The sequence below is a fragment of the Miniopterus natalensis genome, chromosome 15, assembly GCF_054644295.1.
Source record: "Miniopterus natalensis isolate mMinNat1 chromosome 15, mMinNat1.hap1, whole genome shotgun sequence".
NCBI lineage: Eukaryota > Metazoa > Chordata > Mammalia > Chiroptera > Miniopteridae > Miniopterus > Miniopterus natalensis.
The window spans coordinates 29,180,688-29,250,686 of NC_142095.1; the positions used below are offsets into that span (position 1 = coordinate 29,180,688).

Here is a 69,999-nt window from a genome sequence, read left to right on the forward strand (position 1 = left end):
AACCCACCGAGACTCTGCATCAGAGAGTCCGGGGTCTACTTCCCCAGGGGCTACCCTGAGAGCCAGGTGGAAAACTTGGAAGTGCAGGAGAGTTGAAATTAACCCACGAGAGACAGGAGGGAGCCGACGCATAATTCTTCTTGCTTCCTCTCTGACTGTTCTGAGGTACAGTGGCTCCACTGGTTTGGCGTAAACATCAGGATGACTGTGGCCAGCTCAGAAAGGCACCCCTTCGCACCTGCCTTTCACCCCTCTAGGCCTTTCCCTCACCCTGGCTTTGCTTTCTAGGGAACCCCATCTATGACATCCATAAAAGTTGTATGACACAGTAATTTCCTCAACGATTCAAAAACTTATTTTGACACAGCCTCAAAGATATAACTATGCCTCTGAAACATGCAGTGTATGAAATACTCAGGAACGGTGGATTTGCTCGTCGGCATCTTTTAGATTTTCCTAAAAGGTTACCATCTCATTCACTGTGCAGAGGGAAAAACAAAACAAAACATGGCACACGTTATATTTGATCACAGTCAATATAATCGATACTCCAGGGTGTTCTGTTAAAGCCTGCTGGCAAAGAAGACTAGGAGCTCAGTTTTAGGAAGGCTGGACTGAGGCCCAGCAGGGGCAGGGAGGAGACTGCGCAAGCATGAATGCCCCGGGGGCAGACTCATGGGGGCACACTCACGGGAAAGGCACGTCTGTCCAAACGCAGGATTGCTCCTTGCCCTCCTCAACCTTCCTCACCTCTTCACCTCACTTTGTGCCCCAAATCCCTTCCATTAGAGCCATCTGGGTTTAGAACATACACTTAGAAAACTATAGCCAGCCCTGGCCGAGTTAAGGGCCTATTTTCCATTTGCAGGTGACTGTGAATTGGTTCAATCCAATTCCTTTTTCTAGTCATTCTTTCATCAAGCATTCACTAAGGGCCTATTCTATACGTAATTTATTGTCTGACCGTTCTGGAGGTCAGAAATCCCACACGAAGCTCAGTGGACTAAAATCAAGGGGTCAGCAGGGCTGGGGTGCTTTAGGAGGTTTGGGAGAATTCATTCCCACTCCATTTCCAGCCTCTAGACTAGGGGCTGCCCACATTCCTTGGCTCATGTCCCCCTTCCTCTGCCTTTAAGGCCAGCCACAGCCGGTAGAGCTCTTCTCATAGCATCTCTCTGACCTTTGTTCTCACCTCTCATCTCTCTCTGAGCCCCAGCAGGGAAAGCTTCCTGCCTTCACATTTTCAGACTCAGGCTATTAAATTGGTCCCGTCTCAAGGTCTGTAACCTTAATCACATCTGCAAAGTTGTTTTTGCCATGTAAGGTAACATGCTCCAGGTTCCCAGGTTTAGGGCATGGGTATCTTGGAGGATGTTTTTTTCTGCCCTCAAATCCTAAAATTTACAGATCTCGAAGCTACTGCTCATGGCAATATTTCCTAACCACCCTCCCCCCATTCACTTCTTCCTAAAGCAGCAACTGCTTTTGCACCTGTCTCCTCTAAATTTCCCCAAAAAACTCCCTCACTGGCCCAGTCCTTGAGGGACCCCCGTCCTCCTGGGGCTGGGGTTGGGAAGAACAGAAGGAAACCTCTGGAGTGGGCCGGAGAGCCCCCTCACACTGATTCTGCCTGCTGCTGTGGGCGTAACCACCATTCATCACTCATTTTCCCAGGGAACCCCTTAGGGGCTCTGGTGAGGTCCACTGCTGGAGGGTGGCAGGCTAAGGCACCTGCCTTTTGGAGACCTCTGTTGCCCCAAAGGCCCACCCATGACCCAACTTCTGTCCCCTCCTGGATGGCCTTTAATTTTTTTTTTTAAATTACAGTTGACATTCAATATTATTTTATATTGGTGGTTAGACAATCATATAAAGTGATCCCCCCGATATTTAAAGTACCCACCTGGCACCATACTTAGTTCTTACAATATTATTGGCTGTATTCCCTGTGCTGTACTTGACATCCGTGGATGTTTTTCAACTATCAACTTGTACCCCTGAACCCCCTCACCTTTTGCACCCGGTCCTCCAGCCCCTCCCCCTCCGGCAGCCACCAGTGTGTCCCCTGTATCTGAGTCTGTGTCTGCTGTCTGTCCGCTTGTTTTAGTCCTTAGGTTCCACATGTAAATGAAATCACACGGTGTTTGTCCTCCTGTCTGACGCGCAGCGAGGGCACCAGGGGTTCTCAAAGCCGAGCCCCAGGAACCCTGGAACCTATTTCCTGCGGCTGCTCCCTCTCCCCCAGCCCCCGACTCTTTTCCCTCCAGGGCCCCCCCCCCCCGTCACTGCCCCCCCCCCCCGGTCACTGCCCCCCCCCGGGTCACTGCCCCCCCCCCGTCACTGCCCCCCCCAGCCTCCGCCCCTCGCTGTGACCGCCCCTGGCTGCCGTCTCCTTGGCGCTGGACCCACGCGGGAAGGCGGCGGGGCGAGCCACAGCGCCCCTTGCGGCAGAGACAGAGCCCCGGGTAAGTGCGGGGCGCAGGCGGGGCGGGGCGGGGGTGCGCCCTGAACAGTGTGGCCCCGGCGAGCGGCTGGAGACCCGGCGGGACGAGCTGCCCGGAGACCCGCGCCCGCGCCTCCCGGCCCCCCCCAGGGACCCCCGGCTCCCAGAGCCCCGCAGGGGGCCGCCGGTGTCGGGTGGGTCGTCACCTTCTCTTCGGAAGGTGTTGAAATGGTTGGGGACGTCAGGGCCCTGGAGAAGGAAGGGCCCGCAGCCCCCTCCGGCCCTCCCTCCCCTGTCCTGGGGACTCCGAGGGGGCCAGCTGGACGAGCAGGACGCTCAGGCCCGGCTCTTCCCCTCCGCCTCCTCAGGACAACCCGCAGGGCCCTCCCCCCACTCCCCCCTCCCCCCCTAGGCCCCCCCACTGTGCCATCTCCAGGTGAGTCACAGAAGAGAGAAAACCTAGCATAGGTAGGCTGGGGCCCACTCCCAAAGACCCACAGATATTCATTAATGACTCTGCCAATCAGTGCTGGCCTCTTGTAGTTGCTAAGCTGGGCCACACGTTAGGGTTTAGGGAGAGGATATGAAGAAACGCCCCTGAGCCCCAACAGCATGACTCAGGGGTTGAGCATCCGTCTAGGATCCAGGAGATCCAGGTTCAATTCCTGGTCAAGGCACACGCCCGGGTCTCGGGCTCCATCCCTAGCAGGGGGCGTGCAGGAGGCAGGTGATCAATGATCTTCTCTCATCACTGATGTTTCTCTCTCTCTCTCTCTCTCTCTCTCTCTCTCTTCCTTCCACACTCTGAAATCAATAAAAACATAGTTGTGTGTGTTTTTTTTAAAGGAAAAAAGAAATGCTCCTGATAAAATATTAAGTGAAAAACTCCAGATTTAAGAGTATTTATAGAAGGCATGTGTGTATACTTCGTGCTTCTGTAAATACCCAGAAAAGGCTAGTGAGAAATATTTTATATTGTGAACAGTAATATTGTATACAGTACCTGTCTTAGCCAGCTTCGGCCCCCATAACAAAATACCATAGACTGGGTGGCCTAAACAACAGAAATATATTTCTTGAAGGTCTGGAGGCTGGAAATCCAAGTTCAAGATACCAGTAAGGTGGGTTTCATTCTGAAGCCTTTTCTCTTGACTTATAGGTGGTGATCATCTCAACAGCTTGGGGAGGGAAGATGGGGGGCGGTGGGGAGGTGAGGGTGACAAGAGGAGTAAGGGGGGGGAGAGGGAAGAATAGGCTCTCTGGTGTCTCTTCTTATAAGAGCATTAATCCTAATGTGAGGGCCCCACCCTCATGACCTCACCCAAGGCTAACACCCCCCAAGGCCCCATCTCCAAATACCCTCACAATGGGTTTTAGGGCTTCAACATATGAATTTGGGTGGATGCAGACATTCAGTCCAAAACTGTACCTTATAGGTGGTACCTTAGAATGGTTAAGAATCTGGGTTCTGGAGCCAGAATGCCTGAATTTGGATCCCAGCTGCACCACCTACCAGTGTCTGCCCTCATTAGGCAAATCGTTTAACCTTGCTGTGCCTCAGGTTTCCCACCCCAGTATTCATTATTTACTATGCACCAGGCTCTGTTTTGAGCAACTGTCATACTAACTCACTCATTATTTCTCACAATGATTCTTTTTTTAAAAAACAAAATGTTTCGCCCAGCCGGGATGGCTCAGAGGTTGAGCATCGATCTATGATCCAGGAGATCGTGGTTCGATTCCCGGTCAGGACACAGGCCTGGGCTGTGGGCTCGACCCCTGGTGGAGAACATGCACAAGGCAGCCAATCAATGACTCATCATTGATGTTTCTACCTGTCTCTCCCTCTCCCTTCTTCTCTCTGAAATCAATAAAGACATATTTTTTTAAAAATGTTTTTATTCATTTTGAGAGAGAGAGAGAAACATCAGTGAGAAACATCGTTTGGCTGCCTCCAGCCTGCCCCTTACTGGGGATCAAGCCCGAAACCTGGGCACGTGCCCTGACCAGGAATCAAACCGATGACCTCTTGGTTCATGGGTCAACCACTGAGCCACGCCGGCTGGGCCCTCATAATGATTTTTTACCATCATCATCCCCATGTTACTGATGAAAAAGCTTTATATATGTTATCTCATTAATCCTCACAAATGCCAAAGAGGTATAATAGTCCCACCCTTTTTACAGATGAAGAAAATGGTTTGGGGAAGTGAGTTTGATTACCCATACCCGCCCTACAAATACTCTCCAGACCCAGCCAGGATTCAAACAGGTTCCTCTTGACCCAAGTCCTGGCCACCCCTCCCCACCTGCACAGTCTCCCATGAGGCCTTGCCCGTGTTTGCCAATTGCCTTCTGATAAGCATCTCCTGGGATACTTATCGAAAACAGACACGGGAGTCAGCACGTCCAGTTCTGTTCTCATCCAGAGTAAGTCCCTCCCTTTCCTTCCTGGGGCTCATTTTTGTTGTGTGTAAAACAAGAAGTTAGACAAGGTCTGAGATGGCAAGTAGGTTTTCGGTAGCTGCCAAATTTGGTTGGTCTGCAGCAGCTTCCTGGAGCAAAGCAGTGAGCAGGATTCCGAGGCTACAGGGGGTGATGGCCATGGGTCGGGGGAGTGGTAGGTAAATAACCACCCTGGTCTGCCTAATACTTTCCTATTTTAGCACTCGCAGTCCTGGGACGGGGGGTTATCCTAGTGATGGCTTCCCTGGACTAGACAACCTGTGAAGTCCCATCCATAATTTTGTGATTTTTCCCTTGTCCCAGTACCTGAGTGTCTACATTCTGCTGGGTTCATTCTCTCTTCTAAATTGTTTTTCACTTACAATGGGGTAATTTGTTATGCAGCAATAAGGTACAAATACACGTGTGATCCAGTTTGAAACTGTGAACTACCCCCATGTAGCTCACATGGCCTCTAACAGATGTTGCTACTTTCCCTTGAAAATCTCACATATCTTTGGTGATGGAAGGAGACTTGATGTGGGGTGGTGAGCACACAGTACAATACACAGATGATTCATTATAGGATTGCATACCTGAAACCTATATGATTTTATTAACCAATGTCAGCCCAGTAAATTCAATTTTAAAAAAGAAAATTTCAAATATCCCAAAGTACCCTTTAAGTTTTCAGCGCCTCCAAGCACCTAAGTACACTAAGTTTGGGAACTGTGTCTCTAAGACACAAAGCATTTCTAGAGACAAAGAGGAATGTTAGAGAATGACAAACGGGTAGATTCCCCCAAGAAAATTGATCAGTTCTAAATTTGTAGGCATCTAAAACATAGCTTTTCTTAACAGCCCCTGTCTCCTTCCAGTTTCTTTGGGATGGTTCACCAGGCCCAGATTTAACAAGGAAAGTTCCTTTTGATGTAAGATAATAAATACATTTCTGAATAATCTGTAGCTACAAACTTCCCATGTGGTGAAACTCTAGTAATTCCTGTAAACTTTTGTCTCTGTGAACCCAGTTCAGAGACCCAACCATTACCTTAAGTTATCACATAGAGGGACCCTCCGGGACTGGGTAATTTAAAGGGCAAAATCAGTACTGATTGGGTCACTTCCTGTGGCCAGCTCAATGATAACAGCATCAATTATAGCATTAAAGTTTATTGAGCACTCCCACTACAAGCCAGGCATTGTGCTAAGTGCTTTATAAACTTATCTCACTTAATCCTATGACAACCAAATTCCATTTTACAGATGGTGAAATAGAGGCTTGAAGAGGCTTCATAACTTATCTAAGGCCACCCAGTGAGTCAAGTGGTGGAGATTTGACTAAAATTCAGGTCTGCTCCCCTCCAAAGCCCATGTGCTTAACCACTGTGATAAACTGCCTGGCAAGAGTTGTCTATAAAGAGAATTATACTACTTTTATTTATTTATTTTTAAATATATTTTTATTGATTTCAGAAAGAGGAAGGGAGAAGGAGAGAGAGATAGAAGCATCATTGATGAGTCATTGATGGGCCACCTCCTGCACACCCCCTGCTGGGGATCAAGCCCGAAACCCAGGCATGTGCCCTGACCAGGAATCGAACTGAAATATCCTGGATCGTAGGTCAATGCTCAACCACTGAGCCATGCCAGCTGGGCTTATGCCATTTTTAAATGAATATGTCCTCTGTAACATTTAGTACCCGCTAGTAATATTATGTTCCTTTGTAACTGAGTTCCATGAGTTCTGCCCTCATTTTGAAGAATCGAAAAGAAAGAACATGGATCCATGAATATAGAAATTGGAAATTGAAAAATTCCACTTGACTGTCTCTATTAATTCCCTAGTCCCATTTTAAGATAAATGAAGCGCTTTAACTTTTTCAGAGAAGGGTGCGCAGCAATATTTTCCAAGTTAGGGGAGAGGATGCAAGCTGCTCCTTAAAAATTAGATACCTGTGCATTGGGTTTCAGAGCGAGTTACTGTTTTCACAACCAAGTGGAATCCAACACTTATAAAACAATGCCAAGAGAAAGGACAGGAAAAGAGAAAAGTAAAAGAGCTCCCCTGCCTGTCGTTCCAACTCTTCAAAAGTTCCTGAAAACATATGAGAAGCACTGTGCCCAGGCGCAGACGTCTGTGTGTCCAGCCATCAAAAAGGACTTGAAAACCAGCATCGACAAGGAACAGATGCTCAGGAAGGTGAGCGGATGGTCTCCTTTCTTCATTCTTCTCGGAAATTAAGGTTTACTCCCAAGGAGCATGGGGCCCCTCAAGCCCAGAACTGGTGGTGCCCCCGCTCTGTGTTCCTGGCTCTGACACCGAGGCCTACCGAGCATTTCTCCTACTTTGCCGCTCCTACCACATCCGCCCACCCCAGCCCTCCCAGCCCTCCCAGCAGGCCGGCCATTCCTCAGCCTGCCCCCCCCCCACCTCGCAGCCCAAAAGCACCACTTTTGTGACCAGTGCAGCACCTCCCTCCCCAGCAGCCCGGCCACCCCCACTTGATTCCTCCAAGTGAATGTCTTCTTCCCTTGACGGCTGATGCGTCCATGGCATCCGGCCAGGCCTGCGGGGCCCATGCCTCCCATCTCCCTTAGGGTGCGGCCGGCAAACACATCCTTCTGACTCCAAAAGCACGGCATTTCCCAAAACCCTGATGTCCTATTTCTTCTGAGATTGCATCTAGGGATTGGGCGCGAGGGGAAGAGAGAGCGCCCAGCACTGGAGCTCAGTGGCCGCTCTGGGGAAGGGGCCTGGCGGAGCAGGAGGGGTCTAGCGCCCAAAGGCAGCGGGCCAGCTTCACAGCTTTCCATCACCCACGCAGAGCGGCTCCGTTCCGATAACCAAATCCCTACTGGTTTTCTAAAGTGCTGAGTGCTGAACAAGACAACAATTTAAACAAAATTAGACTCAGGCAGGTACTTAAGAAAAAATTAAAAGTTCATTATTTAGGTGACTTTGACCCAAATCCATCCCACCCATATTTTTCTTGAATGTTTTTGGGGGGGATGAGAGGATGACTACATTTCACCCCAGGCAAAAAGACCCTCCCTAAGTCCCTCCCTTTCCATCTCTCTCTCTTTCACCCGAACTTCCACTTCCCAGGGCAGCTGCCCCTCGCCTCTCCCTCCCGTCCCTTCCCCCTCCCTCTCTGCCTCCTCTGCTCCCCTCTTTCCTGTCTGTTCTAGGTCTTTCTAGTTCCTTTCCCAGTTGCTTCTCTGGGGTTCCTCACACATCACCCCAAGGGAGGAGCTTCCCAGAGCCATCCTTTTGGTGGTAAAATAATGACTAATTTATTTTTTTCTCCTGTAATTCCTATAATTAGCCTCCACTGCTAAATCATAAGGATTAAGCATACATCTTGTTCAAATTTATCGTCCCCTCAGCAATGTTTTCCACACATTTTAAATTACAATCACTATCAGAAATACCATTAACATCACGACCCAGTATATCGATTGGTGGGTTGCTTTGGTTGGGTTCCATTTTGATTTTGAATATCATTAAAATAAATGTCTCATAAGACAATTATTTCTTACTGCTTAGAATATACTCAGATAATGTCTCTTCTTTCTTATTTCATTAAAGAAAAAAAATCTGGTTTCAATGAAATTGACTTCCTGACCCAATAACCTGCTGGGAAAAATCTCTGCCGTGTAAGGCTTTTCATGGGACTGTGCCTATATGGCAGGAATTTCATAAGTTTGTGTTGAGGGCACTCCAATGCACACCTGTTCCAAAATTAATAACTATTTAAAATGTTCTTCTAATGTTGTCTAATGACAATATTCTTCCTCCATATATTCAGATGCAGGAATGTCTCACATCCACCTATAGTTCTTCTCTTACCCTCCAGTTTATACTCGTAAGACCCGATGACTCCCCGCCAAGCATCCTCCCGATTTCCTTGGAACCTTTGCTCATGGCAATTTGAGATGAGCGTTACACACTGGGGAAACAGATCTGCATCTGGGGCTTTCAACTGAGCAACCCGGAGATTGCCAGACTCGTGAGTCATGCACTTTAAAAATGTTTAATCAGTTCATCTTAAAAGTGAATATAAGCATATTATGTCATGTACTCCAGCTATAATTCATTTGATTTTCAACTAACATATGCCAAGGTTTTCTTTTTTTTAAATAACACACAAAAAAAACCAACAATGTATTTTTAACGAAGCATTTCAGACAGAAAAGTGCAAAAAATAATAGAACTGACATCCGTGTATATTTCATGAAATATACTTTCTAAGGAATAAAAATTGCGGATTTTACAAATACAATCGCTAAAGCTTCCTCTGACTTCTTTCCCCCATCTACTTCCCAGAGGTACCACTAGCCTACAGTTGATGTGTGTCAATCTACTGCTTTAATGATGCTCTCAAAGGGAAAGCTGGTTTCAGCGCCCTGCATACTCCTCTAGGTTCGCACCTTGTCTCATTCATTGACCCTTGGGGATTCCTCACTTACCTGCCAGTCAATCAGTGCATTTTAAAATGATACATTTTTTAACACTCTGAGAAGAAAGCATAGAAGAAAAAGCTTTATGATGTTGGATTTGGCAATGATTTCTTGGATATGACACTAAAAGCATAGGCAATGAAACGACTACATCCACATTAAACACTTCTGGGCATCAAATGACACAGTCAACAGAGTGAAAAGGCAATCCACAGAACGGAGGAAAATGATTGCGAATCATCTGCCTGATAAGGGGTTAATATCCAGGATCCACAAAGAACTCCTACAACTCAACAACACAAAACAAACAACCTGGTTTTAAAAATTGGCAAAGGAGTTGAAAAGGCATTCTCCAAAGAAGATATAAAAAAGACCAATAAACACAATAAAGATGCACACCATTATTAATCACTAGAGAACTGCAAGTCAAAACCACAATGAGGTACAGCCTCATGTAAACTAGGATGGTTACTATTTTTAAAAAAGCAGGAAATAACATGCCAGTGAGGATGTGGAGAAACTGAAACCCTTGTACCCTATTGGTGAGAATGTAAAATGGTGCAGCCACTGTGGAAAACAGTATAGAATTTCCTCAAAAAATTAAAAATAGACTTACCATACAATCCAGCAATTCCATTTCTGGGTAAATGTCCAAAAGAATTGAAAGCAGGGTCTCAAAGAGATATTTGTACACTCGTGTTCATAGCGACACTCACATAGCTAAAGGTGGAGACAACCCAAATTGCCAGGCAAATGAAGAAACAAAATGTCGTGCAGACACACAATAGAATATTATTCAGCTTAAGAAAAATTCTGACACATGCTACAACATGGACCTTGGAGAACTTAGTCTAAGTTAAATAAGCCAGTCACCGAAGGACAAATACTAAATCATTCCACTTATATGAGGTCCCCAGAGTAGTCAAATTCAGAGACAGAAGGTAGAATGGCAGTTGCCAGGGGCTGGGGGGAGGGGAGAAAGAGTGTCGTTCAATGGCCACAGAATTTCAGCTTTGCAAATGAAGAAAGCTCTGGCGGTGGTCAGTGGTGATGGTTGCACAGCAGTGTGAATGTACTTAATGCCGCTGAACCGTACACTTAATGATTCAGATGGCACGTTTTATGTTATGTATGTTTGGCCACAATTTAAAAGTAAATTTTATTTTATTATTAGGAATATATCTTTATTGATTTCAGAGAGAGGAAGGGAGAGGGAGAGAGAGAAACATCAATGATGAGAGTCATTGATCGCCTGCCTCCTGCACGCCCCCGGCTGGGGATCGAGCCCGCAACCCGGGCCTGTGCCCTGACCGGGAACCGAACCAAAATATCCTGGATCCTCGGTAGATGCTCAACCACTGAGCCATGTTGGCTGGGCTAAAAGTAAATTTTTAAAAATATCTGAGCCCTAGCCTGTATGGCTCAGTGGTTAGAGTGTCAGCCCACGGACTGAAGGTCCCGGGTTCAGTTCCAGCCAAGGGCACGTACCTTGGTTGCAGGCTCAGCCCCCAGCCCCGGTTGGGGCGCTTGTGGGAGGCAACTAGCAACCAATCGATGCGTCTCTCTCACATCGATGTCTCTCCCTCCCTTCCACTTTCTCTGAAAAGCAATGGAAAAAAATATCCTCAGGTGAGGATTAGAAAAATAAAAAATAGTTGAAGTATATAACCAGAATTTTTAGTTGTTTTTATGCAGAGGGTCAGTCAGGATACACAGTGCATTCAAGCCAGAAATAGAATGCTGCCCTGCATGTTAAAAGCTACCCTCACAGTCCCTTAACATGTAGCCCTCTTGGTGACAGGAGGCTGCTGAGAAAGTCTGTCGCAGCTGGCTGCGGTCTTGCCCGGAGCGGGGCTCATGCCCAGGGAGTGAGGCAGCAAACCCTGTTGGGATCCCCAGGCCCGGGCAGAGCCTGTTCTGCACGGACCAGCATGAGCGTGGGCGGGGACGTGCCACATTGGCTCCCGCGTCAGAAACAGCCGGCGACCTCCAATCCAGCCCTCGGGCTCCGCGTTCTCTCATTAAAGAGGCCTCGGGCACCAGCTCTACAGTTGAGGTTGCAAGTGCTTTTTCATTCTCAGCAAGGTATAATTTGGAACCCTATCTCTGACCAATGTGTCATTGCCTCAAAAAACCCCAAATCCTCCAAACCTCACCAAAGTCTCTCTTAGGCTTAAATTCAGAACTGGAGGAACCCTCGGGTCATGGTGATCCTAAAAGGCTGCCTTCATGATTTTTAGCTTTAAATACCCCGCCCTACAGGAAGGTAGGGATTTAACTGTGCCTGGGATCATTTGTCACCACAAGAAATGACCTTGCCATTGACCCTTCCATTCAGGAACCCAGAGAACTGGGGACGGCTTCAGACGCTCACGTGTCGTTCCCAGTCCAGCTGCTTCAACGTGAGCAGCACCTAGTTGCTGGATTTGCACAGGCTAGTTCTGAACAGACCTCCGAATCCTAATAATATCTATAACTATGAAATTGAATCACTGATGAGATCATTTAACTGTTTCAACTTTATCTAATTATAAGACTGGCACAGCAATACTTCTCTACTATGAAGAGCCCAAGCACAGAGGATAAACATTTGGTGGGCAGCGTATCAGCATCTGTGTTCCTTTGCTAGTGCTGCCTCAAAGCGCCACAGATGGCACTGCTCAAACAACAGGAATTTATTTTTTCACAGTTCTAGAAGCTAGAAGTCTGAGCTCAAGGTGTCAGCAGGGCTGGTTTCTTCAGAGGCCTCTCTCCTTGGCTTATAAATGGTCAACCTTCTCTGTGTCTCCACATTGTCTTCCCTCTGCACATATCTGTGCCCAAATTCCCTTTTCTTATAAGGACACCAGTCAGATTCCATTAGGGGCCACCCTAACGACCTCATTTTAACTTAGTCACCTGTTTAAAGGCCCTATCTCCAAATAGAGTTACATTCTGAGGTACTGGGGGTTAAGACTTCAACATATGAAATCGGGAGGGGAGGGACACAATTAGGCCATAATCACATCTAAAAAGATATGCTACAATATATCTTATCATAAAGCTTGGTGTTTCTCATATAATTCTTCCATGAGTCTTCATTTTTAAGGGAAATTATTTTATTTTCATGCCACCTTCTCCTTGGGTAATTAGAAAGTTATCTCGGAGGCAAAAATGTTGAGATAATTAACGTAAGTTACTTTTAAGTAACATAAAACACAGAGCAAATCGGTCCTTATTATGTAAGCAGTTTTGCCTTGCGCTCTTAGGCTTCGCTTCTGGAGTTGAAGGGGCGCACAGCCTGCCCACTGGCCACCCTGGAGCTCATCGACTGCAGGATGGATCCGTGGGCTCTAGGGAGACTTGGGCAGGCTCTGCAGTGCAGCAGATTGCATTCTCTTGTCCTCGATTACTGCAGGTAAGGCCCTTACTGCTGTCAGCTGGGGGAGGCAGGGGCGGGGAAGGCAATGTCCCATTTCCTTGTGTCTCATCAAGTCATCACTGGAAGGGGACACTTTCAAACCTCCTTAGAGTTAATGCTCCTTGAGAAGATGTCAGGGTTCTCAAAAAGAGTCGATTCATTCATTTATTCTTTCAACAAATACTTTGTCCAAGGCCTGCCTGTGCAAGACACTGTGCTCACTGCTAAGGAAGCTGCGAATATACATAAGGTGATGCTGCTGGCCAAGGGAGTCCTCAGGGTAGCAGAGGAGAGGAGGCCGCTCTTCTTGATTACGCGGGGTGTAAGGTTGAATCGGAACATCACAGAAGATGTCCAGATAAATTTTAGCAGTAGTTTGGATAAAGGAAACCACAGTTCTTGAGGTGATGGGATTCACCAGGAGAGGAGGTGGGAGGAGAGGTATGGGGCTGGGGAAGAGCAGAGCAAGTCCTTCAGAGGCTGGGCACCAAGCATGTCAGGGGGGCTCAGGAGGCAATAATAATAATAAAAATAATAATGCCAGCTAATGGTGCTTGAATGCTTACTGTGTGCCTAGCACAGTGTATGAATTATCTCATTTACCCTCCCGATGATAGATATCTATCTACCAGGGCATATAGATGTATGACTTGTAATGCTAGGAATGTACTATTTTTAATCCTTGATATAGATGAGGAAAGACTCAAGGGATTAATTGGCTTATTCAAGGCTGTTCAGCTCTTAGGGATGGAGCCTAGATGTGAATCCAGCTGTCTGAATCAGAGTCCACCTCTGATCCATGATCCCAGATTGCTGGGGGTCTATAATTTACCATCCATAAATAATTTCAAGCCGTTCCTGTTATCTGGGGTAGTCATGCCACCTCTGTGACCTGTAGCGAGATGATCTCTTCTGCTTCCCACGTCTGTGATTCTTTGGCTCTACCCAAGGAGCCACCGGGTGGTGCCTTGTACTCAACAGGCCAATGGGCTGTGAAGTGGAAGAGATAATTCACACCTGAGAAGTGGTGCCACAAGACAGAGGCCCCAGTGGAGAACTAGGGCCCTGGCGGCAGCAGTGGGCAAGTCCATCAGCAAAAGGTGGGGAGGGGGAGTATTCTGTGGGAGGTTCTCCAGGTTTCTGAAATGCTGGAGGAGCCTTAGTCAGGGTCTCCAAACACAGAGCAGCAGAAGGCAGGGTCCTCAGGACGCCATGAGTGGCTGCGGGCTCGGCTTGGGAGTGTCCCCAGTCTCCCACACTGCACTGGGCAGAACCAGCCCCATCACTAAGAGACTTCCCCCTAGACCCCAGCTCTTGTGCTGGACCCAGAAACCTGCACTGGTGGGAAGAAAGAAGGGATTCCCATCTCTAGACCTGTCAGGGCTGGGCAGTCAGGAATCACCACCAAGACCTCAGCACTGGTAAACTCGCAGGTTACTGGCCTCGGGGGCCCGGAGTGCTTTCCTCGCTGACTCCCCTGATGGGCTGGGAAGCCCACCAGGCAGGAGGCCCTTCTTTCTCACCCACAGCTGCATCCCATACCCACCAATGTAACTGGCCCTCAAAAATTATTGTTGAATAAACAAATAAATCTTAAAAGTTATTTCTATTAATACTACTCACCTCATTTTAAAGTTCAAGCTGACAATCCAAATTCCCTCAAGATGTCCCTTTGCCTCACTAATCCCAGCATGCCGACCGAATACCTGCCCTCAGAGGCTGTTGCTGGCATGAACGAGATGCTGTAATTGCTTTCACCCTGCAGCAGCCTCTAAGGACAGTGCAGTCCCAGGGGAGGAGCAGCGCAGGGCCACGGAAGGAGGGCCAGGAGGTTGGGCTTGCCTGAACCCACTCTGGACATACTTTAAAAGGCCCCTCCTCAGAGTCCTGGTACCATTGAGTCCTCCCGGGCTCCTTCATGCCTGCCAGCTGGGCCATCCCTCGTGACTGCAGGGTTCAGAGCTTGCTCGCCATCTGCTCCCTTGAATGGGTATCAAACCATCCGCTGCTCCCTTTGCTGAGAAGGCAGACTCTAGGTCTCCCTTCCTCTGCACACAGGCGACCCCCTCTGTCGACCCAGCCACCGCAGAGTGGGCCCCGGCCCTGGAAGCCCAAATTAAGGATCAGCAAAAGTGCCTGTGACTGCCCTAGGGGTGCCTGAAAATTACTAATCTAGTGGGTGACATAGGTTTTAAAAATCATTAATTTGTTGCTGTCATTTCTTTTTAGATTTGAAAATGAAGACATTGAGAGCATTTTCTTAGGCCTGGAGAGCAACCGAAGGCTTCAGGGACTCAGCCTGCGCTACTGTGGCCTGGGGCCCCAGAGTGGGCCCCGCCTGGGCTCCGTCATACGCCACAGTGCCATCTGGTGAGAGGTGCCCCCCGGCCCTCACCCGCACCTTGGTGCTGGTCTGTCTGGAGTTATATAACCAGGTTATTTAGGGAGCCTACTAGACCCAAGTTCCCTGATTTTTCACTATATTTCTAATATCTTTTCATCTCATCCAGTTATTTTTGTTTTCTTCCTCTTAATTATAAGAGCAAGATCCTTTACTTACATTTGCACATCAGGGGTGTTGTGCTAAATGCATGTCTCTGGCCAGCTAACAGGGTCATCGGGTTTATTTTTTATGACATGGGTCTGTTAATTCTCATGGTCATTTATTATTTTATGAGTAGGTCTAGTATTATCATTTTATTTTGTGAGTGAAACCTCAAATCCAGATTTGAGGAGTGGAAATAACATCAAGTGACCCATGTTCTGGCCCCTTCCCCAGCGAGCTGCACCTGGATGGCAATTACTTGCAGTGCTCCGGAGCGCGGGCCCTCCTCAGGCCTATAGCCGAGCACGCAGAGATGCGGGGCAGAGGCCCGCCGGCCACAGCCTCGCCGGACTCCCCGGGTCCCCCTCGCACACTCCCAGGTAAGCACTGGAGAAATGCATCCTGAATTCTGTTGGGGCTGCCTGGAAGGACAGTGCTTTTCCATGAGAAGTGACCTTCCCAGTGGTCAATCGAGATTCTTCTTCCAGAGAATGTGTGAGACAGAATAATGGACCTCCCCAAATATCCTTGAGATTATCTGCAGATTCGGATCTCCAGAATCTGTGACTATGTTACCTTCATGGCAAAAGGGACTTTGCAGATATGACTGAATTAAGGATCTTGCTATGGGGGATTATCCTGGGTTACCTGGGTGGGTCCAGTGTCATCACAGGGATCTTTATAGAAGGAGGCAGGCCCTGGCCAGTGTGGCTCAGTTGGTTGGACACTGTCCTACACGCCAAAAGGTTGCCTGTTGATTTCCAGTCAGGGCACATGCCCAGTCGGGCTCAGTCCCTGGTAGGGGGCGTGCAGGAAGCAGCTGATCAGTGTTTCTCTCTCTTGTCCTCTCCCTTTCTCTGAATCTCTAAAAAATCAATTTAAAAAATATTTTTAAAAAAATAGTTAAGCAGGGTTTTACTGGCTCACATAACTGGGGTGTCTACAGGTGGTGTGATCTTCAGAGATGGTTGAAGTCAGGGGTTCAAACCATGTCGTCAGGAGAACCTGACTTTGCTGCTCTTGACACTACTTCCCTTCTGAGGGTTGGCCTGTCCCCATGCAGACATACTTCCTCGAGCAGAAAACAGCCATTGATGTATCTGCCAGCAGTCACAGGGCTTTGTCATCATGACCTATAATCAACCAGAAAGTGTGAGTCTCTTTGTTCCGGTGACTGTGGGTCAGACCCCACAGGAAAGCTCTAATTGGCCCTCTTTGGATCACATACCTTGGACCAAGCCCTACAGCCCAGGCCATGGTAAACCACAATAGGTCAGGACTGATCACACTCCCCTTGGGGGCGTGGGGTGGAGCACTGTGCCTGGGTGTCCTACCAGAATCACAGGCTCTGCAGTGAGGAAGCAACAGTCCCCCAAAAAAGTAGATCGATGAGGGGAACAGATGCAAGACAGATGAGAACCAACAGCTGCTTACTCCTCTATAAAAGGCTTATCATTTATTTTAATAGATCCCAATACACATATTCATGACATATTTTAAAGCTGACTATTTTAATCATTGGTAACATTAGCACAGACTTAGAGTTAGACCTGGGTTCAAATCCTACTCCAACTGTGCATGACTTAGGGCAAATCGTCATGTTGATCTAATTTTAGCCTCTCTCACTGCAAAATAAACATCATTATAACTACCCCATAGCGTTTAGTGAAGACTAAGTGATACAACGTGAAGCAGTTAGCATGAGGCCTTGCACATAGTAAGTACTTAAGGGTGTTAATCATCACCATCACCATCATCACTATCGTTATAGCAGCAACAACCGTTTCCTGTGAGAGTAAAATCTTGAAGCATGTTGCTGAACACTGTCACTCCACTTGCTGGAAAAAAGTGGAGATTAAGAGCTGAAGTCTAACGTAGAGCATGGTGGCTATAGTTCACAATACTGTGCTGCGTATTTGAAAGTTACTAAGAGAATAGATCTTAAAAATCCCATCACAGGAAAAACACTGTGACAACGTGAGGTTATGGATGTTAACTAGACTTATTGTGGTGATCACCTCACAATATATACATATATTGAATCATTATGTTGTACACCTGAAACTAAGATAATATTATATGTCAATTATATCTCAGTTTCAAAAAAACATTATTCTCTGATTTGTCCTAAAAAAAAAAAGCTAAAGTCAAGGCTACTTTGTGGAAATGAGCTCAAGCATGTGTAATGAACACAGATTCACAAATGCAGCGGTTACCGCCCATTTAGGAACTTCCATGGTTTCAAAATTATACAGGTTATTTGTTGAGTTTGACAATTCAGTCAACCCAATAAATATACAAAAGGAAGCTGGAAAACAGTGTTTGCTGTCAAATATTACTTTCCCTCTGCTGTTTTCTACAAAGATTCCTATAAAAAGCCATGGCTGGGGAGAGGCGCTGGCTACTTCTATTTATTGAGCCTTCCTGATTTAAAAAAATTTTTTTAATTAATTAAAAACAAAGAAGATTTTTTAAATTGCATTATATTTGAAATCTTTTCATTTAACAAGTGAACTCTTCTAACACACATAAACACAGAGAATGCACTCCTAACCTCACTAGGCTGTGACACCAGAGTGTGAATGACTCCTACTGTGCACCATCCCCCACCCCAAGCCTCCCACTCCCCATCCCTTTGTAGGCCCTGGAGACAGTAAACCCCCATAGAGGTGGATAGTTTGAGGGACAAGTCAAAAAGATCAATACAATTATTCAACCATTAGCTTTTATATAATAGCTATGTTAGGGCCCAGGTCACAATAACGCCTAACTACTTAAACCTGGCACAAAAGTACCAGACTTGCTTCTTTTGACCTTTGTGAGCTGTATATACTCTCCTGCCAGGCCCCCGGGGGATCCAGTGTCTTACAGTTTTCCAGGGAAAAGGTTAGAGCCCTTAAAGAACTGCAGGCTGCTGCCTTCGGTAGTTCTTGCAGTCACACTGATGAAATAAAATGTCCTCGGGGTCATTTTGGGCCAGTGTGTGAGGGGTGTAGTGAGGGATATCCCTGGTCCCTGTCCCAAAGAGTTTACCTTCTGGTCATTGGAGCTGTCTCAACAGAAGATGTGCCAGCTCTGTGTGGCATGCAAGGTGTGCTCCTGCCTTTCGGGGTGTATTAGTTTCCTAGAGCTGCCATAGTAAAGTACCACAGACCAGGTGGCTTAAACAACAGAAACATACTGTCATAGTTCTGGTGGCTGGCAGGCAATATCAAGGTGCTGGCAGGGTTGGTTCCTTCAGGGGGTTCTAAGAGAATGTGTTCCACGCCTCTCGTAGCTTCTGGTAGTTTGCTGGCAACCTTCGGTGTTCCTCGGCTTGAGATGCATCACCCCAGTCTTTGCCTTGGCATTCTCTTTTGTGTGTGTCTGTGTCCAAATTTCCCCTTTTTATAAGGATATCAGACCTCATCTTAAATGATTACATCTGCCATGACCCTATTTCCAAATAAGTTCCCACAAACGGGGTTAGGACTTCAACATATGAATTTAGGAGGAGACAGAATTCAACTCAAAACAAAGGACTCAGAATGTAGTTTAGAAACAGGATACACACCTAGGAAACAACATCAACAACAAAAGGCAGTGTCTGCCAAGGGCCAAATGTGGACACTGGGTTCAGAGAAGAGCATTCTCCCCCAGGTACAGAACAGGGGAGAAGTTTCTGTGAATGAGCTAGGAATTGCTCTGACATGGAAAGAAAGAAAGGACTTCATGAGGAAGGATATAAGTGAGGAAGAAAGGCCTCACCAAGGCAAGCCCAGCCCCCAAATATAGCTGGAACAAGAGGATGTGGAAGGGTGGACCTGGCAAGAGGTGTGGGACACGTTAAGGAGGACTTCAGGTGTCAGGCAGAGTGTTGGACAATCCAGTAGACAATGGGAGCCATTAAAGTCTTCTGTGCCTCAAGCCAATAGAAACGACGTGTGTCGACTATATGTTTATTCTATAGCTTCTCATCAGAGCAGAGCATTTTCATGCTTTCACGCAAAGCAAATATAAAAACAGCTCCCTGCATTGGATAAATACTTTCAAAGTCATAAGGTATTTGGTTGGGAGTCAGTTTGGTCTCGGTAGAAGACTTCTACTTGTTTCTAAATAAAGAGTCAGGTTGAACTGTTATACATCAACCTCCTGGACAAGGGTCCAGATGGTTTCCATTTGCTCCCAATTGAAAACAGACAAACTATTTTTATGCTTGCTTCTTTGTGCACAGGAGGCTTTTGGCCTGCTGCTTGGAAAGTTGAACTCACAATACTGTGCCAGTCAAAATCTCCATTCAGAAGCCTGACACGCTTTATTGTTCCTCTCCAAATGCGGAATTACAAGAATTTGACAACATTACATTAGCAGCCACGCATAAGTTATTAGAAGAGGCAAAATATTCTATTTCTATGCTAGAAGAAGTCAGATGTCTGTTTGTCCTAGCCAGCCCTGCTGCAACGCACCACTGAACATGAAGAATCTCAGATCAGTGTTCTCAGACTTGAGCAACATCAGAAGCACGTGGGGGGGCTTGTGAAAACACAGATTGCTCCACCTCCCCCACCCCCCCACCCCGAAGGTTCTGAATCAGTAGGTCAGAAGTAAAGCTGGAGAATTTGAATTTCTATCAAGCTCCCAAGTGATGTCGATGCTCTCAGTCCAGGGTCTAACTTTGAGAACCACCACTGCTTTAGCCTTAAAAGGAAATCACATTGCCTACTTTTGTTTTATTTTGCTCGGTGAAGAAAATCCGAGGGCAGAGTGAGGCTCTTAGATGCCTCTTCTCTGCCATGGAAACCACAGAACAAACAGGGCCCAGGCCCATTTCTTTCTTTTTTTTTTATATCTTTATTGATTTCAGAGAGAGGAAGGGAGAGGGGGAGAGAGAGAAACATCAATGATGAGAGAGTCATTGATCGGCTGCTTCCTGCACGGCCCCTGCTGGGGATCAAGCCCACAACCCGGGCATGTGCCCTGACCGGGAATCGAACCCTGATCTCCTGGATCCCAGGCTGATGCTCCACCGCTGAGCAAAGCCCAGCCGGGCACCAGGCCCATTTCTGTTCTGGCTTCTCTGTCTCCTCCAGACCCTGTCTGACTCACCTCTTAGCCCCAGGGCTCTGTACCAGGGCTCAATGACAACTGGGGACCCTGGGCCTGGATGGTGTCAACACCCAAATGAGTGACATCTGGCTTGGCCTATGCCTAGTCCCAGGCTCATCAGGCCCAAAAAGAGCCAGAAAATGGCTAAAGACTGAAAGGTCATCAGGAACAGTTACCTGCAGAGAAGTTATCTTCCTTGAGCTCATTCAGCCCATCCTGTGATGTCACCGCAAGGTCCCTAAAGTTCCTGAAAGACCCAGCAAAGACTCAGGGGTGCCCCATCACCTAAGCATGCTCAGCGTCCCAGCCCAAGCTCCACACCACAGCTTTCAGAGGTGTCTTCATCCTTAAGGATTTAAGACTGAGAAGCAAAGTCCAACCATAAAATGCTCAGTCCACAAGCTTGGGATGGATTAGACATTTACCTCAGTACCAATGCTGTCCAAGTGGCAAATTCACTTCCCCCAACTATGGCACCTCTGCTGATATCATAGCCACAGTCCACAGGCATGCTAGCTGCATTAAGGAATTCAAAGGTCAAGTTCCAAAGTCAAGATGTAATCTTCAAAACAGCTTTATTAGTTCCAAATCAAGAAGTTACTGGTCATAATCCTGAAATTACTTTACTTGGGATTTTATCCTGGGGTGATGCTAAACAGTGGAAACCTTTGTGGACAGGTTCCAAGGTCTGAGGTGTGAATCACCCAACACTAATTATACTTTGCCTTCTTAAGACCTGCAATCAAGCAAACACAATTTACAGTCTGGCTTATAAACCTCAGGTCATTCGTTACACAGGCAATCACATATGCTTCTTGTTGATGGAAAAAAGCTATTTTTAACAAGTTTAAAACAAAATCAACCTCAAGAAGAAGGTCCTACCAGGACCTGGCATCCACAGATGAACATTTGAGTAATCATTAAGCAAAACCCACCAAAATGCGTGATGCTCAGCTATTCTCATGGTCCCAGAAGAGGCCCAAGAGTGAGGGACAAGCTGAGGAATCTTCTCTGGGGAACTTCTGGTTCCATGAAAATTTGTACTTAACCTTTGGGTGCTGACCCACATGGGGAAAAGAGCTCTCTCTAGAAGGAATGAGAAGAGGTTCATCAACTGGAAAAGAAAGGGCATTCTAAGCAAAGGGAGTCAAGTGACAAAAGGTCCGAGGTGAAAGTGCCTGGAGTGTGGAGCGCTGGGCATGTGGGAAGCATGACATCTGCCACAGAATGGTCACTAGGGGAATGACTGGAGATGTTGCTGAAAGGCCAGTGGACTTACAGTAGTAAGAGTTAGCTTTTGTCCTGTGTGCAAAGTTAAAGCCACGATGTGTTGGAAGCAAGGCAATGACATAATGAGAATTAGACTCTTGAAAAGAATCTCAGGCAGCTTTGCAGAATATATTTCAGAGAAAGGGACAAATGGACAATGGGAGATGAGTCTGGAGGTTTTCCAACAGCTCAGCGAAGAGAGGAAAAAATACAGAGCTGAGACTGCAGAGATGGACAGAGTCTAAAAATATTTAGGAGGAGAATTGACAACACCTAGTATTGAGTTCAATGAGGATGGTAAGAATGATTCTGAAGTCAGGGACAGTTGAGAGGTCTTTGCAGTTAACCAAAGAGGAAGCACAAAGTTGGGTGAGTTCATATTGGATCTATGGGGTGGCTTCCAGGGGAGACGTGCAGTTGTCAGGAATATGTATCTGATCTTCAGGAAGCCAGTGCAGATGGGGAGACTGCTTACACATGCAGGTTCCCCACCAGGTTGCCCCCATTCCAGTGTTTCAGTGACTTACAAAATCCAGAAATGAAACTGGGAAGCTAGGCCATATTATTTACTGCATACTAAGTGCCTCTGCAACGATTATTTCACCATGCTTCCCAGTCCATCTTTACAATGCATCTAAGACATGAGTATTATTATCTCTGTTTCAGCAATGAGGCAGTTTAGGTTCAGAGAAGTTAGGTAACTTCCTGGGGAGTCGCACAGCACTTTTCAGAGAGAGATTTTAAACCCGGAGATTCTGCCTATTTTACTGTGCCTCTTAGCAGAGTTGGCATTGCTATGCCACTGCTAAGTTCTCTGAGGCAGAGGTGGGTAAATTAAAGTGCTCATTGTTGGTGAACTTGCTTTTGTTTTAAAGTAAAGGAATGTAAGATTAGGTAAAAATAGGTTGAGGTGAATACAGCTGGGGTGGGTCAAGTATTACCAGGGGTTGAGCATGGACTCACCCTCACTCCAAGGAAATTGTTTTCCATCCGGAGAAAAAAATCTTGTTTTACTTGAACTTTGGTTAAAGGCCTGGAAAAGGAAGTCCCTGTACTAAGCAGCATCAGCCTTCATCCCCTCTCATGGGCACTGTGACTCACTGGAGGTCAAAATTCTGGAGAGTGGTTTGAACTAGCATTTTCCAACCTGGTCACTTTTCATGGGCGAAGATCACATTGTTACCTCCCTTACCACCAGTTGAAGGGAGATTTGGATCGTCTTTCCCGCGGGGATGTGAGCTGTACCAGGCCAGTGACGGGCCTGGAAGCCCCCTCCCTCCCCAAGGGCACCCGCTCGTGCCAGGTTGGCTAAGTTGGGGCGTGTAGACTGGCTGAGGCGCTTCTCTCCTCTCACAGGAATGTGGCCTTTGGCCTCGGCCCCACTGGCCTCAGGTTTCATCACGGCTGCTTGCTGGTGTGCCAGAAGGGGGCAGAAAGAAACAGTGCCACATGCCATCAGCAGCCACGTCGTTTATCATTCTGGGCAGTAACCTTAACTTTTCAAAGGCATTTGTATTTGTGAAGAGATCTGATAAGTAGAAAAATCACATTCTATGCATGTTCATGAATCTCAAGGCATTACTAGCTACACTAGGGCTATCACTTCCCCAGGATCAGTGGACAACATACTCTTCTACCAAGAAGTTTCCAAAGACATCGATTTTCCTCTTTGGCAAAAGTAAAGGCAGCAATCTAAATCTTCAATGAGGTTTCCTTTCATTAAAAGCAATTTGGGGCTTGCTATTGTAAAGAACAAAAGATGTACTGAGTATTTTTTAAAAGTTCTTAAATTATATTTCCTTAACTATATTACAAAATGCCTCTACCCACACAAGTGAAATATGTTAAGTACTATTTTTAAAAACCAACTTAGATGGTTGTAACGAAGGGAGTATTGTCTAAAAGTAATACAACACTCTAATTTTCTCGTAGGGACCAAGAAAAAAATGAAAGGTTTGGCTGAAGCTGGTCCTTGGTTAGTGAAATTATATTTGGCAGATAATGGCATAGACGGAAAAGGGAATGGAGGAGAAAACGCTTTGTTGGAATTCACTCAAATCTTAACATGGTGAGCAGAAATTTAAGAGGTTTTATTTGTTCCTCTTCCAAAACTAGGTGATTGGGATAAATCATGGGGACAGTTATTTAATCGCAACTTTTTAACAAGCAGTGACCATCTTGGTCTTGGGAGGAGATCATAAGGGAAGGCCTAAAGTCCTAAGGGTCTCCAAGACCTCACTAGAAGCTCACTTAAGAAGTTGGCAACTGAGGAAAGACAGGAGGTATGACATCCAGAATTGTCTTCCCTAAGTCAAGATATAACAGAAAATGTAAGGAATGTGACCTAAGGAAGAAAGGCAGACTACTTAAGAGTGCACAGTCCTTTGTGTTTGATTACGAAGTTGTCCCTGCCTCCTTAGGCGGGAAGAGAGAGCTGGTTCGTTCATCTCTTCTGGGCCTTTTCCACCTCACCCCTCTATTGGTGGTTGGTGACTTCCTGGTGTGACTTGTGTAGTGAGCTACATGCTCACCTAGAGGACAGACCACCCCCGCCCACGCCCCCCATTTCCACCTTTGCAGGCCCAACACTCACTTTCCTTCTGCCCCTCTTTGCAGGGCTGACAGGCTGGTGCCCTGGAAGTAGAAGCACCGTCTTCATAACCCCCCCACCTCCCTGCAAGCCCAGTTCTGGGCCAGCTGTAGAGCAAATTGAAAGACTATCAAACAGGCTCCAGGAGCACTTTGGGGAACAGATTTATGAATTCTCACCTTTTATTATCTAGAGTCCTGAGTATCCACAAAGGAGGAGCTAGCTCAGTGGATAAATGGGGAGGCAAGGGACTTATCCGGGAGCTTGCCAGCAAAGTCATCTCCAGGGGCCTGCTTACTAGAATATGTACTGATGGTGGCATATGCATATACATTTATATTGGGGTAAGATTTGGTGATAGAGATTATGGGGCACTAACCCATACCCATTGGCCCTATCCAACCTTGGTACCACGTGGGTCTATCCTCACCTTCAGATTAGCTCATCCGGGGACAAGCCACATCATGCCTTTGGTTTGGATGAGCCCTTACCTAGCTCTGCTGCTTAAGTCCACCCCTAAAGCTGGTATCAGTGGCTTCTTTGAGCTTAAGGCAGGAACCCTGCTGGTTACACTTCTTGTTACCCAGGCCTCCCTCTAGTAGGATTTGTCTAGCAATAGTCTGTGGTGCCAACCCTTGGTCAGATTTTGCTTTCTGCTCTGCCACTAAAGATGACAGCAGAACTGGCTACAGAATTTGTGGGGACTCGGTACAAATGCAAACTCATGAGCCCTTGTTCAAATATTAAGAATGTCCAGATGACAAGAGCAGAGCACTAAGCCAAGTGAGGCGCCCTCTGAGCACGGGCCCCCTGCAGTAACTAACTGCCGGCTCCGTGTAACTGGGCATGTAAACATCACCAACGAGCACCAGCACTGGGAATCCCTTCCCCATGTGTCTTTAGTTCTGACACTAAACACTTAAATCTTTTTGTTCTCATTTTGAAAGTATAAGAATTGAGGACTACTGGAGATTAAAACATTTTCTTGGTATATTTGAATCATATTTCATGGTTTTTCTTGAGCAGGCTGCCTGAATTCACATTTCTGCTCCACGATTTACTAGCAGTATAATCTTGGGCAAGTTAAATTACGTCTTTGTATCTGTTTCCTCATTTGTAAAAATGGGGATAACAGTATCTAACTCAAGAGACTGTTTTAGGGTTACATGAGATTGTATACGTAAGGTGCTAAATACAATGCCTAGGGTGCCAGCTAGCACCTTTATACAAATTGGAAAAAGAGCCCTTCTGGGCAGATGAATTAAAGGAGGCACCACCTCTGGCCAATGAGTCAGAGGAAGTTACCCCTTCCAAGTCTATGTCTCCGGGCCCAGAACTTGGCAAGCAGGACTTGGCTGGATTTCAGCCCCACTCACACCCTTGGGAGGCCCCTTTGTGCCAGGCACAAGGATGTAAACATGAGGGTGGTCATGATCACAACTGACACACAGTGAAAGCTCCTTCAAATCATAGCTCATGTGAGACTGTGAAGTGCAGTGGTTAAACCCGTGGCGTCCGAAATCAGACCTTGAAGCAGAATTGTGGAATTGTAAAGTGTGTCTTCAACACTCTCCGCCCTCCTTCTGCACTCCCCTGCTTCCTCCTTGCAGCAAGCCTGTTCCTGCCTATCTTGTATGAAGGAATTGGACACAATCAGGCCATTCAGAAAGCCAAAGCTGGTCAAGTCCTGGTTAGACAGACTGTTTCCTTGGGAGCAAGACCTTCAAGAGGGAGACTCTGGCAGAGTCCTTTAGCCCTGGCCTTGAATTCTGGCTGCAGAATCAGTAGAAAGTGTGTACAGGGAGCAAAAGCATCACCTTGTACTCACTATTGACCCTAACTGAAATTTCATGTCCCCAGCACATAGTAAGAATTCAAAATTGTTTTATTTATAGGCTCTTCCAAGAGCAGAGGCCATGTGTTAAGTTCCTTTTAATCCCTGCAATGTTAGGCGCATAATAAAATGCATGTAGTAGGTATGTACTCAGTATGATAGCACTGATGGTATTCCATTTTGCAACGTTTTCATAGGTACTGCTGCATTCTGTTTTTACCACAACCTTATGAAGTAGACAAAACATCCCTTTTCAGGCCAATTTTACACTTGAGGAAGGAGAGATCCAAGAGGGCACATGGCCTGCTCGTGATCACATGGTTAACAAGAGGTAGAAGCTGGCTAGCAACCCAGGCCTTCACCCAGATTCCATGTCCATTTAGGATGCAAGGGATTCCCAAAGACAAGTTGGCCCAATAATCCTCAATGAAATTAGAAAAATAAAAGACAGGTAGAGTGTTCATTTTTCATAAAGCTACACTTGCTTTAAAACGCTATCCTTTATTTCAAGACTTTGGCCTTCCTAATTTTATGTAAAAATATTTGTTCTTTTATAGTGTTGCTAGGTGAGAGTTGTTTCGTATTTGACATACCAAAATTTGCCAAGATGATCTTTCTCAGTCCCCCCAGGTTTTTTTATATTTTACTGCTCTATAAAATCTAAAAGACTGGGAAGCCCTAACAATACTATAACATGTTTTGAATAAATAAATAAATGGAAGATTTAAAGCATTTAAAAATCCTTATCCTACCAACTTGCTTAGAATAAGCATCCAAACTAGAGATTAAACTGGAAAAAATTGGATTCAGAATGTCTTCAGTTCAGTTTCAAACTGGGTCAGTGAATCATCTTCGGAAGGGGTGGGGGATGAAGAGGACCTAAAAAGAAAGATCACATTCCAAAATAACTGGATTGAGTTTCTCTGAGTAACCACGCTTGGAACAATGCCATTTTGTTTTGTCATTTCCTTTGGTCAGCCTGATCAAATACTCTGCCCACTTAAGGGAAATTGACCTTGGAAACAATGTGGTTGGAGAAGTGGCTGCTGTTGACATCCTTGAAGCACTGAGAGCCAGAAAGACAGGTAGAGTGTTTTCAGTTTGTGTTCCCCTCCATCTGTACACATCCACTCATTCCTAAATGCTGTACTAGTCACGCCATCTGGATGTCCTACAATTCAACTCAGTTCTGACATTATCCGCCTGGAGATAGCATCAGATCCCACAGGTTAAGGGCTCAGTCCCACAAGACTGCTCTCCACTTTAGACATCAATTGCAAGTCCAGGTTGTCACCTGTGCTTCTGAACTGACTATAAACCAGGAGTTGCCATGACCCCCTCCTTGGGCTTGATTAATTTGGTAGAGCCCCTCACAGGACTCAGGAAACCAGTTTACTCACTAGATTACCAGTTTATTACAAAAGATATAAATCAGCAGCCAGATAAAGAGATACCTAGGGTGAGATTCCAAACGAAGGAGCTTCCATCCTCATGGAGTTTGGGCCTTCGCTGTGGCATGTGGAAGCATTCGGGTCCCTGACCTGTAAGCTCTCTGAACTCTTTCCTTTTGGCTCCTTATGGAGGCTTTATTACGTAAATACACATGATTGATTAAATCATTGGCCATTACTGATTGATTCATCCTCTATCTGGGGGTGGGACTAAAAGTTCCAACCCTCTGTTCATGGTTGGTTCCTTTGGCAACCAGAACCCATTCTTAGGGGATTCCCAAGAGTCACCTCATTAGCATAAACTCAATTGTGGTTGAAAGGGGCTTGTTATGAACAAGACACCATTTCACCCTGATGTCTCTGAAGCAGGTTTGAGGAACTGGGAACAAGGGACCAAATATAACAAAAGATACTCACACTTCTCTTATTACTTGGGAAATTCCAAGGGTACGGTCATCTGAATGGCCAAATATATATTTCTTATAAATCATGATATCACAGGCCTTTATAAGAAATCAGTCAGAATTTTTGGTTTCAAGTGATACAAAACCAACTCAAATTGATTTAAGTACAAAAATTTGTTGACTCATGTAAGTCCAGGGGTGGTTCTAGCTACAGCTACAGCTGGATTCAGGACTTCAAATAATGCTACCTACCTCCATCTCCTGGAAGATCTTCATCTGTGTTGACTTAGTCTCAGGTAAGTTCTTCCCACACAGTGACAATTTGGGTAGCATTAGCCAGAAGTTTACATTCTGCTAGTTTAATCTCAAGAAAGAGCCTTCCCCCTGATTTCATTAGGCCATCATGAGTCACATGCACACCTGTTAACCAATCACTGTGCAGGGAAAAGAAATACACTAAGTCGCCTGCTCTGAGTTATGTGCTCACCCCTGTAGGATAGGGCGATGGAACCACAAAGGACACTCAAGATTCTGTTCCAGCCCGGCTGGGCATGGCTCAGCGGTTGAGCATCGACCTAAGATCCAGGAGATCGTGGTTCGATTCCCGGTCAGGGCACATGCCCAGGTTTCTGTCTCAATTCCCAGTTGGGGGCGTGTAGGAGGTGGTCGATCAATGACTCTCTCATCATTGATGTTTCTATCTCTCTCTCTCTCCCTTTCCCTTCCTCTCTCTGAAATCGATAAAGATATATTAAGGAAAGAAAAAAAGATTCTGTTCCAGAAAGAAGCTAAAATGGAAGCTGGGCAAGCAGAAACAAGAGAGATCCACTAACGATAAAGAGCTGATAAATGCCAGGATCAGAATTTTGCTTTCAGATGATTAAACTGGAAGTAGAGTCCAGGATGGATTTGACATTGGGGAAATCTGGGGTTAGGAAGACTCGTTAGAAGGCTACCACAACCATAGGTAAAATATGTAACAGTGGGAAAAGAAAAGAGAGGACTAGTGGAAGAAATAAATTGTCATGAGTCACTCACATCAAGAGGATATAGGGAAAGGGTAAGTGTGGGGAAAGTTTCCCAGTTAGTAAGAATGTGGGAGAATGGTCCTTTCAGAAGCCTAAGACCCAGTCCATCAAATGGAGTTGTGAGGTATCCTACACATTTACTATTATGTTCTTTCCCCTCTCAGGTAAACTCCCAGTCTTAAAAATTACAGTCACTCCTCAGATCTCTTCAGACACCTTCAGGTCTATTTGGAAAATTAGCAAGAAACCTAAAATTACCAGTAAAAGGAAGAAAAAGGTATGCACTTAAATGCTAGTCACAGCCACCAGGGGGTGTTATATAGAGCCCGGGCATTCAGCTGGGGTAGACTATCACAGCAGATTTTGCACTTGAAAACACCATACGAATTTTGGTTCTAGGTAACAGTCCCCTAAACCATCATTCCATTCTGATGAATGATGATTGCTCCAAGGGACAAGTAGTAAGAGAACCACCTAGTTCCTCAATTATTAGTGCGAGCTCTGCCTTCTCTCTTCAGCGGCCCCACTCACGGCCACCCATGTCCTGGTTCCTTTTAGCTCAGAGTGTATCTGAAATGGTGAATTTACCTAAACTCTTTATGAAGCATGTGCTACCTCTTAGGGGGTAATGATTTACATATGTTTACTGTCTATTGTATGAGGTTGAACTTTTTTTTGTTTTTAAATTTATGATTTCCTGTTTATTCTTTTACAGGCTAAAAACTGAATATGAATTCCATATTGTCTTAAGGATGCTATTTCCATGGCCAATCAGACATGCCTATAAAAATATTGCTTGTTCTATGATAATATTTTCACTGTAACCAAGCCCCTTTCAAGCTCTAAAATCTGGTAAGGCCCTGCCGGGTGTGGCTCAGCGGTTGAGCGTTGACCTAGGATCCAGGCGATAGGGGTTCGATTCCCAGTCAGGGCACATGCCCGGGTTGCGGGCTCGATTCCCCAGTCGGGCGCATGTAGGAGGCAGCCTATCAATGACTCTCCCATCATTAATGTTTCTATCTCTCTCTCTCCCTCTCCTTTCCTCTCTCTGAAATCAATAAAGATATATTTTTTAAAAATAAAATAAAATTTGGTAAGACTATTGTATGGAAGTTCAAAGTAGTTTTAATCCTATCATGCTTGTCATTTTCTAAAATGTGGGTTTCAAAGTAAGCCTTAGTAAAAATAGGTGGGATTCTTCTCTGGGGCTGCTTCTCTCGTGCATGTGAAGTTTATAATTTGAAGTCCTGATTTCTATCTAAGACAGAATCTTCTTTCATAAATATATCTATAGTTGGGAACAACAGGAGTGTTGGGAAATAATTACCACTTTCCAAAAGATAACATACCCCAAACAGGGATCTTACAAAAATGAGGAAACTTCTAATCACTTTACCTCCAATTAAGATCTCAGCTCCATGGGAAACAGAAGGGGTGTGGTTGATCAATGTATGGGTGGTAAATTAGGTTAAGCTGAATTTTATATGCCATGATAATATGGTGCGGGGATGAAAAGCATAGAACTGGGAATTAGATAAATTAGAATTCTCTGGGGAAACCTGTTGCTTTTTGTTTAGATGACTGAGCAAAACCATCTAACAAGGGTCTCAGGGAGGAGTGCTTGGGGATGACACTAAAAGAGTGTATCGGGGCCATATTGTGGCAGGATTAAAATGACCAACTGGGACCTTGAGATTTTGTTCTGATAATTCAGAGCCATGGAACATTCTGATCTGGAGAGTGCCAGGTGGAAAAGGGGATATAGGAAAATTAAACAGCACATTAGACTGAATGGACTGAGGAGGAGAGACGGGAAGGAAGTCAGGACACAATAAACCAGGGACAGGGTGATGAGTTTCAGACTCAGCACAGGCTTGTACCATTTCTTGTCCTGAACCACCCTCTAATCCTTTATTCTTTCAATGGTGTTTCCCTCTGTTTCTCTTGCAAACTGCCCAGCTCCCACCAGCTGGGTGCATTCTGTCCTCGTGTGGTTCCAGCCCTCTTTTTCTTATTAGCTATCTAGCATTTATAGCCGTCTCTAGTCAGATGTGTGGTCACGTAACATGAACAGAACACGTGCTGTGTACAGTTCATCTGAGTTTGTCCATAGGGATTTTTGCCTGGCTCATAAAATTTGTGTGGTCAGACTCATGTCTGCAGCCACTGCTACTGCTCTGCTCCAGCTGACAGCTCGTAGGGGTTTGCTTTCTTGCCTCATTTCCCAGCCACCAGAGCCTCCATCTCCCCTCATTTCAAACCTTACTTCTTCCATGAGGCTCTCCCTTACGGCATCAGTCCTCAGGAACATTTCTGTCCCTTATAGCACTTAACAGGCCCACTCAACAAACAGCACACATTAGGATCTAGTCAAATGTGACCCTGTGTCCATACTTATATTTTTATGTATTTACACATTCTTGTCTTCCCTGCCAGACTCCTTGAGCTTGGTTAGCCCCCACCCAGTCACAGGGCCTGGCACCAGGAGATGAGGCCCTGATGGGAGGCCCAAAAAGAGGTGGGGGGCTCTGAATCCCAACCCCGAGGCAGCGGGTGTCCACCATTAGATGGTGGTGGTAATCAGGCATCTCCTTGGGCTCTCAGTTCCTCAGCTTTCTTATCTTTTAAATGGAGATGTTGTCTTCTTTGCTTGGGAAAACATAATTATATAACCCTGGGCTAGCAACAGTAGAACCCTGGCTTCAGAACTGTCCCCATCACGTGGTAGCACCGTGCTCTTTAAATTACTTCTGGGGACTTCATTCCTCCTACATATAAAAGGAGGAACTTAAGCTAGATTTGAGGTTCTCAAAGAGTGGTCCCCAGGGTTCCTGGGATCCTTTCAGAGGCCAAGACTATTTGCACAATATTCCGAGCTAGTTCTCTCTTTTCACTCTCTCTACGAGTGTACAGTGTTTTCCCGAAACTACATGATATGTGGTATCACTGCTCTCACCATACCCTGTAATGGGTTTATTACTGTTATTTTTAAATGAATTAATACATTGCCCTGGACAGTGTGGCTCGGCTGGTTGGAGCCCATCCAGTACACCAAAAGGTGGCGGGTTCGATTCCAGCTGGGGCACCTACCCAGGCTGCAGGTTCCGGGCACACGTGGGAGGCAACCCGATGGATGTTTCTCTCTCATTATTTCTCTCTCTCTCTTCCTTCCTCTCTCTAAAGTCAATAATTTTTTTTTAATATCTATATAAACGAATTAATACATTTAAAAATTTTCCCTCCGTTTTAATTTCTTCACCAACAAATGTATATTCTCCACAAACAAAAAGCTCTTCGAGGTCCTAATAATTTTTTAGTGCAAAGGGGTTCCGAGACCAAAACGTTTGAGAACCGCGGAACCAGATTTCTGGAAACTCATGACGGTCATTCACTCACTCAAGTCCTTGGGCCTTCCGCGGCCAGGCATCTTTCAGACTCGGAGGGCAAGGTGATGACAGACGCGCGCCCTGTTCTTACGGACTTAACATTCGGGAGGGACGACGAACGGACGTCCTAACACGGTACTTTCTGAGCGCGGCAAGTTTCACGAAGGCAGAGAGCAGGACACGCGGTTCCCGCACAACGTTCTCCCGCAATCACGACAGTCACGCTGCGCAGAGCGGGCCCGGCTGCGGCCCGACGTCACCCCCGGGCGCTCAGCCCTCTAGGCGGCCCCCGCCGTGAAGGGGGCGGGGAAACGGCGGCCGGGCGCTGGCGTAAGGTGACGTCACGGGCCCGCGCCGGCCAATCGCGGGCGGCCCCCGTCTCCGGCGCCGCGGTGGCCGGCTGCCTGCGGGCGGCGCTGTGGCCTGTCGGGCGGCCCCACGGAGCCGCCATAGCCGCGGGCCTTCCCCGACCCAACGTCTCCGCGCCGGCTCCGCGCCGCCGCCATGGCCGACGTGGAAGACGGCGAGGAGCCCTGCGCCCTGTCCTCTCACTCCGGGGGTGCAGGCTCCAAGTCGGGCGGCGACAAAATGTTCTCTCTCAAGAAGTGGAACGCGGTGGCCATGTGGAGCTGGGACGTGGAGTGCGATACGTGCGCCATCTGCAGGGTCCAGGTGATGGGTAAGCGCTGCACGCGAGGCCGCGGCCGCGCTACGGCCTCCGCGGGGCCGGCTCCGGACGGGGAGGGGGGCGCGCCAAGGGCTCCGATAGACCCGTGTCCGGAGGGTTGGGGGCGGCTCGCCCTGTCCGGGAGCGGCGGACACGTCCGCAGGGTGGCCGCCGCCGGGGGCCGCGGGGTCCCAGCGCCTGGGGCTGGATTCTAGCGAGAGGAACGGGCAGCGAGTAGAGGAATTAAGATAATTTCAAGTGGCGATGGGTGTGACCAAGAATGTATACACCACCTTGTGGTTTGATGGGAGCAGCGAGGAACCACTTGGGTTAGTGTGGCCGGCAGCCCCCAGGCCGGTCTCCAGAAGCGAACCGCAGAGGGGTCGCGGGGAAGGCCCGGGTTCAGGGGCCGCATCCTTGGCCCTGGTCACACAGCGCAGACGCTCTGGTCATCGCCCGCCCGGCGACACCCGCAGCCCGCTCTTGCGAGCTGCAGGGAAGAGAAGTGTGCGCGGCCATTGCGACTGCTGGCCTGCTGCCGGCCCTTCAATCCGGCTGATTCAAGACAGGTCCCAGGGCACTCGCTTGGCCGGAAAGGGGGTCCAGTGCGGTTCAAGAATAGTTTAAGGTTTGTGGGGATTGAAGAATGTCCCGCCCTTTACTTAGAAACGCAGAACTTGATCTTCGCGCTGGCCCCTTCCTGTCATAGGATGCCGTTTCCTGGCAAAGATGCTGCCCCGCTCTGAGTCAGGCCTTTGTGGATGGAGAACCCGCTTTTATAAATAAGCCCCTCTTCTTGCCGTGGTATTTTTAATACAAATATTGGGCCAAGTGAAACCTTTCAGAACACGACTTCATCCCGTTTTGTTTTATATGGTTTCTGTTTTAAGATCTCAAACCACCTTGAGAAAGAGGTGGTTTACATGCAAGTTGTATTTTTAAATAGAGCATTTAAAACTACCGGGAGAGCTTCTTACATGTTGTTGCTTGAGGGTAGGTGCAGAAAACCGAGGTGTCAGTAATTTGAAAACGTGGTGTCTTGCCCTGAAAAATGAGAGAGCTGGAGAAATAACTTGCAGAGAATTGCTCTCCCTTCTTGAGGGAATGAAACTTCAGATCTACCAGAATCAAGACATTTATGTTTACACTCTTTAGTATGCCTTTTATTCATAAGAACTGGTTTCAAAGAGGTTCAAATATTTTTTACTTTTTACTTTTGAAAGAGCTTGGTTTCAGACATGATCCACTTATTTTGCATATTAGGTTTTAAAAGCGCCTAGTTTATTGGCCTGCAGTACGGTCAGTCAGTCCCCTTACCACATACCCCACCCCTTAAGAATTAGAACCGTATTTTCCAGTTTGGGTAGCATTTTTAACTTACACAGGTGACTTCGGTTTTTGTTCTTTAACAAGACAGGCTTTGCTGAAAATTTTGTCACCTAAATTTCCTTTAGTTTAAAAAGAACAATGTTCCTAAAAAGGCATTTTATTCTTCTCTCCAAAGAAAAAAGTTTAAGCTATTAAGTAGAAATGTAGAGTTTAAAATAATGGTTGAAATCTTGCAACAAATAAACTTTACTTGGGATATTTAAAGTAAGTATAAGTATGGGCTATAAATGGCTCCCATTCACATTTACTTTCTAATTATAGCAAGCATTCTGCTACTGTGGATTCATGTTGCAGATTTACAACAGCTATACTTTGAGTTCAGGAAAGTATTCTGGACTAGACCTTTGTATTTTGTTTATGAGGTGTTAAAATCCACTTCGTGGTCAGGTGACAGCGAGAGGAAGTTTGTTTTTCAGACTTCCCAGTCCTTGCCCTAGCATTATTCTAAAAGGTGTTAGTGTTATTGTACTGCTTAGAAATGTGCTGTTTCAGATATTAGGAGTGTCATCAAAAACTTTTTCCTTTTATCTGAAACTTTGGGAATTTTTATCTACTTAGGTCAGTTTTTGATCATCTAAATCAAAGCTATAAGCATAATTCAGAGATTTCTAGATTCTACAGAAAGAGCCCACTTAATCCCATTTCCTTAATATTTGGAATTCATCGAATACACAATTGATTTATTATGACTTCCTGATCCAAGATTTGCCTGTCAACCCATTCTGATGTTAACACTCTCGGTTTGCCCTTTCCTCCCTTCATTCTGAAAGGAGCAAGGGCTCCTGAGGAAGAGAGGAACAGCTTCGCCTGTACCGCCAAGTTATAGAGCCAGAGGAAGCCTTTGTGGCTACATGTTAATTGGACATTTGACACAACCTTTGGGGGCTTTCTTTTCCTAATTTGTAAAAGAGGCAGTTGGGATCACAAACTCTAATTCTGTGACTGCACAGAACCAGAGCCTCATCTTCACTGTTACATCACTACCCTTATGATACTTAGTTGTTTGCCTGTCTGCCTTCCCATTTGCTCTGGAGACCAGAGACCCAGACTTGGTCATTTTGGTGTCCCCAGGGCATAACTCTTTGCACAGAGCAGATACTCAGTAATTGTAGAATTGAAGAAAGTCTTAGGAGGCAGTGGTTGTTTTTAGTCCACACTGAAGAGGCCAGGGTGGTGTGTTTTTTTAGGGTAAAAGCATGCAGAGAGAAGCAAACAAGTGCCTGTGCATAATCCAGTGTAAGAAGAGCAGGCTTCAGCTCCACCGTGTGTCTATTTTTACAGAATTATTTTTTCTCCAGCTTATGTTAATTTTTTTTTTTTCTGTTTGAACTTCCTTTTACCCACCTTTGACTCCTCTTCCAGCTAGTGAATGAATCCACTTCCTTAGTCCCTGAAATAATCTATATTACTTTCTCATCAAGCAACCTAGTATACTTTAGGTTCCCATTCCTAATATTTACTCCCAAGTAGTTTATTAAAATACTTTGCTATTGTTGTGTAAATGCTTTGGGCTCAGAGTTACTTTGTAAAGGGAACATTTTTATAGAAGAAAAAAACATACCTAGTTTTTAGAAAGTATTTTTAATTTTAATTTTTATATAGATTATATAATCACATAATTCAAAAATTTAAAACAGTATACAATGAAAATTTCTTACCATCCAACCCCCTCCAAGGTAAACTATTATTAGTTTCTTGGGTATCCTAGATTTTTTTTTTTTTGGTAAGGAAATACCAATATATATGCATGGCTTATTTAATTTTTTAATTTTATTTACTCAATTACAGTTTGTAGTCGGTATTATTTTTTATATTAGTTTCAGGTGTACAGCAGCATAGTGGTTAGACAAAGTGTTTCCCCCCGATATTTCCAGTGCCCACCTGGCACCATACATAGTTAATACAATATTGACTATTCCCTATGCTGTACTTTACATCCCCATGTGTAGCTCATTTAAAAAAGTGTCTTAAAAATAAACTACCCCTAAGGTTGAGCTATATGAGCATGCCAGTGAGCTTATAATAACGCTAATACAGTGGAGTGTGGCATATTTTTCATGATTGAATTCACTGTCAGGACATCTTTTCATCAGAGCTTGTAAAAATAGAGGGTCAGTAACCCTTGTAAAATTGCTCCTGGTCATAAGTAAATTAGTACAGTGCCTTGTTATTCATCTTTAAACAGTTATATTCAGATGAGAAATTAATAGTATGAGTCTTTTATCTCCATCTCTAAGCCTTTGGGCTTTTATTTGACTTTGAAATGTCTGGGTTTTAAAAATTGCATTCTGAGCATCAGAATGAGAATTGCTGTTTGTTTACTTTTAGATGCCTGTCTTAGATGTCAAGCTGAAAACAAACAAGAGGATTGTGTTGGTATGTTGTAATTTCATTCTCATGCTTTTTCAACTGAAGGTTTTCTCTCAGTGGGGATGTTTGAATTTGCTATTAAGACTGACTTTATCAATACACAAAAATAAACTGTAAAGCAGTGATCCATTATTAATATAAAATGTGTTGATTCTCAAAAGGCCTTAATGGAATGAATCTGCAAGTTTTTTTATTGCCTATAATTAAGAAGAATTGGTTATGTAAGTATTCCAGACATGGGCATAGTAAATATTTTGATAATCAAAAAAATGAATAATTCTCTTCTATTAAGGAAATTATATAAGAAGGAATTTGTCAAAACATTTAAATTTTGAGTATGTGATAGGTCAGTTTTGGTGGATTTCATTCTAATAAAGCATTTCAGTTTTCAATACTCTTATGATGTAATGTTTAACTTTTCAACTGAGGTAGAAAAAGGATAAGTCTTTTTTGGGAATGTAGTTTGTGTATAGAAGTCTATTAAATTTCCCTTATAGTCTGGGACTACAAAAGTTATCTTAGGCTAAATGTTTTAAGTAGTTCAAAGGTTTGTATGTCCCAGTTCTTTAAGTCATCACTTCTAGATTGCTGTATCAAAGAGTTTAAACAATGAAAGGTTAACTTTGTACTTTGTGCTGGTGTGGTTCACTGGATATGTTTTATTGATGTTTTTAGAGAGAGGGGGAGGGAAGGAGGGAGTGGAGAAGAGAGAGAGAGGGAAACATCAGTGTGAGAGAGAAACATCAATCAGTTGCCTCCCGTACTTGTCCTGACTGTGAACCAAACCCATAGCCTAGTATGTGCCCTGACCAGGAATTGAACCCACAACCTTTTTGGTGTACAGGACGACACTCCAACCAACTGAGCCACCGGCCAGGGCTACATACAACTTCTTATTAATGATTTATACCATTTTGATCAAATCCTGTTTCTTCCTCCTGAAACACTAGAATGATTCCCCCTTGCTTTCTACCCTCTACAGCCAATTTTCATAAGGTGTTTTTTTTTCTTTTTTCTTTATTCCTATGTCTTTAGTTTTTCTGTTATATAGCTCAGTTGGTCAAGCAAGGAAAAATGAAGCTCACATTTGATATTGTAGTCCAGATTGTGAGTGATTTCCCTCAGTTTAAAATTTTTCTTTCATGCTGTTTAAAAAATATTAGTTTGGGAACTGTGAGGTGTAGGCCATCTTTCTTTGATCACAGACAGCCACTCTGAAAATTTCATTCTTTTTGTCACGAGGAATTGCATTGCTTGTTGATGACTTAGCACAGCTTATCACCACTTCTAGGAAACAACTCAGCAGATGTATAGCTGATAATATTTAGAAGCGTGTCTATAATAGGTTACTATGGACTGAAAACTATATATATATGTAAATATATATGTCTCTATTGATTTCAGAGAGAGGAAGGGAGAGGGAGAGAGAAACATCAATGATGAGCGAGTTGTCATTGATTGGCTGCCTCCTGCACGCCCCTACTGGGGATCGAGCCCACAAACCCGGCATGTGCCCTGACGAGGAATCGCACCACGATCTCCTGGATCATAGGTCGATGCTCAACTGCTGAGCCATGCCGAGGCGGGCTGAACTGAAAACATTTAAAACTCATATCTTGGTAAATAAAAATCGGGAGGAATTTTTCAGTAAAATAAAGCCCCAAACATCTCCAAGGTCAGAGTGTGACTAAGAACTCAGGCCTTAAAGAAGGCTCAGGTCCTTTCATTTCCTAACCTCAGGAAGACAGTATATGGAGCTATGGAGGAACTGGGGCCACCACATCATTCAGATTCTAGAACAGTGATGGAAAGTCCCCTAAGTACAAACTTTATACATGTAAGGTTCTATTTCTTTATAGGTAGGAAAAATTATTTTGACCAATTTACCATCTTTATTTGAGATTATGAGCCATGATTATTATTCATAATATAAAATAAGCTATATACAGGGTATCCCAAAAAATGTATACACACTAACAGCTGATAGCTGAATTTTGAAAATGAAATGTATTTTAATAAACACTGCCTTTATAATTATTCAAAGTGTGTATATACATTTTTTGGGGGGATACCCTATATTTGAGCTCAGTCATTTAAATTGAAATGTGTAATGTCAAATAATCTTTTTTTCTTCCTTTTAGTGGTCTGGGGAGAATGTAATCATTCCTTCCACAACTGCTGCATGTCCCTGTGGGTGAAACAGAACAATCGCTGCCCTCTCTGTCAGCAAGACTGGGTGGTCCAAAGAATCGGCAAATGAGAGTGGCAGAAGGACTTCTTAGTGCTTTGTCCAGAGCCCGGCGCAGCGCGTCACCAAGTACCCTACAGTGGCCAAGACAGTCCAGAGGACTAAGTCTTCAAGTAGGAGGAGATGGGTCTTTGGTCCTTGAGCACTCATCAAAGGCATTGGGTTAGCATTTTGTCAGTTTTATTTTCAGAAATTCTCTACAATTAAGAAGATAATTTATTAAAGATGGTCTTTCCTATCTCTGTGGTATGTGTCACACTGCTTAGAAGTGCTATAAAGGAGGAGAGAACTACATATTGGATGACCTTTATAATTTACTTATTGACATCCAAGGGGCTGTGGGAGCAGTTCCATTCAGAAGAGAACTTTTTGCATGCTTAAGGCTGATCAGTTAAAAAAAAGACAATGTTATAGTAACAAATAAAGTGCAGTTTAAAACCCAACTCATATCCTTAATTGTTCCCGATATTTATTTTAGGCAAGGAGGGGGGTGATTCATGAAATATTTATTTGATATGACAATTTTAAGTTTGGGCCAGTGAGCAGGGTAAATAAAATTTAATCTTTGGGCATATGAGATTTTGATTGTCTTTTAGGTTATCGTCCTCTATCCTTGACTCATCAAAAAATCCTAAATCTGCACACCTCACTGTTCAGTCGTTCAGTGGGAAAGGACAGGAGTATTTTCAAGGTTTAGTCAGATTATGATGTAATTTAACTGTTTCAGGTAAACTGAGGGGAAAATGTTTACCACTATAGCATTGGATCAAAAAAAGTTTATTTTATTACACAGTGTTTTAATAAACGGTTTATTCTGTTTACTTCATTTGAATTGTCATTATTGCAGTTTTATGCACAACCTTAAACTTGATGTTAATAAACTAATTTGTCAAGTGAATGCTTTTGTTTCATTAAAAAAATATTTATATGCTTTTTCACTTAGTAATAAGAACATTTTAAGTTTATTACCTAGAAACATAAAAGTGTGAGAAAATACTTAAATCTTATCCAACTCATTCGTGTTTAGTGAAGATTATCTTGTAACAATTTGTGAATCTTTAAGGAATGGGGATACATAAGAGGATGTGAAAATATAATAATAAAAACTAGAATTCTGTATGCATTCATATTGGCTACTATTAATCAGAGTTCTCTGGAAATTTTTGCTTTATATATTTTTCACAACTGCCTCCTGAAAAAATTAATTACAGTGTATAAATATGTTTGACCATTTGAATGCGTTTGTCATGGGCAATGAACTATTTTAGCAGCTTTTTGACCTTTTTAAAAAGTTGTACCTATAAAAAGTGAACTAAATATTTGGCTTTGAAATAAAGAAATATTTAAAATGTTGAGTTATTTTAGTATGTAAATGAAATGTAGAGGATGGTGATAATAAACTGATTTTTCACAGCAAAACTACAAGGCCACCATCTGACAGAGCTGTTTCTATTACACATCAGCGTCCGAGGGTAGAAAAGGAGGGACTGGACAAAGGAGTACTGAGCCTACCTGCCCTGGAGTGGTATCGGCTCATCTGCATAGCCATCTGAAAGTTGTGACATCTAATTAGGAGTTCCAATGCAAACGTTAAGCATTGAACAAGTTTTCCTTTCCTTTTGGTTAAGCATTGTTGAATTTTATTTTACTAGTGTATGAGAAACACGTCTGTCATCTTTAGCTATTTAATTTTCCATCTATGCAAGTTGTCTTGTATTACAGCTGGCATCCGAGTCAGGAAATTGGCCCCATCAAACCCATTACTTCCCCTTTACTATCAAGTGAAGCTAAAATGTATATAATAATTGTACATAGACCAGAAATAAGAGGAAAATAATTTCGAATCATTTCAGTATGTAAATGCTTGGATATAATTACATCAGAAGCCCGTGTGTGAGTGTGTGTGTGACAACTACAAATAGACTTGTGACTTAGAAACATAAACATTTCCGTTGATAAGACTTTTCCCCCTAAAATGGTGGATCATGCATTGTAAAGCTCTGAACAAAACAACGTACAATCTTGATTTACATGTTAGTTGCATGTTTGGAAACTAGTGAATTTTAAAGCTGTGCAAAAAAGTACTTTGTGTTTATACTATATAAAAAGAAATTTGGTTCTAGGTTCAGATAATCATAAACTGATTTTTCTACTACATGAATGGACATTGGAAAGATACTGAACTATGTTTCATCATGTGAGATTGTCCCACATGTTGAAAGACATTGAATTTCCCTGGCCCCCACCCACCAAATACCGGTGGTGCCATCGATTGTTGTGCCACCCAAAAGAAAGCTCACGTTTCCAAAACATCCCCTTTAGAAGTAGTATTGGCTTCTTTGGGGGCACTGATAAAAGTGCTTATACAGGCAATTAGCGTGTAGACTTGGTGCCACAGTCTCTGAGAAACATCCTAAAGCAACAGACACGAAATCCTGTAAAAGGTGTAAAGGGTTCAGATTTTTTAATAGTGGCTATCCTAAAAAAGAGTTCAGAGGACCAAATCTCGCTGACCTCGTCCACCCCTAGAGGTGAGCAACTCCTAAGTTAGTGTTTAATAGCGAGGACATGCATGGTGAGTGAATATTCACTCGGAGGCCTCTAGGCCTAAAGAATAAGCTCAAAATTGTTTTATTTAACTGACCCTAATGTATAAGCTATTAGGATCAGAAAAAAAAATTAAGCGTTCCTTTAGAAGTTTTATAGGCATCTGATAAGAATGGTAACTATTTTAAGAATGCTTTGTTGCTTTTTTCAGATACTGCCAAGGACTGACTTCAGGTAATGTTCTGAAAAGAGAATTAGAAAATTTTCATTTTTACTTTAGTAAGCCCTTGTTTAAAAAAATATTTAAGAAAAAATATTACTGATTTAAATATAAGGAAAATTAGAATTAAAGTAGCAAATAATTTTAAGTTTTAAGCTGTTTTATATTGAACATTTGAATGATACAATAAAATATATGGGAAATACATGGCATGGAAGTTCCTCCTCTGCCATCTTTACACCATTCCATTTCTGCCAGGTTTTGTGCAATGAGATATGTTTTATGGGCAAAGTATCTTCTCTGCATGTTGATACTCAGTGTCTGACACTGGACTTGAATCCTAGCACCACCATTTATTTGTGTGACCTTGAGCAAGTTATTTCACCTCTCCATACCTGAGTTTCCTCATGTACAATATAAATAACTATATCATTTTGAGGACTGAAGACTAAATGGGTTATTAATAGGCATATAAAACAGAACAGTTTCCAGCACTGTACATGGTAAGAGCTATTCATTTTTGGAAGCTCCTTTAATAGACATGGCACTTTAAAAATAATGGTTTTAATTATGGGCTAGAGTGTTCTTACTGTTCTCAATAAGAATTCTGTAAGAAGTTCATTGTAAACATGTTCGATTACTTGTAGCACTGTGAGCATCTGTGAAGGATGGTAATGAGGCTTTAATGACTTGTCTACTACTTTTTTTTTTTTAATTATTTGGTCAACATGATTTCCAGATTTTATATAAAGAAAAAAACTGTAAATGTTGAGCTCTCGTTTTAATTTTAGGTATTCCATCTTAGTAGAAACATTTCGTTGGATCTTACAGATAGGAATATAGAGGCACATTTTTGAGCACTTAATTTTGGTGATATCCATATGGTTTAGAAAATCACTTATTTTTGCAGCCCTCAATTTTCATCTTCATAGCCTTCGTAAGCTTGACGATTGTAAGCTTGACAACCAGTCTGCTACTTTCTCTTGTCTGTGCACTCGGTAAACCTGAGTCAGTGATTAGAACAGAACCTGCATTCTTAGGTTGGCTGCAAGCAAGCTTTCCTGGGTGAGTGCAGCTATGCTATAACGTAGTTAAAACAGTCCCTCGGCCTGGCTTGGAATCTTGACACCATCTTTTACTACCTGTATGATCTCACACAAAACTCTTAACCTCTCTGTGTCCATCTCCTCAGCTAAAATGGGAATAACAATATTATCTACCTGATAGAGTTGCTATGAAGATTTCATGAATTAATACATGTTAACTCCCTAGAACAGTGCCTGAGACATAGTAAGCACTCAATAAATGTTGGTCATTATTACAGATCACTATGCACAGCTAATCTCTGCTTTGAAGAGTGGTCTTTGAGGAAAGTATACTGTTTGCATTGATGCTCTTTATAAGAATTATGATGTTTGTGAGCACCCACAACCAGTGAGGAACTGTCAACATGGGTTTTTAGGAGAGTGGTTTTTAACCACCCCCCTTTTTTAACCACCATAACTCATCTCACGCCTGAAAAACACGTTCCCATCAGCGACAATGGGCTCTCCCACAGTGGTTCCCAAAGAAGTGTGTGTGTACAAATGGGGCAGGCAGGAGAGTTAGGGAAAGCTGCCCAGATGAAAACACAGTTAAAAACTCAGAATTATTTCAGCATAGGTGAGGTGTTCTATGGCATTTGTATTTTATCCTAGCCTCTAAAGAGCTGCCTACTATTTAAAGTTCTTGGGACTTATGTAAAAAAAAATTCAACTAAGCTATTTGTACCAAAATTTTAGTGTAATAGAATAATCAGAATTCTTACCAGACTGCCAGGGTGTGACTTTATAAATCCAAAAAATACATAGCATAGAGCAAGCTTTGTGTGGTCAGTGTAATGTGATCATCATATAACTCCACAGTGGTGATTTTTAGACTTTCATTGTCAATTAGCCTCCGCTGTGCTAACTTCAGCTCTGTTTTTTCTACTTTTATAGAAATTATGTTTATAACATATTTACAATAAAAATATTATTTATTGCTTGCCTACTGTATATGAGGTTTTGCCATAATGGTAGAAAAATTTGAATACTAATACATTTTCTGTCTTCAGAGACTGCAGGCTGTGTTAGGGAATGTTAGATTTACAACAGAATTGCAAAGTGTAATGTAATAAATTCTCTAAAAGACACACAGTGCTCTGGGCAGTAGAAGGGACAGATGACACTCGCAGCATATACAGTATATGACTATGAGGCCCATTTCTTGTGTAGATTATGAAAGCCCACTTCCATTTTATTTAGCAATATTTGGATGTATGTGCTCCATAGCATTTCTGGGGAGAGGAGGGGTGTCCCCTTGAAACAAGTTCACATTGCTTACACTCCTTGCCTACTTACTGCGCCTTCAGTTCCGTCTCCACGCCACATACCTTCATATTTGCCCGGTTGTTGCCTTCTACATAAGACAAGGGGGAAAGGAGGCTGGCCCCCTTAAGGAGAAAAATGTCATTTAAAATCATTTCTTTCTTGAAGGGTACAGATTCGTACTATCCAATAGTGTAGTCACTAGCCCTGTATGGCTATTTAAATTTTAATTTAATTAATTAGAATAAAATTTAGATTTCAGTCCCTTAGACGTACCAGCCACATTTCAATGCTCGCAGTCACAGTGGCTTCCATGTTGGAGATCACAGAATAGGACCTTTCCACCATGGAAGTTCTGTTGGACAGTGTTAGTGCAGATCATCGTTTATAAGGTTTATTCTGTCCGAATTTAGGATTCATGGGAGCCACATGCTGGTACATGTACTTTCTTTTCACAAACACTTAGAAGTGGAAAGGATCATTTTATCCCTGAAATGGCATCTTCGTGTTTATATTTTTTAATATGCTGACTTGTAAAGCAAAAAAATTTAATGGGCCTTTAGCACATGTCCATTATGACACAAATTTGGTCGCTTCTTGAATATAATTATATCTCAAGAATATACCATTATAAAAAATATCATGTTATATAGCCTGTAAACCCACTTTTAGATATTTCCAACCAATGCTAATTTTATGCAGAGATTGCAGAGTACTGGTTTTTTGTATTTTGAAACCGAACTGAAGTAGCACATGGAGCCTTATAGTAGTGAAACGGTTGCTTTTATAATTGGCCTGAGAAATTGAAACCATTTGGAAAGATCTAAACCTAATGCTCTTACCTAGCTAGCTATTTTGGCCATTCGGCTTCTGTGTTAAAGAACACAATCAGCCAGCCCTGGCTGGCGTGGCTCCGTTGGTTTCGTATCCACCGCGGAGTCACATACCTGGGCTGCAGCTCCACCCCCACCCCAGCCCCAGTAGAGGCCCGTAGGAGACAGCCAACTGATTCTTCTCTGTCTCTCCCTCTCTCTCAAAAATCAATTTTTAAAAAGCAACACTTTTTAAAACAAAGACTATGATCAGTCAACAAAATACTGCCTGATACGGCCATATTCCCAACAAAACCTTAATTAAAGAGCTGAATACTGGGAAAGAGAATTGAAAAGCTACTCCACAAAATAAGACATACAAATAGCCCTGCCGGGCATGACTCAGTGGTTGAGCATTGACCTAGGGTCCAGGAGATCGGGGTTCAATTCCTGATCAGGGCTCATGCCTGGGCTGTGGGCTCAATCCCCAGTTGGGGGCGTGTGGGAGGCAGCCAATCAATGACTCATCGTTGATGTTTCTATCTCTGTCTCTCCCTTCTGTCTCTCTCTCTCCCCCTCTCCCTTCCTCTCTCTGAAATCAATAAAGATATATTAAAAAAGAAAAAGAAAAGAAATGCAAGTTTAAAGTCACAAAGAAAAACCTCTACACACTCTCTAGACTAGCTCAAGTTAAAAAGACAAGTAACACCAAGTCTTGGTGAAGATGTGGATGACCTGGAACTCTCGTAAATTGCTGGTGGGAATGAAAACTTGAACAGCCACACTGGCAAACAGGAAGGCAGTACAGTAAAAAGTCAAATATTCATCCAGCCTAGGACTCAGCAATCCTATTCCTAGGTACTTGCCTAAGAGAAATAAAAACACATGTCCACAAAAAGACTTAGGTGAATATTCAAAGCTCCTTTTTTCATATTTATAATAGCCCAAACTGGAAACAACCCAAACGTCCATCAACAGAAGAATAGAAGAACAGTGGTATATTCATAGAATGAAATGCTACTCGGCAGTAAATAAAAAAATAAATTAAAAAAAGGAACAAACTACTGATACATGCTACAGCATGGATGAGTCTCAAAACATTATGTTGAGCAAAAGAATCCAGAAATAAAAGTGCGCTTAACAGTATGATTTTCTTTATATGAAACTCAAGCACAGGCAAAACTAATTGATAGAAATCAGAAGAATGGTTGCCTCTCGGTGGGAGTATTGAAGAGGGCACAGGAAGCTTTCAGCGGGGATGGAGGTGTTCTACATATTGATTTGGGTGATAGTTACATGAAGGTATACATTTGTCAAAACTCATCCAACTGTACACTTAAGATCTCTTCAATTTATTTTATGTAAAATAAACCTGAATTTAAAAAGAGAGAGAGAGGGAGATGGATATTATTATTTAAGACCACAACCAACACCAGTTGACATTTGCTACTAAGTGGAAAATACAAGAAAATGCGTTAACGATTTATTAATGGTTGTTCCATTTGTCTCATTGCTCAACTCTTCAAGAAAGCGCTCAAATCAAAATAATTGTGTTTCTCATCTTGTTCTGGTCCCCTGTGGAGGTAATCTGAGAAAGCTCCTTGGAGTTTATTAGCAGTGCTACATTTCCAAGAAGTTTGTCAAAATGTAGAAGAAACAAGTACTGGACGAGGTGACTTTTTTAAAGGGAAAATTTTATGCATTCCAGCTCAATTCTAGAACACTTTTCAGGGCTTTCAGTGTACACAGTGTTAGAGCTGCCCTCCAATTACAAGGCAAAAATTGTAGTGTTGCCTGAAATTCCTCACTGAACCCTGAACTCTGACAACACTAACTCATAACTTTTCTAACAAGGAGTTTAAATCTTAAGGATAAAAGATAAGGACTTGGGTTTTCCCCATGCGTTATGCTGTTAAAAGCCCTTGACGGCCCTGAGGCTGTAGTGCTGGGTTCCTGTCAGACGGCCCAGAACAAAAGTCATGTGAGTACATACAGACACCCTAATAAAACTTGAGTGCTGAAGTCCTCCCAACTCCACAGTTTTGCTGTTAGGTCCGTAGGTGGATGTAAAGTAAAAGGAGTCCCCACCCACAGCCCTCAGACCCCACCATCTAACAGAAATGCCCCAGGTCCTCCTAGCCCAGCTCAGACCAACCCTCTCTCCTCTACCCACATGGCCTGGGGGGGGGGAGCCCAAGTACCGCACATGAGACGTCCCACAGCTCAGGGGTCCAGAGGGAGCGCCAGCATCCTGTGTGCCCACTGCAGGTCAGCACCCCTCCCGGCCCCGACGCTCTCAGTCTGGCCACCCTCCGCTTGAGACGGTCAGCCTAGTCCTGCCTTCATCTCTAGCTCGGTCAGACCGCACAAGAGAGGCAGGCTTTCCAGGTCGCCTCACTTTCTCTTGAATCTAATCCCAACTAGTTCTTTACATCTCCACTTATTCCTCCGTCTCCCACTCCTCCCCAGCTTCTGAAACTCTTCCTCTGCTAGTCACACCGACAAAATTTCCTCCATCCACCCCCTTCTTGGTAAGTTCCTTTTCTTTCTTTTTCTAACACCCGGTTCTCCCCTGAAAACACTGTTCTTTCTGCAACCCTCCTGCTTCCCTCTGACCACTGGGCCTGGCAGCGGGCAAGGTGTCCTCATTTCTCTTCATTCCTGTTTCCCTCCCTAAAAACTCCCAGCTTCGACTCTCGTGTCATGAGGCCATCACTCACTACAGTCTTCTCGTGGCCCCACGGTCACACCCCTAAGTCCCACGAAGATGCCAGCTCTGCACTCTGTCAGTCTCTCCATCGCTGCTCTTTGGATAATTCTCGGCGAGTCCAATATTCTCATGGATGATGCTTCGAACGCCTTGGCCTCTCACTCCCCCGACCTCCCCTCCTGCAGCGATCTTGTGCTCTCCCCCCCCGACCTTGGCCACTCACTCCAATGGTCATACCTTGAACTAAACTCCTCAAAAGCGTGGCTTGTACTGGCTGTCTCCAGTTTAGCTCCTTTCACTCTCTGTTGAACTTACTCTAATGGGGTTTCTCACCCCACTCCATTGAGACTGCTCTCATCAAACTCCCTGGTGACCTCCTTTGAGCAGAGATCTTCTATTCAAAGAAAAAGGCAGCCTCGTCCAGTACCATGTGCCTTCCCCTCACTCTCGGCACTCCCTCTCCAGAAATGCCTTCCCTCCCCTCCTCTTCCATGTTATAAGTTCTGAAGACACTAATGTGTCGGCATTAGGACTCCCAAAGAACCCAGATTATTCTTCAACTCTGATTTAAACCCTTCCATAGTAAAGAGTCATCCTTCCAACAACAGCAACTCGAGGATACTTTTTCCATTTATTTTTAGAGAGAGTGGAGGGGAGGGAGGGAGGGAGGGAGAGAGAGAGAGAAACATCAATGTGAGAGAGAAATTGATTGGCTGCCTCCCCATGCACCCCAACTGGGGCCAGGGATCAAACCTGCAACCCAGGTAAGTGCCCTTGACTGGGAATCGAACCTGCGACCCTTCAGTGCTCGGGCCAGCACTCTAACCACTGAGCCACGCCAGCCAGGGCTATTTCATAATTCTTGATCCTCAAGTAGATGTGCTATAGAAGTGTGCAGAGAATTGTGCATTGTAAAGGAAGGTCGTGCTCTTACTAGAAACCTTGCTCTACTGTTGTCCTTCTAGGATGTGTTTTCAATATTAAAAATCTTAGAAAGGGAAGGAAATTAAGCATACCCTATTTCTAGCCATTAACCTGAGCTTTTTATGTTCTTTTTGTTTCAAATGTTGAGTGACATCAGAGCATTGTAAACTTTAAGGACATACACTTCACAGATAACACTTCAAACCACGTGATGCAAAATCTCATGGGAGATCTAGGTAAAGAGCATTTTTTTCTCTAGGTTACAAAATTAGTCATAAAAGGTACTAAAATATTTTTGTTGTTTTCTCCTATCATAAAAGTTTATTTTTTTCTTTCAAAATGAAAGAAAAAATGAAATGTGTGTGTGTGTGTCTGTGTGTGTGGCAGAATATAGTAAATCATTTAGTTGGAATCACTTGTTATTAGAAATTGCGCATGCAGATTAATCCAATCTGTCTGTCTTCCAGCTCCACCAGGCCCCACAGCTTTCCAAGCTCTCGTGAAATTCTGAGTTGGCTGCTCTATGCTGGGTGAACATTGGACAGAGGAGCCCAACTTCTTCCACATTGTTTAGGTCGCTCCTGCCTCCAATCTTCACATCAAAAAACTATACTTTTGAGTCACGTTTTGATGATTGATAGTCATTGTTTAAAAGATAATACTTTTATCCCTGGCTGGTGTGGCTCAGTTGGTTGAGTGTCATCCCATGCACTGAGAGGTTGTGGGTTCCATTCCTGGTCAGGGCATATGCCCAGGTTTCGGGCTCAATTCCCAGAAGGGAGCGTGCAGGAGGCAGCCAATCGATGTTTCTCTCTCTCTCCACCTCTCCCTTCCTCTGAAAAAATCAATAAAAACATATATTTTTTAAAAAGCTAATACTTTCATATCACTTCATTGTGCCAGGCACTATTTGGCATTGACTTCTCTCAAGAACTTACTCAAGAATCAACAGTTATTTTCTCTGTTTTCAGTTAAGGAGACTGAGGCTCAGAGAAGTTAAGTAACATGCTGAAGATCGCACAGCTACGACTTACTAGAGACAAGATTTAGCTTTCCCGAGCAATGCTGAAGTTAGTTCTTGTGACCATCGGGCCACATCTCCAATCCAAGATTTCTGGTACTTTTCCCCATTGGTGCAGGGTATCTTGAGTGTGCCCAGCACTTGGCTCTGCTTCTAAGTTAAGAATTCAGTACTGTTCTTTCATCAGATCTACAATGACTGTTTCATTAACTTGGGACCTGAAACCTAATTGTAAGCAATCACAAAAGTGTTCCATTTTAAATAGACCTCTTTTTTTTTTTTTCAGGTAGGTAAAACTTAAAAATAATGACACTCTGTTTACAATTGCCAGAAGGCAACAAATGGTCATTTTATAACTTCTAAATTTTGTGTTCAAATATTATGCAAATTTTGTTTTCTTCGTTTAGGTCATTTTCAATTACTTTGAGAGTGTTCTTTGGTTTGTTTTTTGGTTTGTTTTTTTCCCCAGAACGGCTATGCTATTACTAAGTAGAAAACAAACAAAAATAAGAAACACTACCTCTTATTTATGAATGGAAACACTATGAAAAGAAGGGTTAACTCAGTGCTATTTAATAAGGCAGCCACTCACCACGGGTGGCTGCTGAGCATCTGGGATGCGGCTGGTTCGAATTGAGATGTGTGGTTCGGGTAAACTCCAAGCAGATTTTGAACACTCAGACACAAAAAAGGTTGGGCAATATCTGATTAGCAACTTTCACATCAATTACATGTTGAAATGATAGTATTTTGCATATGTTGGGTTAAATAAAATGTATTATTAAAGTTCATGTCACTTGTTTCTGTTTCTCTAGCTCATGTGGCTACTAGAAAATTTGAATTCCACATGTGGTTTTGCATGTATCTATTGAACAGGACTGGGATAAAAGGAAGTATTCGTGTGAGTGGAATTGAGCAGTTCGTAGCATATATATTCATCAGTGAAAAGCGTACTTTTTTCAGTGACAAGGTTAAATATCCATGTGATGACAGCTCTCAAAGCTCTGCCCTGTCGGACTGCCACTGTATCCACAAAAACCCCGGGAAAAGGCTTCCTCCTCTGGAGAGATTCTCAGACTGATTTTTCACTATTCGAAATGTGGACCCTGATGACATGCCAAGAACAAAAAAAGTACCAGCATTTATTTCTTGTGTGGGTTTCAAAGCATCTGGCACAGCTCTGAACAGTGGTCACCAGCACAGGGCGCCCACGTCTACCGTTGGGGTGGCGGTTTCCAGCGCAGCGGTGCAGAGCCAAAGGGCACCCACGAGTTCGTTACATAATTCTTGGTAGCGAGAGGCCAAGTGTGTATCTGCGCTGGGAACGGTCCACAGGCCCTGCCACGCAGACTGAGGTGGTCACCACGGTGTTTTGACAAAGCTTGTGCTCGAGGTTGTTTGTTTGGAAAAAGACTGGCCAGCCTTCCCCCCTCCTCCTTTCTCTCTGTCTCTCTGTCCCTCTGTCTCTCTGTCTGTCTCTGTCTCTCTCTCCTCTTTCAAACACTCTGGCATAATACTGAATGGCTTTGTTTTCAAACTGCCTCAGCCTTCGTTTGTGGAGAAAAAGCCTGAGTATTCTTTCCCTGTAGGACACAAGTATTATTTTTGGAACCGAGGTTCTTAGCCTGACCTCTGTCTAAACCAATTTCTGTTCTTTGTGAGGTCGTGGTCTGGGGCGGCTCTGAGCGATCTCGGTGGAGGGGAGCTTCCTGGCTCTGAAGAGTCGTGGGCAGAGATGTGGAGAGGCCACCCCGAAACTTCCCTGCTCTGGGGCTCAGGACAAGGTTCCCTCGCGCTCAGATTGTGCCCAGGAACAGCCTGGACCACATGTGTAAATTGGTGTGCTTTTCCTGCTTGTGTCACTTCATGGGTGCTCGGGGTCGCAGACTCCTCAGAACTAAGAAAGCCATAGCTGGACGGCTTCTGCAGACCATTCAGGGTGTGGGGCTGTGGGAGAGTCACAGTCTGTTCTGAGGGCCATGACTTGAGTCCCCCAGGGCCTCCGGGAACAGGTCTCAGGACCCTGAGTTCAGGGCATCTTCTTCTGTAACCGGCTCTGCCTGGGGCTGCTGGGCACCAGGAGGAAAACCTCTCCAGCTTCTCAGAGCTCCCGCACGCCCCCGACTGGAGATGGAGCCCGCAACCCAGGCATGTGTCCTGACCGGGAATCGAACCGCGATCTGGATCCTAGGTCGACGCTCAACTGCTGAGCCACGCCCAGCCAGGCTATGAGCACTTTTTGGAGAACCACCAAACTCTTTCACACTTTACGTCCCCACCAGCAATGCGCAAAGGTTGCAGTGTCCTCCATTCTCGCCAACACTTGCCGTTCTCCCTTTTTCCAGCATGGCCCACCTGGTGGGGTGAAGCGTGCCTCGTTGTGGCCCCAGGCCTGCTGTCTTTTCACTTTGGCTGGTTCCACCCCTCCACCTTCCAGTGCTTTCTACTCTGCCTCTTCCTCTCCTTTCTTTCTCTCCTTTAAGGTATGTGCTGTCCAGGTAAAAACACTGGTAAGATGTATGCCTGTAAGCAACTGGACAAGAAGAGACTGAAGAATGAAAATGGTGAGAGGACGGCTCTCTCGGAAAAGGGAATCTTGCAGAGGATCAGCAGCCCTTTCATTGTCTCTCTGGCCTATGCCTTTGAGAGCAAGTCCCATCTCTGCCTGGTCATGAGCCTGATGAATGGGGGAGACCTCAAGTTCCACATCTACAGCGTGGGCACACGAGGCCTGGCCATGAGCAGGCTGGTCTTCTACTCGGCCCAGATGACCTGTGGGGTGCTCCACCTGCTCTCTCTCGGCGTCGTGTGCCAGACCTGAAGCCTGAGAACGTGCTTCTGGATGACCTTGGCAACTGCAGGCTGTCTGACCTGGGGCTGGCCGTACAGATCCAGGATGCAAACCCGTCACCCAGAAGGTGAGTGGCTCTCCATCTGCTCCTAGGGTGGGGCACAGAGTTGGAGAGGAAGAGAGAGGGCTGTTCTATTTCCAGGACAAACAGAGCCTTGAACTTAATTCTTCTAATTTCCTTTTTCCTAAAGTCCTTGTCATCTTGCCTTAAGTGGAGTGGTGTAAGAGGATTAGCTTAGCTGGTTATTTGGGGGCTACTTAGCTCTCCTCTCATTGGAGGCTGAGGGGAGCTTTCTCTGTGAGTTGGAGATAGTCCATGCTGAATCTCAAGTCAGGACCTGGTTTGTTTCACCTTCCTGGTGCCACGTTCCTGAGTCAACTGAGCCTTGTTTCCTTTTCTGTAAAATGAGGGGCTGGACCCTAAAATTCCAGGATTCTTGCAGGCAAACTTTAAAAGGGTAAGACAAAGACAAAGAAGAACCCCCTAACTCTTAGCATGTTAAATCAAATATGTCCTTGACTGTTGAGTGTGAAATGGGGTCATGTTTTACCTTGGATAAGGATGAAATTTGAAATGAAATAAATAAAAGAGAACAAAGGCAGCTGATGTGTATTTTGATGAATTTTGTTCAAAGTGGCTTACAGAGAATTCTTTGATTAAAAAGGGAATTATATATAATTAAGCAATTTTGTTAAGTGACCCACCCAAAGTCACATGTGATAGGTACCAGGTATGTCAGATTCAAGAGCACTTACAGTTTTGACTCCACTTTGTTAAGTTCCCACACAGGGCAGGCGTGGCCTACGATTTTTAATGCTGTAAAAGGCTCTCCACTCAGGAAAACTCAGACAGAATAAGTGCATGTGATAGCATTAGCTTATCTCCCTCATCTGGTCTAATATGGACACCAACCACGAACCTAGTTGAACCGCTGACGGATTAAGACTTCAGAAGACGAGCATCCACACCCACACGGAAAAATTCAACTGCATCTCAGAGCTGACCTCCCACACAAGGCACAATATCATTAAACATGGTCTCAAACACTGTCTAAACGCACTCATAATAAATATGATAAATGCTCCTGCCTGTTCTCAGTTGACATCTACATGCACACCATAAAACGAACTCATATCACCTTTTAGAGACTCCATTAAAATATAATAGGGAAATTGAGCAGTGGGGTTCATGCTGGGACTTTTCATATTCAGCATTCTATGTGGACAACAGTGACCTTCAGATTTTATTGAATATGAGTCCTTAGAACTTGTTATTTTGTCAGAACTGGGAATGAAGTTAGAATAATGACCCAAACGCTTGTATATGTTCGGTTACCTCGTTCTGCCTTGAGGCCTCAGACCAACTCCTTACACTCAGAAGGATAGTGGGTGACAGAGGTTGGGCATTATTATATTTATTTTGAAGCCTCCATTATACTGAACACAATGCTAGGAACACACTGAATAAGTGATTTTAAGAAATCTCTGAATGTGTTTCATCAGAAGTTAACACCTCCATACATCACAACCATTAGACCCTGCTCCAAAATTTTTTTCTTTTTGAAATTTACTTCTGAGTAGTAGTTTAAGAGCCACACAGGGGAGGAATTCTGAGTAATCCTTGGTCATACTTCGGTCTCCACCATCATTAACTAAAGTTAGTTCTTAGTAAGTTTTTAAAAAATTGATCTGAGAGAGGGAGAGAGAGAGAGAAACATCGATTTGTTGCTCCACTTATTGATGCATTCATTGGTTAGTTCCTGTATGTGCCCTGACAGGGGATCAAACCAGCAACCTTGGTATATCGGGACAATGCTCTAACCAACTGAGCTACCCTGCCAGGACCTAGTAACAGGACCACTACAAAAACTTCAAGTCCATTTTCAAAGTATTTACCACTATTAAGGGCATTCAAAGATCTTCACAATAGTCTTGGAATTATTTTTAACATTCGTTCATTGAAAAGGCAGTCATTCAAGCATTTAATCAATCATTCAACATATATTTATTGAGCATTTCCCAGGACTGTGTTAAACATGAAGGACAGAATGATAAGCTAAAAATGGACCTGATTTTCTGCCCACATGGACCTTAGAGTTTTGTAGGGGAGATAGAACTTAATCATTCAAATGAATGTAAAATTTCAATTATGATAAGTGCTGTGAAGATGTGGTACGTGGAGCTCTGCAAGGAGGATTTGACTTAACATGTGAGGATCAGAGTTAACTGCAGGGAAATGCAACTTATTTGATATCAGAAGGCAGGTAGAAACTCACTCAGCAAAGTAGTTGGGGTGGTGTCTTAGGCTGGGCTCCCTGGAAACGGACTCTGAGATAGATGTATACGTGGAAGATTTATTAGGGTGCACTCCCATGAGATACATGCATGAGGAAGGCAGGATTGGCAAAGAGAGCTGACCCACAGTGAGGTTGAACTAAGACCTCAGTCAGTCTTTCAGTGAGCTCTAGAATTGAGGTGGCTCTAAGAGTTGTCCCAAATCAAGGTGGGGACCAGGCTTTTTTTTTTTTAATTTCTCCAGGAGCCAGTAAGTGACCTTGGCCAGCTGCCAGAATGGGGGAAACTTGGGTGAGGCAGTTCCCGGCTGCAGAGGGCAATTTCCAGGATGGGGTGCAGCTATGAGCCATCAGCAGTCAATGGTCCCAGCCAGAATGGCTACGCAATTTTGGGGGCTCATGGAGAAATAAAAATGTGGGGGCCCCTTGTTCAGATAGCAGGGAAAAGCCTTTTCCTCTCTTCCATGTTCAATCTTTCAGCCAGTCATGGTGGGTTTTTTTTATTGCTATTTAATATCACACTCTCTCAGGCTTGGAGATACATGAAGCATAAGTGGAGACCCTCACAGACACCCAGGGCCCCATCCCACAACTGGACCTGAGGGAGCAGTCGCTGACCTCAGCCCTCCCTGCACCCGAGTTCAGGCCCCACCATGGGCAGAGGGTAGCAACAGTTGCTGAGCAGAGACTGGGGAGCAGATAGCCAAGAACCTATCACTGGGAGGCAGGAAGGTGACAGGAGATAGGATTCCTCGGGTGAGAGCCAAGGCTCCAAGACCTGGGCACATGCTTCATTGTCTCACTGGATTTAACTTACAAAATACAAATTCAAAACTTTGTCAAGACAGCCTTGAAAACCTCCACTGTTCACCATGCAGGGGAGCAGCATGGTCCTCCCGGTGGACCTCACCTTGCTCTACACCTGCGGGCTGGCCCCAGGGGACGACAACAATGAGCTTTTCACAGACTTCCTAGGAGCTCTGTGAGAGGCCCCTAGGAAAGTACAATGTCAATGCAAATGCCCAGGCAGGCTGACCGAGCTCAAGGCCTGCAGAGATGTCCTATAGCCCATGCACAAGGTGGAGCTGGTCAAGCTGCTGGTGCAAGTGCTGGGCAGTCACGACGGCGCTTAGTGGACCCCAGACATGGCTCCAAGGGGCCATAGGACCAGCTGCAAAAGCAGCCATGGCCACACCACACCGCTACCACTTCCCCATGTGTGAATTTATCCTCAAACTGTTCAATCAATAAAACTTCCTGCAGCCGAACAGCATCAAACCCCAGCACAGGGCTGCCTCTGAGCACAGGGCCCTGTTCCACTGCAGCGGCTGGCCCTGGTCCCAGTATCTGGGAGTGGAGGCCAAGAACCTGAAGAGGGGATTTGGGCAGAGTCCTCCAGGATCCACTCCAAGAGGGGCTGGGCATGTCAGGCAATGGGAACAGCCACTGCAAAGTACCTGCTGCTTTGGGGAAATGAAAGGCACAAAGGAAGAGGAAACGTGGTTCAAATGAAGCTGGAGAGGTGGCAGGGGCCACACCAGACTTGGTATTACCGGCCATGTAAAGGACTGGGTTTCTGCTTAAGAGCCCTGGGAAGTCTTTGGAAGGATTTAACCAAGGGGGCAACATGCTCAGAATTCTGTTTTGAAAAAATTATTCCATCAGAAATGAAAACAGATCAGGAAGGACTCAGGTGGATTGTGGTCATTTGTCATCCAGGTGAGAGATGATGGCAGCTCAGCCTACAGAGGGACGGTGGAACCAGAGTGCGGTGGTTGAATTGGGAAAATACTTCAGAATAAACGGGCCTCAGTGATGCCTCGGATATGGGGTAAGGGAGAGAGGGGTGTCCAGAGTGATTTATTAGGTGAGGCTTTGTTGCAGGTACAGACTTGGACCCTGAGTGCATTAGGGAACCAGGCAAACAACTGCCTGCCTTCATGAAGCCCCAACCAGAATGAGGAAGAGACCCACAGGTAAAAGGGTAGTGACAATGCAGTGTGGTCAGGGCTGTCCAAGGTGGGTGCATAGGAGGGCACCCAGCCTAAAATGGGAACATGGGGTCAGGAAGGGCTTCCAGGTGGAAATGACACCCAAGTCAGCACTCACAAAGCAAACAGAAGGTAGGCAGGTAAAAGAAAGGAGAGTGGGCCAGGCAAAGGGATCAGCAGAGGGTCGTGGTCCTCAACTGAGGGCAATTTGGGCCCGCAGGGGATATTTGGCAATGTCTAGAGACAGTTTTGGTTGTCATGACTGGACAGTTGCTACTGGCAACTAATGGGTAGAGGCCAGGAATGCTGCCAGTGTCTTACAATGCCCAGCACAATGCCCCTCCCCGAAGAATGATCTGGTCCACAATGTCCATGGTGCTGCAGTTGAAAACCCTGGCCAAGGTAAAGTCATGAAACCGGAGTGTGAGTTCAGTCACAGAAAAGAGTGGCTCTGCAGCTGCCTACAGGGTATGAGGGGTGACAAAGGGTACAACTAGAGGTGCCAGCCTAGGAGGCTGGAGGAGCCAGACAAGGGCATTTGAAGCAGATGCCAAGGGCTTGGGGGAGCTACTGAAGGCTTTCAGGAGTGGAAGTGACAAAATCAGCCCTGGAAGGACAATCTGGAAGATTGTAAACAGGAGGGAGGTGAAGCAGAGGGTCCAAAACTAGGCAGGCCAGCACACTGACTATGAGCTGTGGAGGTGAGGAGGGAGCCAGAGGCCTGCAGGGTGCACCAGGAGGGGGCTGTCGAGCATCGTGACGCAATCCAGGGACCAAAAAGCTGCTGCCTCTAACTTGATATCTGACTTGATATGGACACACGTTGAAGCTCAGAGCATCCATTCAGATTAAGTGCAGCTGATGAAATATGCTCCACAGGATCCCGAGATGGAAGGAGCACAAGTGCACCATTGAGTCGGCCACTTACCATGGCTGCTGTGTACAGACGCACAGGCTGACCTCTCATGGGGGCACCTGCTGATGGGGCACAGAGGAGGCTGATGGCCAACCCATGCTCCACGCACCATGATATGCAGAGTGCCTTCTTCTAAATGCCGCTTTGGCTGGCCAGAGCCCTGCACTTGACCCCAGGCAAAGCATGCCTCTTCTCTGAGTCTGGTTAATACCACCTGCTTCTTAGGCTTGATGAGAAGATTAAGAAACAAGGTAGATCAATGCCTAGCAGAGGGTCAGCCAGTCAGCCACTTGGTAGGCAATCAAGACATGATTGTCCTGATTATTCTATAAGAAGCCAAGTGCCAGTCCCTCTGTCACAATCCCCACTGTTGCATTATTTCTGCCTCACCTGACAGCACTGGAGCTGCTCAGGTGACCTCTGCAGCTGTGCTTTGCTCTCTGAGAGGCACAGGGAGCCAGCAGGAGCCCAAAGTTGCACTCACTGGGTGGGCAGTGGGTGAGGGTGCAGCTCACCTCTAGGCGCCCTCACCTCTAGGCTGAGCCAAGCAGGCACACGCGGTTATCTTGCTCCCTCACAGCCACATGGAACTTCACTTGTGGTTTTATTTTGAGCATCTTGGAGGCACCATGGAAAATATGCCTCAGCCCGCTGCTGGATAGATTCACAGAACATGAAACCACCAAAGAACACACTCCCCTGGAAGAATCACAACTACTGTAATGATCTCTGATGACGTGCCAGGCCCGTCTTTCAATCCAATGGGGTCTTAGAGGCTTCTGGGTTTTTCTTCTTGTGCAGCTTCCCTGCCTGAGACAACCAAACCCCAGGCTTGATAACCATCATTGCTAAGCTATTGAGGGCCTGTCATGTATCAGGTTTTTGGGAGGCACTCCGTGCGTCTTATTATCACTTTCATCTTCATCACAGTCCTATGAGGTAGGTGCTGTGAGGCTCAGAGAGGCTGAGTAACTGGCTCAGGGTGACCAGCTAATAATTGGTAAAGCTGGAATCTGAACCAACAGCAGACTGACACCAGGCTTTACAGCTCACAAAGCGTTATTGCAAGGACCCAAAAGAGAAAGCCCCTGTCCTGGCTTTCTGAAACGGGGTCCTCCCAGGGGTGTCAGAAAGAGCAAGAAGCCACCTCTGGTGAGGCTCCTGCTCCAGAGCCAGGAAGTGGCTGTGAGAAGGGGACCCGCGGGCAGGCGGCTGGGGAGCAGGCCAGCGCTCTGGAGGCTGCGACCTGGGGCCCGAGCACGGGGCGGAGCCTCGGAACCAAGTCCCCTGGGGTCCTGGGCCGCATTCCTCTGAGGTCTGCAGAGGCCACCGCTTAAAGGCGCAGAGGAGCATCTGGGAACGAGAACAAAGCGGCCAGGCCCCCCTCGGAGGAAGGAAGGAGTGAGCCCCAGGAAACAGCTGATAGCGCTAAGCTCAGCTTGTTTTTTTCCTCTGCTCAACAGTTCTCCTGCCACGGCAAACAAAAGATGTACATTTTGATTCCCTCTTCTGTTTGGATTGTGCTGTCGAGTGGATCTGGTTTGGGATGAGCTGGGGGGAGGGGTGGCATCCACGGGCGGTTTCTTGCTCCACTGGTCAGTTTGCTGGGCCGGCTGCCACGGCCGCTTGGAAAGGCAGAGCGCGTCCTTTCTGTGTTTCTCCCCACCTGCTCCTCAAACCCGGCCTGACCTGACCACGCCACAAGCGTGACACGGGCATTTCTCCCAATGATGGAACTTAAGGTTGCCAACTTTTCAGATTCAGAGAAAGCTGGAGGTTTACTCCTGACCTTGACCTTGACGAACCCACACGTACATGCAAGTGCACACACACGCACACACTTTTTTATGGATGTGTAAAACTATTAAGATATGAACTGTGCCCTCTCAGACCCACTGAAAGGCCTCTCCCTGTTCTCATCACCTCCAAGGTTACAGTCCACTGCTGACCAAAGCCACGTTGGGACTTCTCTGAGTGCAGAATCCAACCAGCCTGAATCCTGAGTCCCGCCACTCAGCCCCTGTGGGCCCGGGGATGAGAGGAACAGCAGCTTACAGGGTCAATGGAAACCAGCATCCAACAGCAAGAGTAATGCCGGTGGCATCTGCACAGGTCCCAACAATCTGATTTAGATCTTTATCCCACCTTAAGGTGTCCACCTTCCTCAAAGTCTGGACATCTGTAGGGGACAGGTGGCCCTGATGGGACTAAGCAATCCACCTGCAATGACTATGGTAGAGGGACTTCCCATTGCCCCCCCCCCGGGGGGGAGGGGAGGGAGGAGGGGGCAGCCACTCCAGGGCTTCCTAAACCCTGTGAGGGCTGGTGCTTGAGGCCTGGATCCTGGGTATACTTTGTTTTGCCTGACCAGGTGTGGACTGTGTGAGTCCGCCAAAGGGCACTCTAAAACCAAAAGCAAAACAAAATGAAGCAAAAGAAGGGAAGGAAGAAAAAAGAAAAAAAAAAGACAAACCACACACAAAAGCCTCCAGTAAGATTCTGTTGCTGCTGACACTTGGGTGATCGCTACAGCCCTGGCAATGGCAGTTGTGGTCACATGAACTGAAAGCCACTGTTTTGATGGCACAGAGACCGATGTGGGGGGGCCCTTTGTAACTGCAGGAGTTAAACCGGTCAAGGGAGGTCAGCAGGGTTGGCCCCCGCCCCATGCTGCTTGGCCCATTCTCTCCTCCCACCCCACTCTGAGGAGGCAGTTCACATGCAGAAGACAAATGGCATAAAGGGAGGCAATTAATTTTTTCAGCTGGAGGCTGCGATGGAATTTGGGTGCTTAGGCTCTGGTGTGAGCCTCTAATTCCATTCTTCTGCTCTGTGAAATACCTCCACTCTTCAAAGGAGGCAGTGCCCTTCAAAATTCCACCGCGAGGTTTTCTGTCTAGGGCCAAGAGGCAAATTTCGTCCTGAAAATTATTTGGAATGAATCTCAGGCTGCCCTGCTGTCCCGTGCTTTTTCCGCTCCACCAACAGCTACAGCGCAGGAAAGATGGAGGCTGATTCTTCATTCATTTTCTCGGGGAGGGAACAGTGTGTTCCCAGAGTGCGGCTCAGGGTCCGGCCCCCACCTCCCAGCAGCCTTCATAGTGTGGAGCAGCCCGGCCAGCCTCTGATGAACAGAGATACAGGACAAGAATGGAGAACTTGTTGCGGAAAGGGGGAGGGAACAGCTTAAGCAAGAATGGAACAAGGCGAGCACTTAGGACTTGGCGAATGGAGAGAGAGAAGCAGGGGACCCTCAGGGAAGAAAATGAATCCTGAAGGGGACAGGAGTAGGAAAAAGCCACTTCACCTACTTCCATAGAGGCAGTGCAGGGCAGCCGTCAAAGTGCAGACCTGGGTGGGAATCTTGGGTGGGTGACCTTGGGCAAGATTTCACCTCTCTGTGGGTCAGTTTTCTCACCGGCAAAATGGGGTATAAAATAGTTTCTATCTCATAGGATTATCACGAAGCTTAAACAAGAAATTCCTGGAAAGCACTTGAGAAAATATTTAGCATGTAATAGGCACTCAGTAAGTACTGTCCGTTATCATTTCTAATTTTTCTCCCAGCCTGTGTCTCACAATCCTTTTTTCAGGAGCCACCTCCCTTATGCGCCCTAACCAGGGATCAAACCGAAACCTAGCCAGTCTGGTGTGGCTCAGGGGGTTGAGCATTGACCTATGAACCAGGAGGTCACAGTTCGATCCCTAGTCAGGGCACACACCCAAGTTTCAGGCTTGATCCCCAGCAGGGAGCGTGCAGGAGGCAGCCGATCAATGACTCCCTTTCATCATTGATGTTTCTATTTCTCTCTCTCTCTCTCTCTCCCTTCCTCTCTCTGAAATCAATAAAAACATTAAAAACATGAAATCTAGGTATGTGCCCTGACCGGGAATCAAACCTGAAACCTTTTTGGTGCGTGGGGTGATGCTCCAACCGAGCAACCTGGCCAGGACTAGAAGAGACCATTTGTAAAAACTTATGCTTAATGTCCCCTGAGGTTTAAGAGAAGATATTGCATCCAAGAAACAAGAACAGATGCAATAAAACAAGGAACATTCAGAGAAATACAACAAAGATATTTGGAAATTTTAAAAAACTAATATACTCCCTCGCTGGTTTGGTTCAGTGGTTAGAGCATCGGCCCAAGGACTGAAGGGTCCTGGGTTTAATATGACCAAGGGCACGTACCTCAGTTGCAGGCTGATCTCGGGTCAGGGCTAGTGCGGGAGGCAACCCATCGATGTGTCTCTCTCACATCGGTATTTCTCTCTCTCTCCCACTTTCTCTGAAAAGCAATGGAGAAAAATATATCCTTTGTGAAGATAAAAACAAAAAAACAAAAAACTAATACGTTTGCAGAACATGGATAAATGTCAAGAACATCTAAAGAAATAAGTGAGACACAAAAATGTATCTACCATTCAATTCTATTTGTATGAAATCCAAGAACAGACCAAACTAATCTGTGCTAACAGAAATCAGAAAGTGGTTGCATGGCAAGTGGGAAGGAGAATGGACTAGAAAGGCACACAGGGAACTTTCTTGGATGAAAATATTTTGTGTCTTGTTTGGGTGGCATTTATGTGGGTGTATTCAATTATTAAAATTTATTTAACTAAATAGCTAAGGTCTGTGCATATTACTCTATGCTAATTACATGCTAATAAAAACATTTGCAGAAATGAAAAGTTCAGTAGAAAAATTAAGCATCTAGATCTAGCTATCAATGCCCAGGAAATACAAAGAACAGAGGAACATGTTAAATGACACCACAGAGATACAGTCAGCAGAATCTGACTGTGGCAAACAGACAAAGGAAGAACTTATATATTCACAGACATTTAAGAAACATCAATCAGTCACATCGTATGTACTGCATTTGAATCCAAATTTAAACAAACTGTCTAGAGGACAAATTTCGAGGACACGTGGGAAAGTGTTAACATGTCCAGATATTTGATAATATTTAAAAGTTGTTGTTACTTTTTAAGTGAGATAATGGTATTGTAGTGCCTGGTTTTTGGATTTTTTTAAGAGGCCTTACCTTTTAGAGATTCATAGTGAAATACTTACAAACAATACAAGGTCTAGGGCTTTCTGGGCAGTGGGGGTGGGAAGGAGCACAGAAGCAGCGTATGCAATATGTAATTTGGGTGACCATATATTCCGGTTTGCCTGGGACAGTCCCAGTTTACACCTGTTACCCATCCCTCTGTTGATTCATCCATCCATCATATCTTTTATGTATTTCCACATAAGCTCCCTTCCTTTTTTCCCCAACCCTCAGCACCTTCACCTTGCTCATATCACATGACCATCCTAGGTGCAAAGGATGCTGAGAGGTGCTGGCCTCTATAATAGAGGGATACAAGGGAAAGGGGAGACGAAATGGCCTTTTGCTACCTTGGCTTACAGTGTTTCTCAGACTCCTCCACCTCTCCCCTCCAATCTCCCTCCCACCATTGTATCCAACAGATCTTATATTCCAGAAATGCCAAATTTCTTCAAGTTCCTTGAACACCTCGCCTTTTCCCTGACTTCATCTCTTGCACGGGTCCATTAGCTGGATAGCCTTCTCGGTGTGACAGATACTTCCCTCGTGATTCAGCTCAGGTGTTGCTCTTCAGTGAAGTATCTACACGCGCACACACACACACACCCTCTGGCTTCCCTGTGCTTGCTTTACACTCCCATTATGGCATTTATCCTACTTTATTGAATTAACCTTTTGACCTGTCTATCTCAACCAGCCTGTAAATTGTCAAGGGTAGGTGCCGGGTGTCATATGTTTTGGTATCCCCAGAACTCACTGCATGGCATGGCTCCATAGTGAACAGAAAACATCTAGTTACCACCTTTACTGTTGTTTATTTAACCAGCGTTTTGTTGGGCATGCAACAAGTGAGGCGGTAAGTACCTGGTTTGGATGCAGAGATGAGGGAGTATCTCCTGGGCCTCCGGAGGAGCCTACAGTGCCCTTTTGTCTGGGCAAGTGCAAAACTAGATGCCAGGACAACAAATGTAAACTAGGACTGTCCCAGGCAAACCAGAATACAGGGTCACCCAAATTACATATCACACACGCTGCTTCTGTGAAAATGGCAGTTGGCTTTCTCTGAGTCTCAATATCCTCATATATAAAGTGAGCAGGGGTGAATGGATATGACGGTTAATCTCAATATCAACTTGACTAAGCCGCAATACTCAGATATTTGATCAAACATTATTCTAGATGTTTCTGTGCGGATGTGTTTTTTTTAAAATGAGATTAACACATAAATCTGTAGGTTTTCAGTAAAGCAAATTATTCTTCATAATGTGGATGAGCCCCATCCAATTAGTTGAAGGCCTTAATGAAAAAAGACTAACATCCCTTGGAGAAGAGAGAATAGTCCTAGAAAACCACCTTTGGACTTGAACTACCACTCTTCCCTGGGTCTCCAGCCTGGCAGCCTACCTTAAAGACTATGGACTTGCCAAGTCTCCACAATAGCATGAACCAGTTCTTTAAAACAACCCCCACCCCCTCTGTCAGGGAGAAAAAAAATTTCTCTACCCTCTGTGCTCAAGAATGGAGATCTGCAAATTAAACTGGCGAAAGACAGGTTTTTATTTATGTACATACACAGGAGCTCACAGAAAAAATGTGACTAGGAAGTGATTAGAATTGGGGGCTTATATACCATCTTAATGGGAAGGAGTGGGGGAGAAGGGCACTTATAGGCAAACAAATGACTCTTAGTACTGGTGGGAGTGGGCACTATGGCAGAACAAATCCCTGTTGGGAAAAATAAAGGGGCCCTTAGGAGTTTTGTGACAATATATATTTAGGTGTGCTGATGATTTCTGTCACTGGTGATGAGTCAGTCTTTCCTGGTTCCAAAACTCCTGAAATTCCCCAGGAGAGAATTTATGGGTTGAGTTCTTTTGGGAGGCTCTGCTATATGCAGATATGCATCTGTTGACTTTCAAATGCCCTCAGCTCAAAATAATTTTTATGCCACTATGGTGCATTCTGGACCCTTCAACTTCCCATTGGTTCTGTTTCTCTGGAGAACCCTGGCTTAAAAATGACAGTAATCTTGTATTAGAGCAGTAAGACTCCAGAACAATGCTGCCTTAGCTCAAAATGTTTGAATATGGAGGCAAGCTTTTCATTTTTAACCTGATATTTTCCAACAGTGAAACAAAAATAATTTCTAATAACTTTTGAAGCATGACAGATAACCAAACACGTATTTTGACATTAGATGGACCTCTACATTTCTGTGATGGAAAATGTGAAACTGATTTCCTTATGCAGATTCCAACATTGCTGTGTTTCCTTACGCAGAACAGACCATGTTACAGCAAGTAAATCCCGAAGTCTCCACGGCTTAGACGTAAAGGATTAGTTCTTCACACCAAGTCCACCATGGCTCCAGCGGCTCTCCAAGGTCTCTGCCTTCTGCGCAGTGTCTCAGGGGTCCTGGCTGCTTCCATCTGTGGCTCCTTAGGCACCGGTGGCTTCAGCTGCTGTAACGAGAAGAGAACCCGGGGAGCTTTGTGCTGTCTCCCCCGGGGAGCGGCCCGCGTCCTTTCTGATGGCCAGAACATTCCTTGGGCCCTACCTGAGGGCGAGGGGGCTGGCCAGTGTTGTCTTCTGTGTGCCTAGGAAGAAAGAACTGGGTGTGGTGACCACAGGCCATCTATCTCTACCACCCTGGTTCCTGAGTGCTGGACGTATCAGAGGCACACCAGCATTGGCCAAGGCAGTGGGGAAAGCGAACAGTCCCTTTTATTTTATTTTCATTTTTTAAATTTATTTTTCAATTACAATTGACATACAATATTATATTAGTTTTGGGTGTACAACATAGTGATTAGACATTTATATAACTTACAAAGGGATCTCCCTGATAAGGTTAATACCCATCTGACACCATGCACAGGCAAGTCTCTTTAGATGACTTCCCTGGGAGGAATACCACTTGCTTGGTGTGTTTGGTTGAAAAATCTCTCTCAAGCCTGGTCGACATGGCTCAACGGTTGAGCATTGACCTATAATCCAGGAGATGGTGGTTCCATTCCTGTCAGGGCATATGTCTGGGTTGCAGGCTCGATCCCCAGTAGGAGGCATGCAGGAGGCAGCTGATCAATGACTCTCTCATCATTGATGTTTCTCTCTCTCTCCTTTCCTCTCTCTGAAATCAGTAAAGATATATCTTAAAAGAAAGGAAAAGAAAAGCACACTTTGAGTCTATAAAATGAGATATTGACAAACTTTCTCAGGAAAATGCCACTTAAAATGCCACTGGGTGTTTGCCTGAAGCTGCTCCACCAAGCAAAACCTTTTCATCAGCATATGTGGCTGTGACTGTTTTGAATATAGCTGTTTACAACATTAGAGAAGAGGCATATAAAAACCAGCTGTTTGGTGAAAAAGAAAACCTTCCAACATTCCCATTTCAAGTCTTTGTAGTTTTAAAAACTTCATTCAAATAAGATAAGGTTTGATTAATTTTGTGGGCATCCTTCAAAATGGAGCAAATGCCTAGAGAGCGTGTTCCACAGCGGAGAGGACAAGTGCCCCCCGCTGCGGTGCACCTACGAGCATTTAAAATCAATCAAAGTGGGATCTAAAGAGCAGAATAAACTAACAAACAAAATAGAAACAGACTCATAGATACAGAGAACAGACTGACAGCTGTCAGAGGGTGGGGGTGCTGCAGGGCTGGGTGAAAACGGTGAAGGGACTAAGCAAAAAAAAACAAAAAAACTCATAGACACAGACAACACTATGGTGCTAACCAGAGGGAAAGGGGGGGTGGGGGGGGTAGAAAGAGGTATAGGAGGGATAAATGGTGACGGAAGGAGACTTGACTTGGGGTGGTGAACACATAACTCAATATACAGATGTTGTGTTACACAATTGTGCACCTGAAACCTATATAATTTTATTAACCAATGTCACCCCAATAAATTCAATAAAAAAGTAAAAAATAAAATAAATTGAAACCCCCTCTCTGTCTTTAGACATCACTAAATAGGATCTCCTCCTTTGCCTTTATGGGTCTGTGAGTTAATTTTGCAGAGAAGCCAAAACCTTTTCTGAGCATCTCTTAGAGGCTCCAGATAGGGTCAACCCTGGTGTTTTCCAATAAAATCAAAGGTGAAGACCACTTAAGTATTTTGCAGCTTTTACTCTGATCATTTCATGCAGCAGAACAAGAGCAAATACCCCTGCACATGTCTGACCTCAGTGCTTCTCCAACACACAATTTCAGGCTAATTCCCACTGTTCTTGGCAGACCAAACCCCACAGTGTGGTCCTCATGTATGGGCAGCTGGTATCTTATCTTCATTGAATGGGATAAGAAAATCCACTGTAATCTCCGTGTGGGGATCGGTGACACAAGAACCCCTGTTAATGCTCAGAAATTTATTCCACTCCAACAAGCAGGAGAAGTCTTCCTGCAGCTGCTGGCTTGGCTATTAAAAAAGATGCTGCCTCCATCAATAGCCTCTCCTCTTGGTCCACGAGGAGATGGGCCGAAAGAACCCTGCACAAAGCGGCCAGGGCAAGATTCAAGAGTAAAATCATCTTCATGCTATTTCTAACGACAAATCTGAAGCGAGAGTCACTGGTGCAAAAGATCAAAGCGATGGGCTTTGTGGTGGCCTGGACACAGAGGGAAAGGTGTAGAGGTGGGAAAGCCTAGCCTTCTGTTGTTAGCTTTGGCAGCCACAGGCATTATTAGGTAACTGGAAAAGGGCATTGTTGGGTAAATTTCCTGGGCCAGGAGGCCGGGAAAGAGGCTGACAATGCTCATTACATCAAGAGTTTATTAAGGGAACTTACATACGAGGCATGTCTTGGACGGCAGCAAGGTGCCACGGATATCCACGTGGCAGGTGATAAGGGGTTAAATAGTACAGTGCAGGGTGGAAGGGGTACTGAGGTGACCCATCCAGATTAGAGGAAAATGCCTTACGTGCTTGCTGGGGCTGGGCAACTGTGTGTTCAAGAAGCAGCATGCCTGCCCTAGCCAGTTTGGCTCAGTGGTTAGAGCATCGGCCCTTGGACTGAAGGGTCCCAGGCACATACCGTGGTTGTGGGCTCGACCCCTGGCCCAAGTCAAGGCACCTGCAGGAGGCAACTAATCGGTGAGTCTCTCTCTCATGGATGTTTCTCTCTCTCTCTCTTCCAATGGAGGGGGGGGACCAGCATGCCTTGGGGGCTAGGTGAGGGGTCCATCAGACAGTCTCTGAGGGGAGTTCGGGAGGCAATCTCTGTTCTGGCCAGGATCTAGCTGGTGGGTGTGGCAGCCATCAGGCAGTGGTCATGTCCTGGAATAGTCTCTCCTCCACAGACATAGACATGGGTCCTGCCTTCCAGGGGCATCTAGTTGGGGGTGTTGAGAAACATAAAGAAAGCCTCAAAATGGTCCATTGATCCCTTGTCTTGTGTGACAAGTTGCAAAAAGACTGCATTCAGCCATCCTGATGGACAAGCCCAGGCCATTCAGGTTTATCCAAGTTAAAGCTGCTCAGAGTGAGTTTAAGGCACCCCCTTGACCTGTGGGACAGTGTGTTCATGCCTGCCAGGGGCCATCAATGTGGTACAAATTCCTTCCTTGTGGCATCTGGTCCCATTCCAACTCCTTTGTTCTCTTTGAGACACACAGGCCTGGGGCTCATTCCTGATCTACTTGGGTGGAATTCTAGCTCTATCCTTGTTCTGCCACATTTAAAATCTATCTGACACCTTAAAATGGTGAATATTGCTGTGTAAATTATACCTCAATAAACCTACTATATATATATATTTCCAAAAAATGTATACACACTTTAATAGCTGATAGCTCAATTTTCAAAATGAAATGTATTTTAATAAACACTGCCTTTATAATTATTCAAAGTGTGTGTATACATTTTTGGGGGACATCATATATATATGCTACTAAAAATTACTAATGGATTTTTCTTAAGTCTTTAAAGATTATTATGGCCCTGGCTGGTGTGGCTCAGTTGGCTGAGCATCATCTCTTGCACCGAGAGATCACAGGTTCAATTCCCAGTCAGGGCACATGCCCAGTAAGGGGTGTGCAGGAGGCAGCTGATGGATGTTTCTCTCTCACATCAATGTTTTACTGTCTTCCTTTCCCTTCCTCTCTCTCTCTAAAAAGTCAATTAAAAAAACATATTTAAAAAAAATAAATTATAGTTTTTCAAGATATTACTCAGTGAAAACTGAATGAAGGGTACACAGGATCTCTGTATTATTTCTTACAACTGCCTATAAATCTACAATTACATCAAAATAAAAAAGTTAATAAAATAAAAAATAAAACAATAAAGATTATTATGGCAGCTGGGGGAGGTAAGTGAGCTCCTAGAAATCATGTCATATGAGGAGTGAGAAGTGGGTGCGGTCTTTTAAAATGTGAGTGGTGATCATGTGGAAAAAGACACATTAAAGCCCGGCCGGGCGTGGCTCAGCGGTTGAACATCAACCTATGATCCAGGCAATCGGGGTTCAATTCCCGGTCAGGGCACATGCCCGGGTTGCGGGCTCGATCCCCAGTCGGGGGGTGCAGGAGGCAGCTGATCAATGACTTTTTCATCATTGATGTTTCTATCTCTCTCTCCCTCTCCCTTCCTCTCTCTGAAATCAATAAAGATATATTTGGGGGGGGGGGAAAAAAAGACACATTAACTTGTTTTATGTGACCCTGAAGGGCAGAAAAAGAGGTGAGGACTGGAAGCTGCAGGCAAGCAGGTTCTGGTCCCACTAATTTTTGCTGGTGTTTCATGAAAACACCAAGAATTAAAGTCATGTCAACTGCTAGACTCTCAAAAAATCACATCTACATGTGAAAGCTGTCTGCAAACAATGAAAATGCTACTGTCTGCATAGGGTGGAATGTGGGTGATTTTTAAAGTTACTGTTTTTCTAAATTATTCTTTATGTCATTATATTGTCTTTGCAATAAAAATGAAATGTGTTACAGGAAAAGAATGCTACACCCTTTTATTGTTAGAACGTTTCCTGTTTTGGTTTGTTACTGTGTGTCAGGCTGACCATCTCCTTTCCTCACAGAGAAAAGTCTGATGATCCCAGGAAGCAGCCTTTCTTCAAAACCATCAACTTTCCTCGCCTGGAAGCAGGCCTCGTTGAACCCCCACATGTGCCAGACCCTTCGGTGGTTTATGCCAAAGACATCAATGACATTGAAGATTTCTCTGAGGTTCGGGGAGTCGAATTTGAAGATAAAGATAAGAAGTTCTTCCAAAGATTTGCAGCAGGTGCTGTCCCCATAGTGTGGCAAGAAGAGATTATGGAAACCGGGCTGTTTGAAGAATT

General features: G+C 44.9%; 3 protein-coding genes and 1 pseudogene across 4 annotated transcripts in view; all 4 read left to right on the forward strand.

Annotated features, from left to right (window-relative positions):
- The first annotated feature begins 6,911 nt into the window (after positions 1 to 6,911).
- On the forward strand, positions 6,912 to 29,247 carry LINC02618 (long intergenic non-protein coding RNA 2618). Its single transcript, XM_016209841.2, is given in 8 exon segments — positions 6,912 to 7,091; positions 8,749 to 8,901; positions 12,601 to 12,749; positions 14,982 to 15,122; positions 15,532 to 15,677; positions 23,584 to 23,719; positions 27,054 to 27,160; positions 29,123 to 29,247. Coding segments are annotated over 8 exon segments (1,137 nt in total).
- A 3,540-nt stretch (positions 29,248 to 32,787) lies between these two features.
- On the forward strand, positions 32,788 to 40,373 carry RNF7 (ring finger protein 7). Of its 2 annotated transcripts, none has more exons than XM_087824969.1 (3): positions 32,788 to 33,023; positions 36,729 to 36,776; positions 38,912 to 40,373. In XM_087824969.1, the coding sequence occupies exons 1-3, from the start codon at positions 32,849 to 32,851 to the stop codon at positions 39,028 to 39,030; spliced, it is 342 nt and encodes a 113-aa protein (XP_087681095.1). In that variant the 5' UTR covers positions 32,788 to 32,848; the 3' UTR covers positions 39,031 to 40,373. The 2 variants fall into 2 exon arrangements, with proteins under 2 accessions (XP_087681095.1, XP_087681096.1); XM_087824970.1 differs by having other exon boundaries at positions 32,788 to 33,016.
- An 11,712-nt stretch (positions 40,374 to 52,085) lies between these two features.
- GRK7 (G protein-coupled receptor kinase 7) overlaps positions 52,086 to 69,999 on the forward strand; it is a 17,987-nt gene continuing 73 nt past the window's right edge. Inside the window, 5 exon segments of the mRNA XM_016209842.2 lie at positions 52,086 to 52,407; positions 52,410 to 52,506; positions 58,190 to 58,253; positions 58,774 to 58,967; positions 69,736 to 69,999. The exon segment at positions 69,736 to 69,999 is cut by the window's right edge and continues 73 nt beyond it. Coding sequence (XP_016065328.2) covers positions 52,086 to 52,407; positions 52,410 to 52,506; positions 58,190 to 58,253; positions 58,774 to 58,967; positions 69,736 to 69,999 — 941 coding nt within the window.
- On the forward strand, positions 55,618 to 55,878 carry LOC107534798 (secretoglobin family 1C member 2 pseudogene; annotated as a pseudogene).

What these genes read in the sequence shown, in the direction of transcription:
- RNF7 (XM_087824969.1), top strand. Translation starts at nt 32,849, where the DNA reads ATGGCCGACGTGGAAGACGGCGAGGAGCCCTGCGCCCTGTCCTCTCAC. An exon ending in CTGCAGGGTCCAGGTGATGG is followed by an intron (nt 33,024 to 36,728) that starts GTAAGCGCTGCA and finishes GTTTACTTTTAG; the next exon opens with ATGCCTGTCTTAGATGTCAA. An exon ending in CAAACAAGAGGATTGTGTTG is followed by an intron (nt 36,777 to 38,911) that starts GTATGTTGTAAT and finishes TCTTCCTTTTAG; the next exon opens with TGGTCTGGGGAGAATGTAAT.